At 45.9% G+C, this 71492-nt stretch overlaps 2 protein-coding genes across 2 annotated transcripts; both read right to left on the bottom strand.

Moving 5' to 3' along the window:
• Window positions 1-22478: 22478 nt before the first annotated feature.
• Window positions 22479-40785, bottom strand: Rsph3 (radial spoke head 3). The gene is made up of 8 exons (XM_051206059.1): window positions 39866-40785; window positions 33322-33409; window positions 30771-30912; window positions 28196-28341; window positions 26391-26594; window positions 24644-24806; window positions 23248-23334; window positions 22479-22893 (listed from the first exon to the last, which is right to left on the bottom strand). Exons 1-8 carry the CDS (start codon window positions 40783-40785, stop codon window positions 22553-22555), a joined length of 2091 nt encoding a protein of 696 aa, XP_051062016.1. The 3' UTR covers window positions 22479-22552.
• A 7172-nt stretch (window positions 40786-47957) lies between these two features.
• Window positions 47958-56881, bottom strand: Tagap (T cell activation RhoGTPase activating protein). Its single transcript, XM_051206147.1, has 10 exons — window positions 56775-56881; window positions 55957-56038; window positions 55811-55864; window positions 55552-55618; window positions 54188-54354; window positions 53593-53754; window positions 53063-53172; window positions 51640-51835; window positions 50918-51032; window positions 47958-50423 (listed from the first exon to the last, which is right to left on the bottom strand). Exons 2-10 carry the CDS (start codon window positions 55978-55980, stop codon window positions 49228-49230), a joined length of 2091 nt encoding a protein of 696 aa, XP_051062104.1. The 5' UTR covers window positions 55981-56038; window positions 56775-56881; the 3' UTR covers window positions 47958-49227.
• Window positions 56882-71492: the final 14611 nt, after the last annotated feature.

The following is a 71492-nucleotide window of genomic DNA, read 5'->3' as shown; positions in this document are numbered from 1 at the left end:
GCTTTCTCCCACTGAGGCAGGGACCACGCAGCCAGGTGTCTTTATACAGATGCTCTGCCGGCTTCTGCTGTCCAACCCACGGAGTTTACCGCTCTCATTTCGTTTAACACATCCTCTTGCCTGACTCCAGGTGCTTAGAACAGAGTTTAATTGTACTGAGGTATTCACATCTGTGGCACAGACCACGCCCTTTGGGGGTGGAGACCGGGGCGGACGTTAGGGGAACTAAGTCTGAGGATGGGGGCTCAGAGAGCTCTCTTGCTTGAAGCAAGGGGACAGGAGGGCATCCGGAGGCATCCTTGGGACCAGGAACCTGCTGGTGTTCATCTGTCTATGTTTTAAGTTATTTCTCCCTGAGTAAACATCTATTGGGCCTATTTGTTTCTCCTGATCCTTATTAAACATCATTATCTGTTGTCAGAAGAGGGATACAAACCCACACTTCCACATCTTTAATGTAAATATCTTTTTCTGGCCACGAGTCTTTATCTGGTAAACAACACTGGTCAGATGCAAGCCACAGCTGTATTAGCCATGATCTATCCAAGATGGCGGCAGGTACCTTTACCGCCAGAACTAAGAGCTGTGCTCACTGCTTTGGTCTACGCTGCCGGCTTAGAGATGTAGTTACTTCCATTGCCAGCTCTCACATATATCATTAACTTGTTAGCAAAAAAGCCTTGTGTTTTTTTTTTTTTTTTTTTTTTTGTCGCTTATGTTGAGTTAGGAAACCTCCCTTAAAGGAGCCGCGTAAATTTTTGCTCGTCTCTAGCAAAACAGAGTCCAACCGAGAAAAATGTTGTTACTAAGAAGCCTTGCTTGTCTCTGTCTTTTTGTTTTTGAAACCCTTTATTAAGCTTTTGTTAAGTTTTAAGTGGAAGTTCTTAGCAGCCACGTCCCAGGGCCATTTTGTAATGAGCAGGTTTTCCCGCTGGCCGGGTCCCAGAGCCACGCCAGCTCCAAATAACACACAGAGACGCGGTATTAGATATAAAGCTGTTGGCCTGTTACTAGCATTTCTTATCAGCTTAAATATTAACCCATTTCTATTAATCTAAGTATTTCCACGTGGTTTCATCTTACCGGAGAGAGGGGCCGGTATTCTGCTCTCCCTGTCCTCCATCTTGAATCTCCTCCCTACTACTTCCGGAACCTTTCTTGTCTCCTAGTCCCGCCTATCTTGCTTTCCTATTGGCCAACTGTGCTTTACTCATTAACCAATAAGAGAAGCATATTTACAGAATGACATCTCCCATCATTTAATGATATTTCCATGGCACCTTTTCATTGCTTGCATTTGGATCTTGGAAGCAGAGGACATTTTATAATGCAGTTTTTACGTTTTGTTTTATGTGTATGAGTGTAGGCTTGCATGTATGTATATGTAGTCTTGCATGTATGCATATGTAGGCTTGCATGTATGTATATGTAGGTTTGCATTATGCATATGTTCCACATGCATGCAGTTCCCGCAGAGTCTAGAGAGGGGCTCCAGAATTCCCTTAGAAGTGGAATTACATGTAGTTATGAACCACCGTTTGGGTGGTAGGAACCATACACAGGTCCTCTGCAAGAGCAGCCAATGCTCTTAATCACCGAGCCATCGAGCCAGGCTCTATTAGGAGCTTTTTCTTCTGAACCTCCTTGGCACTGTTAGAACCTTCTAGGACAGAAACAAATCCACTGTGTCAATAGCATGTATGAAGCCCATGATTTTCAAAAAGGTCTGTTCATATGGAAAATAAATGAGGGCCAGAACACTACACCCTGTTGGTGGAAAGGAGGCACATTTCTCCTGAGGAGCCTCATTTCCAGGGGGCTGAGTAAGAGGTGGCAGAATTTTGTAACTCTCTTGTGTGGCTCAGAAAGTGATCTGAAAGGCCCAGGCTGGACATGGCTGCCATTGGGCTCATCAAGATGACCTCAGGGCTTTTGAGATGACCCAGGAGTAGAGGAATAAAGGATTTCTGTCTGGAACTTCCTCTACATAGAGTATAGGATCCTGGGGTTGGGAATATAGAGTCCTTACTTAGTGTATGTGAACCCTGGCCTAGATTTCCAGCATCGCATAAGCTGGTGTGATGGTCCGTGCCTGCAATCCCAATATTGGAGAGGCAGAGACAGCAGGGTCAAAAGTTGAAGATTATCTTTAGCTAAATAGTTCAAGGCCACCCTAAGCTACATGAGATCTATTTAAAAAAAAAAAATAAAGCAATAAAATAAAGGATTTCTCTTCTTGGCTTTCTTTTTTTTTTTTTTTTTTTTTTTTTTGGAAAGTAAGTGCGTGCGTGTGTGTGTGTGTGTGTGTGTGTGTGTGTGTGTGTGTGTGTAGGAAAAAGAAGAGGAATAGTAATTTACTCTTTTTCTTTCCTGTGAATATCAATCAGGTCTTTGTTATATATGCCTTTCAAATATTGTTTAAAGAAATTGGTTTCCAGCTTTACGTTTGGTTGTGTGCCTTTGCAATTAGATTTTCTTCATAGTCTTAGTCATCCTAGAATACACTGAGCACTCTTTGTGAGGTGGATCACCCAGTCGATGAGAAGAGGAGGGGGGAGAGATGAGGAGGAGGAGGAGCTGCACAAGCCACAGTGTCTTAGTCAGGGTTACTATTGCTGGGATGAAAGAAACACCATCACCAAAAAGCAAATTGGGGAGGAAAGGGTTAATTGGCTCATACTTCCATATTGCTGTTCATCATCAAAGGAAGTCAGGACATGGATTCAAACAGCAGGAACCCGGAGGCCGGAGCTGATGCAGAGGCACAGTGGAGTGCCACTCGCTTCCCCTGGCTCGCCCAGCCTGCATTCTTATAGGACCCAGGACCACCAGCCCAGGGGCGGCCCCACCCACCATGGCCTGGGCCCTCCCCCATTGGTCACTAATCAAAAGCTCATAGCTGGATCTCAGGGAGGCATTTCCTCAGCTGAGGCTCCTCCTTCTCTGATGATTCTAGCTTGTGTCAAGCAGACACAAAACCAGTTAGTACACACATCTACAACGAGGGTTCTATGAAGATCATTAACCAAGTAGACCTTGGTGACCATGGAGAACTGGAATGTTAGCCTTAGCCGCAGAGCCAGGCTCCCTTGGGCTATCTGAAGCTCCCTTAGGAGCCATTCACTGCCCATGCGTGTCTGACCTAACATCACATAAATCCCTGGGGGGGGGGGAATGCATGAACTTATCAGACGACTACTAGCGTCTACAAATTCAAAAGCTAAGACTGTCATTGGGTAGCAAATGCAACCTATAGCAGAGATTTTCTTTTTCTCCCCAACTTGCTATAACCTGCCTTTATGTTTCCACTAATGTGTTTAAAAAGCGCCTTGACTTATGTCTCTCTTTGTTCTGTGGCTATAAAATCTTCATGAGCCCTCATATAGGATTCCATGATCTTGGCTCAGTTGCGACACTAAATCGTCTACCTGCAACCAAGAAAGGCAGGCCCACTATTGTTTTAACCTAACAATTGATGGATACGTTTCTTTTCTCTCTCCCTCTCTAGAAACCATGTTGGGAGGGGCCTCACACCGATTCAAGCCATTCTGAGAACCATCAAAGTGCCTAAAAACAGACTGTGGTTTCCTCACTCTTAAACTCAGTCTTGGGATAAAACAACAACCTTTGGTTTGGACACTTGAAAAGCGCCCCTTGTTCTGACCTCTCCTGGTCTCCTGTCTAGGCCCTGTAATGCTCGCAGCTCTTGCCTTTCCTCCTCCTCCACATCATCTCTTTCCGGGTACCAGCCGGGGACCCCGTTCCTCTGTCCCTTGGCTCTGTCCCTTGGGAACTAGTGATGCGCTCGGGAGACTTTTAGGTAGGCCCGCTGGAGGGTCACCCTGGCTGCTACACCTGATACCCCCACTCAGCAGGAAGAAGCCAGATGAGTCATTGCCCGCAATGGCAGCTAGCGTTACCGCTTCAGAATGGGGAATGATGCGAACAGAATGTAGAAAGAGATTAGGCAGCCTAGGGTAAAAAGACCCCAAAGGAGATTAGCTAGCTTCTTTCTCAGCTAAAAGCTAGGAATATCCTTGGGCCTCTTGGCAGCCTTGTCCTTGCCAGAGGCCAGAAATACCGGAAGTGTCTGAGAGCTCTGATTCCTAATCTGGCCCCTCAGTGGTTTTGGGGTTACCTCTTTAGGGGAGTCAGGTTAGAGTAACATTAGGGCCTGTTCAGAGGATAGAATCTCTGTCCGAATGGAAACCTAATATTCCAGTTGGATGGGGTCAATGACCAGGCTGAGGACCGTGCTTCGGAAAGGCAGGCCCACCCCTGGAAGGTTCACCTGAAGCCAAGCTGGAGAGATGGGTGGAATAATTATCCCTTTAGTGAGATACTGAACTTTCCCTCCCAGGAACAACCTTCTCCAGCACAACCTTCAAGCCAAGCAGTCTTGAGTTTGGGGCAGGTCCTGATTCAGGAAGGCATAGATTTCCATTTTTCATACACTTGGAGCCTACTTACTCTTCCTCTGCCGCCTCCCTGTCCACTGCACACCGCTTCTCCACGGTGCTTCTGACCACATCAGCTTACACAGTATGGCCTCCCCTCCCTCTCTCCTTTCCTCCGTCCCTCCCTCCCTCCATCCCTCCCTCCCTCTATCCCTCCCTCCCTCTCTCCCTCCATGCTTCTCCAGGCTGTGGCTGAGAGTCACAGCTTGCCTGCTGTGGAGACTTTTAAACTCCAATAAAATTGTCCTAGAGCTTCTAGAACAACAGTAAAACCAGCAGCCCTTTAGGAAGCTGTCGCCACCGTGGAATGTGGCGTTTGGAGCAATTGGATTCTGCTTTCCTGGGCGGAGGCCACTCGTAATTAACTGCAGAGTAAGCCTTCTCCGTTTGCTCTGAGGTGAGAACTGGGGCTTGGGTGTTTATGTCAATAGCACACGCCAAGATGATTCACTACAGTTAGTCAGGGGACGGTGATGGCTCAGAGGATAAAGACACTTGCCACCAAGCCTGTGTGTGACCCGAGTTTGATGCCCGGGACCCACGTGGTGGAGGAAAGAACTGACTCGTGGGCATTTTCCTCTGCCCCTCCACGCGCACACTCCCCATACTCACATAGGTAAATGTCATAGTTTTTGTTGTTAGGGTGGTGCAGGGGATAGGAGAGCTAATTTGCTTCCATGGTGTCGGCTTGTGCAGGAAGGAAGGGCTGTGACTGTGGACACCTGTGCGAGGCGCTGCAGAGGGCAACCTTCCCACACTCCCCTTCTGTCCTTGCCCTGTCCTTCCTTTGCCCTCCTCTTCCTTCTCCTTTCCCCGTCTAGCTCCATTTCCGTTGTCTAGAGAATGGAGACCGTCTATGGCCTGGCCCATTGGAAAGTCCATCTTAGAGCAGAGGCCGCGACGTAAACGGGGAGTTGGCCAGCGTTTGCTTGTACGTGGCTGGCTGTGACCGCTAGCGTGTGCATCTGCCCTAGAAACAGAAACAGTTTACGATGGAGGGCCCTTTTACTATGGAAGACCATTGGAAGTGGACTGCACTGTGGAGCCTGACCCTGGGCTATGTATGAGGGCTTAGTGGTTATTGCCGGACAATCATGCGAAATTGACAAGGGCATCTTCCTGTGAACTTTGTCAGCAATTTCTTGATAAGAATCTCATAAAGCAAGATCTTCCCACTGCCCTGCCCCGTACATACATCCTTCTCAGTGTGGTTTCTTTATGGGCAGACTCTACCAGGCAAGGGTAGGAACTTTTTTTTTTTTTTTTTTTTTTAAGACTTGCATCTGCACTGATCATACACAGATTTTGTTAATCTCATCATTTCCCTAAATGATGCATGACGGCTGCTCATTTACCGTTTGTAAATGGTTTGGCTTTATGGGTTGTCTAGAGTTGATTTAACATGGACAGCAGGACGTGAAAACACTCCACCGTGTTATTTAGGGATTTGAGTGTGATGGAGTTTTGATCTTTGCGTAGGGTCCTGGAGCTAGTAGTTCGTGTGTAATCTCTTATGTACATAGGTATGCATATATACCTGCATGTATATCTTTTATTTGAAGCAGGGCCTCTTACATATAGCTCATATGGTCCTCAAAGTTGCTCTGTAACTAAAGAGACCTTGAACTCCTGATCCTCTTCCTATACTACCCAAGGACTGGATTAGAGGCATGGACACAATGCCTAGCTTTGTCTGTCTGTCTGTCTATCTATCTATCTATCTATCTATCTATCTATCTATCTATCTATCTATCTATCATTATCCATCAGCTACCACTTGCTTTTCCCTTTAGGAGTAATGATATTTTAAAGGAAATAACAGTTCCCCGGAATTCACACCATAGCTAGGTGAGAGGCTTGGTGATCCACAAGATGGTTTATTTCCTCCCAGGAAATTCTTATTGGTGTGGGAGCCTCCTAGCAATGTTCCGGTGTGAAACACCTGTAGGAGTGTGTCCTGCCACACTTGATACCAGCCCACAGTTCAGATGTGAGAGGAAATGAATCATCATACCTGTTTGACTAACTCGGTCAATAGGAATAAGAAGCTCATATATCTATGGACTAGGTCATAAGCCCAGATGGTCTTAGTCTGTTCGGGTGGTATATCAATATGTCTTAGACTGGATAGTTTATAGGGGACAGGTATGCATTGCTCATATTTCTCAAGGCTGAGGAATCCAAGATGATTTTGCTGTTTGGCTGGTGGTAAGGCATTGCTCTTTGCTCCACAAATGACAACTCATTGCTTCCCTTTACATGGCAGAAAGGGACAGGGAGCTTGTTTAAGACTCTCTTGTAAAGGCACAAATCTCATTCATGACAGCGAGAGCCCTCTCTTCATACTATCACACTGGGTACTAGGTTCCAGGTTTGCCCTTTGCTGGGGCACAAATGTTTGGGCTGTAGCATTTGTGTCTCTCAGCTGGTGAATCAAGTCAAGGTTCATTGATGGAATAGAACTCTGTCTGGCAACAGAAAGGAATGAGTTACTGTGCATGGGAAAATATGAGTGAAACTCTAGCTTTTCTGAGTTGACGAGGCCAGCTGAAAATTATAATATGATATGGTGGCTAATCTTCATTGTCAGCCTCATGGGAGTTAGGATAACCTGGGAGGCAAACATCTCCAGAGATGCTGACCTGAGGTGGGCAGACCCACTCTGAATGTGGGGGACACCACTTGTTTTAGTCCCAGAAAGTAACCTAACACCAACACTCATCGTGTTCTGACTGCAGGTGCTGTGTTAGTGGAGTTCTCTTCCCACCAGGCCCCGCCACCCTCTTTCCAGCCCCAAATAAACACATAGAGACATATATTAGTTATAAAACTGTTGGCTAATGGCTAGGGCTTCTTATTAGCCAGTTCTGTCTTAATATTAATCCATAACTACTAATCTTTGTATTTCTATATGGCCTTATCTTACCAGAGAATGTTTAGTGCATCCTATCTTATGGGTTTCTACATGGCTTCTCTCTTGGTCTCTCTCTGCTTAGCTTTCCTCAAATTCTCCTTGTCTCCAAGTCCCCAGTACACAGTGGGAGATCCACCATCACAGCACAGGCTCCTCAGTGGGAGATCCACCACTCACAGGCTCTGGTTTTGTATCAATATGTCTTCATTTTGAAAGGAGTAGATGACACTTTAAGGCCTTTTAATAACAACTGAAAAAGATGATGTTTAAAAAAATATTTAATGAATAATCTACAATAGGTAAATAAATTAACCACAAAAGAAAAAACAAACCATTAACATTTTCATTTCTCCCTCCCCCCATTAAAAATGAGCCCATGGTTCGGAAGGCTGCTGTTAAAATCTTCTTGATAAGAAGGATAAAGCTTGTTCTTGGAAAAAGTCGGACCCCTGTAAAACACAGATAAACAATATATGAATTAACGAAGGACAGTCATTTATTAAAGAAAGCTGAAACAGTAGCCAGGTAATGTGATTTCCCATGAGCCCCTCTTCTCAGAGGCTGGAGTCCAGCCAAGAGTTCAAAGGAAGCAGGCAAGGCAATACACTTCAGCAGAAGGAAAGACACAGTGCTTTCATTGTCTAAAGATTAAATGGCTGTTAGCACAGCAGACTAAGCCTGCTGTGGTGATGTATGCCTGTAAAGCCAGGGTCCCGGAGACCGAGGCATGAGGATCATAAGGTCTAGGCCGACTGGGGTTACGTAGCTAGACTCCTCTTACAAATCCAAATCTGGAAACGAACAGGTAATGACTTATACTTTATAGACGACTAATATCGATCTTCTAAAATTACTGTATACCTTATGATAGTTCATATTAACATTCCAGCATTGTGTCTTTGTTCGGAATAATAATTATAGTAGGTATACACGAGTGAAATAACAAATTTATATATCGACGAGTCCTTTACGTAATGTATTATTAGTCCATCATGCAACATTTGCAAATTTTGTTTTTTCCTTTAGAGGAAATAACATTGTTCAGTCTGTCTGTCTGTCTGCCTACCTTATTTATATAGTGATCAGAAGTAGATGAGCCATTTCATGTAAACTTTGTTGCCTTTACTGAGAACTAGACATCTAAGACTTAAGGAGGTTTGAAGGGACAGGGTGGGGGACAGCTCGATGGATAAAGAACCTATTGTATCAATGTGAGGACTTGGGTCTGGATCTCTGGCTTTCATACAAAAACTAAGTGAGTATTGCAACTTGTCTCTAATTCCAGTGCTGAGGAGGCAGAAACCCAGAACCTCCAGGGTAAGCTAATAGTGAGAGACCCTGCCTCAGTAATCAAGGAAGATTCCCAATGTCAACCTCTGGTCTCCATAGGCACACACAGACACACAGATACACATAAACATATACATACACACACTCACACAACACACACACTCTCTCACACACACACTCACATACACACACACACACTGTCTCTCACACACACACTCACATACACACACACACACACACACATACCATACACATACGAACATCCACATGCTCGAAATAATAAATATTCACAGAACCAGGTATATTTTACTTATAAATACTACACAAACAACAGCCTCTTTTTTTTTTTTTTTTTTTTTTTTTTTTTTTTTTTTGGGAGGGTCTCACTTATGAATCTCTGGCCATCCGGGAACTCACTATGTAGACCAGGCTGGCCTCAAACTCACAGATACACCTGTTCTGACTCCCGCGTGCTAGGACTCACTCCACCAAAGGCCACACTTCTGAGAAGTCTATGTTTGTAAGCTCCTATGCCATTTCTTCATTAACACGGGGGTAATTAAGTCCTGTGTGAAACTCATGAACATACTTCTAAATTTCAAACAAGGTCCACCTGACATCTGTTCAGTCTACATACAGTCCTTAAAGTGGCATTGTGGGGAATCTGTAAACCCATGGCTCTTATGTGGTATGCCTCTAAAGACTAATATTAACTCAGTTTATCTAGATTAAGTTCCTGTTTCTCTAATTCACATAGATGGTTACTGTGGAGTTGATCACTACTGCCTAGATTGGCAGGGGAGGGCTGGACCAGCTGCAGGGTGGGCATGCTGGTCTTGCTTCTGAGTTGTTAGTTCTCTGAGCTTGGGCCACTGATAGGCTCAGCTTCCCCTGTGTATAGAGTGGGATGATGGGACATCCCTCTGCCCTCACGAATGTCTATCCATAGCACTCACCCTGTACGGGTTCTTGGGAGGCTGCAGTGAGAACTAAGCAGGCTCTCTGCCCACACTTGGCAAAGCCTCCTATGCACTGGCTCCCACCATCCTGGACCCTTTGCACACACAAATGCTCGACTGTTACTGCTGGTGGCCCGCTGACTTCATGTGCAATCAGTGGGCTTCCCCTCCCTGCCACCACGCCTTTCCCACTGTAATGGAATGTACCTCTTAAGCTGTAACCCAGGCTAACTCCTTAAGTTCCTTCTTTAGACATTCGGACACAGAGATGAGGAAGGAAGGTAACACGGAGTCTGCCTGCACTGGCACCTGTTTCCCTGACTGGGAACCTAGTCAGGCGGATGCCACACTGTCAAATATCCACTTCAGGAGTGCAAAACCAGACTGAGTTTGGAGCCCAGTTTCTTCACCGGAACCTAGTTTCTCTTCCAGGTCCTGCCTCAGATGGACACCTTCCTGCCTCTCCAGCAGTGCCTCCGCCCTGGCGTTCAGCACTACCCTCAAAAAGCCTCACCCCCTTGTCCCAACGATTTGAAATTACCAATTAACCTTCTCATTTCCATTCTTTTCCAAAATTTTACAGATCTGCTATAGTTCTCTTTAAAAAATAGAAACACGATACCATTTCCTGCTCAAGAGCTGACCCAGCTGTCTCCAGAAAATCTACACAAGACAGAACAATTTTTTTTTCTACAACCCAGGATGAGGAATGAAGTAAAATAGCTTTAGTACACATACATATTCAGTTAGTCTTTACGACGTAGACAATCTTTTGAAAGAATTGGCATTTCTCTACTTAGTCGTTTGACAAATGCAACCCATCAAATGGATTCATTCAGGTATGTAGCAGACAACCAATCTGTAAGTTGCGTAGGCCCAGTGGATCTAACCAGGCAGCAGTTCCTATGATAAAAATTAGCATTTTCTAACCAGACACTGAGTGCTAGAGGGGTTTGCATAACCCATCAGAGATAACATTGTCATAATCCTAGACCCTGTGCAGATAAAACCACAGTGTCTTATGACTGCATTGTCTGGATGATGCAGTCAGGTGCTATGACCCTGGCAGATGCCATGTTTGTTCGTTGGTGTTGTAGTCTGATGCTGTGACTGACAGCCGCAGCACCGTGGCCTCCTGTCCCGCATCTCTGGGCTCATGAGTGTTTTTAAAAGTAATTCTCTTGGATGTAGCTGTCAGATACTAAGTCTTAAAATAAAATTTGTTCTTGGAAAGCCTTGGCTACCTATGAAAACTCAGGCTATGAAATGTTCTGTCCAGTTTGCAAAAACGATGTAACCCAGATGTAGTTCTACAAAGGCAAGTAATAAAACCTCACAGCTAATCATAACTGAATTCAATTCAGCATTGTATGAGAGGCTCTAGTTCTTGTCATACAGGGACATGTCTAAACTTCCACAGAACCTTCCTAGAGGTGTCGTCAGTGCAAAGCGTGAGAAGCCACACCGTATGGGTCACAATGGCTCTGTTGTAAATGTAAAGGACCTGTTGGGATACTGTTGGGTGCCAAGTGTTAAAATTGGCCATGAGAAGGTGGCAGGCAGCCTGGTGGCGTTGTCTCTTTAGAAACTCAATGCTCTAAGAGTGTCTGTTTGCCCTCCCTTGATGTTATGTTTACAGAAGATAAATGACTGGGAAACAAAGAACAAAACAACAGATGTAAGAATCTCACTTTCGCTGTGGGCTAACAGTACACTTTGCTCTACGTGGTGTGGTCACATTATGGGACAGGCTGGGCTTGAGAAGCAGGCTGGCAGCAATTAAGTATCTGGGGAGCAGTTCCCTCTTTCCTCTCAGATGAAGTCTTAGAGTCTATAACTTCTCTGGGTATTTTAAAATTACAGTAAAACACATAACAAACAAATAAATAATGCCCCTCCCCTTCTGCCTGGGAGCCTCCCACTTTTCCATCAGCTAGCTGCAGGTAGGGTGCTGTCTGCTCTTTCTCTTTCTACCTTGCTATAGATCCCTGTTGTTTCTGATCTTCAGAAACCAGTGGGCAAGAGGCAGGGAGAATCTGCCATCAAGGTCCTCCAGGGGCAGTGGCGGCCTGAGTGTGGTTGGTGCGCCATGGTGGCTGGTTACTTCTGACATAGCATATAAATGCATTATTTATTGTTGGGCAGCACTTTAAGATTTGCAATAAATCTGTTTGAGGGCAACTCCAACCGTGGGAGATTAGGTCAGACTCCTGAGCACTGCCCTCAAAGCCTCTTCTACGTAGGCCACACCCTGCTCTTCCTTCTCTCTCGCTGCCTCAGGAAGCACCTTCTTATAGGACAGGAGGCACAGAGCACATGATGCCTAGCCTCTGGGACTCCTGGGACTCTGCTTCCTATGATGAGGGAGTCCCATCTAAACACCTGGAGACATGACTATCATGGGGCTGGGGAATCCAGTGGCTATATGCAAGCACCTCTACAGCAACAAGCAACCTGATTTGTTTCAGAAAAAAAGGGAGGCATGGTTTAAATGAGCAGTTTTGAAGAATTTTAAGATGTGAGTAATCTCTAAAGTGAATTGTTAGTAGTAATAGTTTTAGTACTTTGGCAAGGTTTCACGTAGCTCAGGGGCAGCCTTGAACTCACTAAGTCAATGAGGATGACCTTGAACTTCTCATCCTCCACTACATCCTCAAAGGCAAGTGGAGGGGGCTGGAGAGATGACTCAGAGGTTAAGAGCACTGGATGCTCTTCCAGAGGTCCTGAGTTCAATTCCCAGCAACCACATGGTGGCCGGCAATCATCTATAATGAGATCTGGTGCCCTCTTGTGGCCAGAAGGTGGAGAACAGATTCAGGGAGAATCAAAATTATGGGAAAGACTGGAAAACCAGGCTGGCACAACAGAATTCTAAGTTCCATGAAACAAAAAGGCAAACAGAATGGTTGTTTGACCAGCTTCCATTTACAAGCTAAAAATAATCCCTGTGGGATGAAGGGAACTGGAAGCCCATGCTACCTGCACGTCTAGGGGCTAGAAAAACACAGAGAACAAATGAACTGAGCCTGACAGGATTAAAGTCTGACCACACTAAGGTCAACATTAGCTGGCTAACCCTCCTTTCATTTACTCAGAAACTATTGTAGATCCCTGTTATGTGGACACTGAGAATGCAAACAGAATGTATCTTGGCCCCGAAGGGCCTCGCAGGTTAGTCACACTGGTAAAAACTGGCAGGAAATGCTGGTAGCTTTGTGGGATACAGCCGGGCCTGCCTGCCTGCCTGCCTGCCTGCCTGCTGGGAGTGGACAGGGGTCCTGAGAGCGAGCAGGCCACACTCATCCTGTCAGGGTGCTGTCTAAGAATGCCCCTTCTCATGGCCTCTGGGGAGCCGGCTGCATCCAGCCTCAGTGGGTACAGAATGGTGCCCACTAAAGGGAAATGGCTACGGACTGTTTTTATGATTCTACATGGTCATCTCTTAGGCCCACTGTGACCAAGCAACCTCCTTTGTAATGACAAAATAGTCTGGTGGAACAGGGAAGACCTCTGCATTCTACAAGAGGTTTCACTCTCGGTTCTGTGCAACTTGAGTTACCATAACGTACCATTCTCTGCTACGCGTGACTAATGGCCATTCAGACTTCCCGAGTCCCCGGCATCGAGTGGATTGCACTGGCCATGGTGGTTCTAGATGACAAGATCACTTCAGAGTCAGGGCCGTCATGGGTGTGCCTTCTCCGCAGTCTTGCATAGGGCCAACATCAGCAGTGAGGAAGGAAAATCCAGGGATAAGAAAGAAGGCTGGATGCTTCTCTACAACATCCTGGACAGGCCTGACTCCAGCATTTGAGGAGCTCAGTGCCAAACGAAAACTCAGGCCTCATTTAAAGAGTAAGCATTTTAAGAGCATGACACAGAACATCGAGTCTTGTCTGGAACCCTTCTGAGTACTGGTTCTGGGTGGTTCTGAAGGTCACACACCTATGGCTCTCTGAGCTGTGTGGAGAAAATGTGACCACCGTGGACAACCACCAATAGGAAATCAAATGTAAAACAGGACATGAGATAAAGGCCTGGGCATCTGCAAGCCACGGAGTTGGACCCACAGGTAACCATTAGAGCCACTAGTGGCCCTGTGGACCACTGTCTGCCCTATAGTGCTGCTTTAGAGCGACGAAAGGCCTAGACGTGACTCTACGAAGGAGGCGTACTTTGGATTTGGGGGCAAGACATGAGGACAGGGTCAACTTATCCTCATTTCTTGCAGACCAGCCTTCCAGAGATAGGGGCTGACCCTGTGGCATGTGATCATTAGGATCTAGCCTCACTCCAGAGGCTTCCTATAGCCAAGGTCTTAAGACAGTGAAGAAAATCCTGGCGGAATTCTCTGGAAGCCACTGGCCCACCTATGTTATACAGCTGTAGCAATAAGACTTGTCCCAAGTCACGACTAGGCCAAAGGAGGCATGGTACTTGTTTCTGTGGTAGGTCACGTCCACTGAAGGGTGCAGGACCAATGTCCCTTGTCCTGGGATCACAAAGGCCAGCTTTGCTCAGCTACAGTCGCTGACTGTGAACAGAGGGGGAACCATCCTTGTCCACTCTTTATGAGTTTTCCTCCTTCTTCTGGGCAATTGTGAGCTGCCAGATGCTGGGACCCAAGAAGGCTTCACAGAGTAGCGGTCCTTGATCTGAGTTTGTTTAGTGGACAAACAGGAGGCTGAGCTGTTTTTTCAGTCTAGAATACCGATTGGTTATTTAATGCTGAGACTTCTTATTCTTCGCTTTTTATTTCATCAAAGACGTTTCTAAGAGCTGTTTAAAAGTCGCCATTGCTGGTTCAAGGAGCTGGTACAGCGTGGCCTAGGATGCGTTTTTTTTCTTTAGAGTATGTTTTCTTTTTTTCTATGACAGGTAAGTTTATTTTTATTGACATTAAGTTACATATGGCCTAGGATGCGGTTTTTTTCTTTAGAGTATGTTCTCTTTTTTTTTCTATGACAGGTAAGTTTATTTTTATTGACATTAAGTTACATATTTATGAGAGGTAGTGTGATAACTTGATATATGTACACGATCTGTAATGATCAAATTAATAATTAGTACTTTTATATCCTCAAACATTTACCACACATTTGCATTGGAAGCCCTTTAACTTCTTTTTGCTCATTTTTTTAAAAATATTTTATTCTTTGCAAACGCCCTTTAATCACTAAAGTCTAATAAGCTGTTATAATCTATAGTCTCCCAACTGTGCCATGTTTGGAACACTAGCATTCCTACAACTGTAGTTTGGGACCCGGTAGCCAGCTTTTCTGTCTTCTGTCCTTTTACCCTTTGCACCCTTCAATAACCACGGTGAGGGGCTCTACATTTAGATTAAAATTTTAGCTTTTAGCTCATGCTCTTGGTTTCAGGTTACATGGTGTCTCTACCACCACCCACGCTGCTACAAATGACAGGGTTTCCTTCTTTGTGTGGCCGAATATGATAACATTATATATACATCTCCCGTTTAAAAAACCCATCCGTGCATCTGTCCGTCTGCTTTGGCGTCCGCTCTCCTGCGAGGAGTGCTGTAACGGGAACACAGGCGTTGTACTGAGTGAGTCCTCACTGCGTACCAGATTGCTGGCTGATCAGTAGTTCTGTTTTTTCTAAGGATCCTCCACACTCTTTCTATGTCTGTCATACTTTACCTTCTCTGAAACAGTGCGCAAGAGCTCCCTTTCCTTTCCTTTGCTGGCTAGGCCCTGCACCGTGTTCCTCTGAAGAGCAGCAAGTGTTCTTAACCTCTGAGCCATCACTCTGGCCCACTGGTTCTGACTTTTCACTAACTTTGCTATTTGATGAGACCGCATGCCCACACTTTAGTTCTCTGGACATTTTTGTTTCCTTCAGCTCTTTGAACACGTCGACGACTCCAGTGTTTTTCCTGGTAAGCTGAAAATCTGGACTTTCTCATACAGCTTCTGTATGCACAGATATGCTTTCTGAGTTTTGTATGTTTTGTAATTTTTTTTTTGGTAAGTACTGGACATTTTGAGTAAGTATAACAGCATTTTGGAAGATAGATACCCTGTCCCACCCATACTCTGGGTTTTTTTGTTGCAGTTTATATTAAATTTTAGTTATAATAACCTTCCTGGAAAAAATGCTGCCAACTCTTCTCTGTAAAGTTAGTGGGTCAGCAGTGAGAATACATATTAAAATATTCCTTTAGGAAAATTCTTCTGTGTTTTGGGGGAGTGCCAGCCACTGTGCCTAAAGGAGGTCAGAAGAAAACATGTAGGAGTTGGTACTCTCTTTCCACTACATGGGTCTCGGGGAACTGAAGTCAGGACATTATGCTTGGTGCAAGTAGCTTTACCCAGCAAGCCGTCTCCCACCCTTTGCTGACAGTCCCTGCAGGGGTGAGGGTATGCCTCCAATTCCTACTTGTATCAACCCTCAGTGTCAGTCAGACATGAGTGACTCATTCCCGTCTCAAGTCTTCCTGGGCGTGCACGCAGTCACCCACACACGGATCCTCAGGGATAAGTCAGTGGTCCTCAGCTCTCCCCATGGCCACCTCAGCCACCTGCTTTTAGCCTCTCCCCTCACTGCCTCTGCTGTTGTCCCCATCGTAGGTAAATGTCATGTTATGCTCACTGTCGGTCTGAGCATTTAGTAACAATGCCCTGGTGTCAGGGTCTTTGTTAACGAGGAAACTCTGAGTCAAATCAAATAAAGTCAGGCCCTAAAAATGGCCTTTCCCGGGAGCTGACACGGAACCCAGTAGTGACAAGTGTCTTTGGAATGTGGCTCTGAGGGACATTGAGCCTATTCTGCTCCCTTCAGTGGCTGCTAGGTTACTTGTACCAGCTGTTATGCCTGAGTCCGCTGGTTTCCATGGCCATGGGGCTGAAACAAGGTTAAGGCAGGGCAAATGCCATCAAGTTTCCGGTTTCTGGTGAGAAGCAGGCATTGCTGCTGTGAGTCTGGCTAACTCACAGACTCGCAAACACGCTGATTTGGGTGATTTTTGCCTCCCTGCCCCCATCGCTTTTGTGGAGGAGCAGATGTTGAGGAGTCCTTATTCTGCCATTTGGAATGGCGGTGCTGGTGCGTTCCCCTCTATTTATGGTAATTCCTGTACTGACCCTTAATATAATGGTATATTGAGGATGAACTGAGGGGTGCTTTGTTTTAGCCTAGACTGTTATATGTTAGGAGCCATCCTGCTATGCCTTTTCTCTTGTGACTATTAGCTCTACGGATATGCTCATAGCAATAAGGTGACCTTGCATGTCACCTTTAAATTGCTGTGGAGTTATTTACCAAGAGTCAAAATGGTTGGCAGTATGTTAGAGTCGGGCATGAGGGTTCAAGGCACTGCGTGTGGGCTCTGTGGTGTTGTACGTAACATCATTTTGACCTTCCTCCTGTGTTCTAGAAAAGTGGTTCTCAACCTTCCTAACACTTGGACCCTTTAGTACGGTTCCTAATGCTGTGATGATCCCAACAATAGCATTATTTTCATTGCTACCTCATAACTGTAATTTTGCTTCTGTTACACATTGTAATATAAATAAGTGTGCTTTCCAGTAGTCTAAGGAGAACCCTGGGAAAGGTTCGTTCACCCTCTCCAAAGGGGGACATGACCCACAGGTTGAGAACCGCTGTTCTAGAAGATGCGTTTGTATATCCTGCAGATAGAGGAAGTTTGTTGGTTGTATCTAAGCCATGGGGTAAGAGCCTTCTAGTACTCCTTAACGTGTTAGCTTTCAGCAACAGCAGCACACGAGGGGAGACACAGAAGGAGCCGGATAAACAGAAGCTGCGAGGTAGTGGGGTAGAGGGTGAGGGCCACGGGCCACGCCATGAGGGAAGGCTGGGAAGAGCAGGGACAGTTCACTGAGCGAGCACTTCAGGAAACAAAGAGAAGCGTATTGGGGCAGGGGAGACAGAATCAACACAAAGAACTGTTTCCTAGCGCATGAAGTAAAAAGGAGGCTCAGTTTTAGAGCGAATAAAGGTCAGGGCTGTGGGGTCACTGGTATGGGAAGGTGCTGGTCACCAAGTCTGACAACCTACATTTCATCCCTAGGGCCCTCATGATGAAAGCAGCTGTCCTGTGACCTCACAGGGTACCCACGGCTCACCGCTACAGATGGGCTCATTAGAGAGCTGGTTAGAAGGGCGTCTCTGCAGGGTCCAGACTGGGGTAAAGACTGGAGGAGTCCAGCCTAAGTCACCATCTAAGAGTCTGCCCCAACAAAGCTGGCAGACGACATCGGACCACGGCGAGTGCTCAGGGGGGGGGCCTGGACCTGCAAGGACAGCATTGCATTTTAAATGCATCCCCTATACAAAATGATGACGCTCACTGTGCCATTTCCAAACACCTAAGTCATATACAAGGTTCTTACCCATCCCTTTCCACACTCTCCTCCCGTCCCTCTTACTGGACCCTCTCCCCAACACATCTGCTCATGCGCTCACCTCTCACATTACTCTTTCCTCAGTCCCTCACCTTCCTCAAACGCACTTCCCTGCCTCTCAAGCCCTCTTCTACTTCACACACAGCTACACACAGAAAAACATGTACACACAGATACTCACACAGGTACACACTTGTACACATACACACATGTACACACAGACAACACACATGTACACACATACACACAGACAACACACATGTACACACACATACACACAGACAACACACAGGTACACAGATACACACACACAGGTACACACATGTACACACACGTACACACGCACACACACATGTACGCATACATACATGTACACACAGACAACAAACATGTACACACACATACACACAGACAACACAGGTACACAGATACACACACACAGGTACACACATGTACACATACACACACGTAAACATGTACACACGTACACACATGTACACATGTACACACGTACACATACATGTACACATGTACACACAGGTACACACAGACAACACACAGGTACACACAGACAACACAGGTACACACAGATAAGACACAGGCACACAGATACACACACAGCCACAAAAACATAGGTGTACACAGTTGTACACACACATACATACAAACAGGTACATACAACACACATATACACACAGATACACACAGATAAGACACAGGTGCATAGATACATACACAGCCACACAAACATAGGTGTACACAGATGTACACACACACACACACATACAGGAACACACATACACACACAGGTACACACAGACCACACAGGCACACACAGACAATATACATACACACAGGTACACACAGACAACACACAGGTACACAGACAATACACATATACACAGATAAGACACAGGCACACAGATACACACACAGCCACACAAACATAGGTGTACACAGATGTACACACACAGATTTAAAGCTACAGTGTACACATAAGGGAAAAATTCGGCACCTGTCTTTCTGAGTCTGTCTTACTTTGCTTACCACAATAGTAATAACCAGCTGTGTCACTTTTCCTACTGGTGTGATGATTCCGTTTCTCTCTATGGCTGAATGATGTGGCACAAATACATAATGAAATTTTATCTGCACACCAAGCTTTCTTATGGCCATTAAATTACGTATGAAGTTGAGCTCAAGTTAACTTAGACACGGAGCTTTGCTGACCCCTAGTGGTAAATATGATTATTAACATACTCTAAAGTTTATTTTCTAAAAACCAATAATCAATATACTGACAAATACTTGTCTTGAACTCTACTTTCAAATATGAGTTAAATGGCTAGAACAGTGTTGGTTGTTGCTTCCATCAATGGGGAGATGAAGCCCAAGTTTAGGCCTCTGCAGGGTACCGTCACATTAGGTATGCTGAGGAAAATGGCCAAGGCTATTTAGCTATAAAGTACATACAAATAAAGATTAAGGGAGAACACGCCACAGTTTCTTTAGTGGGCAGAGTACATGGCATCAAAACCAGATAAAACTGACGTGTTTGATGCTTTTGCTAACGTAAGGAAGTGAGAAGAATAGGTACCATTAACATTTTGTCATGGTATGAAAAGTACCTGTCTCCCAATTGTGACTCCTCACTGTGTCTGTAAAAGGAACCATCTGCCTCAATGTTTTTCCTTCTACATAATTTAAAAGTTTAACCAACGACCAATAAACGAATCTCTCCCCAAAGGACGCCCTGAGGAAGGAAGTGTCCGTCCTCAGGCGAGGGAGGGCTAGCTCCTTGCAGGTGCAGACTCCAGCCCAGAAGGTCTGCCTTGAGTCAGTTTGCATCCTGCAAGTTCTTGGAGGGACTCAAAGGTCCATGTTAGTCTCGCAAGGCTCAAACCTAATGATGCTACACAGAACAAAATGACATTCTTAGCTTTGCGCTGTTTAGGAACGTGGGAATTAATGCTGAGTTGCAAGCTCTGGAAGCTGTCACACATCCATCACTTACCCTCTGCCACCTCAGTGCTAGCTGAAATAGGAGGAGGGGTGGATTCATGGAACGAACATTAGCGAATGTTGGTAAGCAAATGGAGATGACGGTGTCTACACATTTACCCATTTGCACGGCTGCTTATGGTTACACTTGAGTCTTCCAGACTCAAGTTCTGACAACACCCTGCACGTGACTGAAGTAACTTCATAAACCTGAAGAAGACCCAAAGTTTCCACTTAAAATTCTTGTTTGGGGGGGGGGGGGCTGGAAAGATGGCTCAGCCACTGAGAGCACCGACTGCTCTCCCAGAGGTCAACTCACAACCACCTGTAATGGGATCTGGCGCCCTCTGCTGGCCTGCAGGCACATATGCAGGCAGCATACTGCATAATAAAGAAATAAGTAAGTACATAAATATTTTAAAAATGATTGTTTCCAGATAATAAAAAACTGTTTTTTTCTCTCGGGTACAATACTTTGACCTCCCATGTACCTTTGTCTCTCTAGGATGGAGCAGGTTGGGCTCAAGGCTAAGTCTGTGTCAATGTGGGGACTCTGGGTTTACACATACTTCAATGAACCATGGAGTTACACAGCTTACAGTGTAGTCTAGGGAAACATTTGTAAAGTGGTCAGAGCACAGGCCTGAGGAAGTGCTAAGCTTGAGCGGGGACTGAGTACTGTTTGGTTAAACTGGCACAGCTTAGGCTGTCTTCTAAATGCCTTCGTTTACACCTGCAGACAAGACAGAGGGGATCTAAGCTTTACCGGGAAGCCTCTCTCTGCAGTGAATAAAGAAACGCTGCTGCTCAAGGTTCTGAGAGCTCTGATGGGGGGAGTCAGCCCCGAGGAGCCGCTATTGGAGAGGGAGCAGAGCGCTGCAAGAGCTGGAAGACAGACAAGGGGTAGGAAAATCCATCTTCTGAATACAGCACAGCCACTGTAACCCTGAACTCACATCAGCTGAGGTTATCTGTACCGAGGCTGCACAACAACCATAACCAAAGTTTTTGGCCTTTTTGCTCATGTCAGCTTGTCCCAGATTTTTCGGATGACAATAACGACTGTTAGTGTTGCTGGGGCAGTCCAGCGGTGGATGACAAGTGAGGTTGGCGTGCTTACAGCTCTGCAGAGAAGTAACTCAAATTTGTACTCACTGCCTCCCGAGGGCCGAGGGCAGAAGGGAAAGCTCATCGGGTCAGAGTGCTGCCGAGGGCTCTGGTGGCAGTCCCGTGACTCAACTGCACTCGTCCCCCGTGGCAAACAATCTACATCCCTAGTTCTGGTATCTACTTTTATCAGACTATGAGACGCAAGTGTGTCTTCCTCAGGACTTACCTCTGCGGTCTGTATTTCCTGCTTGGGACCTAACACACAGCAGGCACTTTATTATGGCCCTGGCTGACTAAACTAAAGGACGATGGGCATATAAACATGATCACACGACTCAAGACATTTCCAGGAGCTTAGACAGTATTGTGATTAATACACAGGGAACTGGGCACACCCATATTTATGATCACTTACACATTCTTGCACTGGTCATTTTAAATGACTGCGGATTCTACCTCCTCCAGCAATCTAAGGCTGGACTGAATGCCTGCCTGCCTGCCTGCCTGCCTGATGGCTCACAAGATCAGTCATTGCCAGCAGTAGTTAAGACTGTGATGAAGCCATTGCGTTTTTCACTACTGCAGGAAATGGTAAATAAGCTGCAGGCCGAGGAAACTCCCCTGTGTGCACCACAGTGGTCTACAGTACCCGACACCTTGCCACATTTTAAAGAGACAAGTGTTTTATGTAAACTAGTATGGAAAGAAGACATACTATTTGACAAAGAATAAAACAAACGTGTAAACGACACATTTATCAGTTCTAAAGTAAAAGCCTATACTTTCTAAGTGTTGAAACATGGACAGACCTAAATAACCCACAAAAGGCCTGGGCACCTCTAGGCAGCTGATAACAGGCTGGGTGTGTGGAGGGAGGGAGATGCTGTTTGCTTTACTGGTGTTGCCTGAACATTTGCCAGGGAAGCCAGAAAGCAACCAGTCGGCAGCAGCCACGAAGCCTTCGCTAGAAACTGAAGGTGGAGGGGAGGCGTTTCATCTTAGACAAACATGGCTCTGGTTCTGCTCCTCACAGGGAGGAGGCACCTCAGCCGTCAGCAACACACAGAGAGTCTTTACAAAGTGAGGATGCTAGTGTCCTACAGAGAAGACGAGCTTAATGACTGACAGCACTATTACCTAACATGAGACATGAGGCTCACCAAAATGGGATTAATTCACAGAACTAGGAGGATTGAGTAAAGATGCCCTTACTAGTTATATATGGCAATAATGGGCAACTAGTGATTAGACAAGATTCTTATTAGTGTGACATGATGGTCTTTGAATATTCTGTTAAATAAATGAAAAAGTGTCTTTTTTATTAGTTTTATTATTTATCATAATGTGTCCAACCAATTAGACAAAGGTTTGGTGGATAAATATCCCATAATTTCTAAAGTCTGGGGTCACACGCACCAGTACCTGACTATATTGCTACTGACCAGGTGCTGATTGGCTTTCTGGCTCCCATGATCCTTCTGGTTGCAACAGATCCTCCCCTTCAGACTCCTTCAGGTCTGCTGGGTCATTCTCCCAAACGGGCTCCCCCTCTTCCACGGGCTTCCTTTCTTGGGATGGTACTCTCGGTGTGGAGTCTCTGTCTAAAAGTGGCTTCTGGGTTTGGGATATGGTTGGCTCCTGTAATTCTAGACTCACCAAGGGATCTGTCACTGTGTCGGGACCACTAAACACATCATCCGACCTCAGAGAGGGCTGTGTGCCTTCCTTGTGCTCATAATTGTCCAGCCTTCTTTCAACCACTTCACGGATCAACACTGAAAAGTGCAGAGGTCACTGTGAGTTCCCACACTTGCTTTACAGACAAGCAGAGAGTACCGTGTAGCTCTTTCCCTTCCCATTAACCTTTATCAATTTAGCATATACAGCGACTACCAGTTAATGCACGGAGCAGGCTATGCGCTTTGCTTCTCTGAATACCAAGTACAAAGCAACAAGAGGAGATGTTATATGATGAATTATAGAAAACCCAGAACAACAGAGGGTGAACTGCACCCTTGTTAATACAACCGATCAACCACGTTTAAGACCCACCGCCAACTCTGATGCCCCTCCTCCCTCATTCTTCCCACTGAGAAATTTGCAAACAGCTTCTACATAAAATAACTTACTGTCAAGCACAGTTCTTCCCACCATGCAGTGTTCCATGGTTTTTTCAACTTCATTCATCAGCCATGGAAGGAATCCTATCTCAATGTCTGCAATAAAGAATCTCATTAAGCCATTTCTGCAAATCCGTAGACAGTATTGCTTCCCAATGCAACTGCTCAGCAGCACCACCTTCCCAACATAAAACAGCGATAGACTCGTACGGCACAACCTTCGCCATATTCTCTCTCTCATTCTCTATATGCTCTGCCCAAGTTCCCTTCTCCCATAGTAGAAGTGATATTGTACAGATCATGGGGTTTTCCAGAGTCAAAATACAGCTGGGCCCATAGGCACAAGCAGAGGTGGGTCAAGGGGGGAGGGCAGAGAGAAGATGCTGGTCTGGGACAGTCCACTGAATGGGACACGGGTCTAGGATGAGCACTGCTGGGAAGGAGCAGTCATCCTTGAGGGCAGAGACAATGGAACTGATCAGCTGAAAGGGCATCTAGGAACGGGCCTTCTAGAAATTACTGCTGGTGAGGTGGAGACGAAGCGCTTCTATTAGTGGAAACTTCACTCCAACTTCAGTGGGAAATCCTCTGTGGCAGCACCTTAACAAGACTCAAAGTCTCAAGATGGATTTCAGGGCATCTATTTAATAGGATGACAACAGAGAGTGACACAGGACAGTATTTGCTCTTGTATATAACATATCTCAGGTAGACAAAAACCAAAACAAATATTACCGTTTTCTGTGACCCATAGTAAGAAGTCTACTCTACAGTTTGGATCTTAACTCTTTCCCCAGACTCTCAGTTCTCAGCAGACAGTGTGTTGGGACATGGGGCCTAGTCGAGGAAGAGCATCATGAAGGGCATATTGGAACCACAGCTTTGATTTCTCAGACACAATTGGAGTCAAGTGCCCAAGTGTGGCTCTGCACTGGAATCCCTGAACCCTAAGCTAATATCAACCATTGTTCTTTCTAATATGTAATCGTGCTTCTCAGAAAAGAGATGCTAATACCCTAAACTGACACCTTTATAATACACTGCTTTAAGGATTTACAATTTTCTTTTGATGTCTAATATTGGCATATACTTAGAGGGCATGGTACTTATTAAGAACAATATTTAAACAACTATAACTGATTTTTTTGTTTCAGAAATATTAAAAAAATCCAATTTAAAAAACAGAAATGGTCATGAGGCAGTGCATGGTGGCACATACCTGTATTTCCAGCCACCAGGAGGAGGCAGGAGGATTGTGAGTTCGAGGCTGGACTAGATTACAAAAAAAAAAAAAAAAAAAAAAAATGAAAAAAGTTATGGCAGTGACCATATACATTAAATAAACGTGAAGCAGTAAGAATGTTCTCAGTGTAACAGAGTGAGCCTAACAAAGACCTGCACAAACCTCTTTCAATTGGATCGTAAAAGTAGCCACTGCTCCTGAGACTGTCAAAGACAGAAGGCAGAAGGTCAGCCAGGTACCGCTGCGCAAACGCACGCGCCGAGATCTTCTGTGATGTCTCATTGTGCTTATGTATGATTTCCCACTGCTGTTTCTTGCGGCGTTCCTGTCAAGGGAAAGATGGCATTGCACATGGCTATCTGAACAGCTTGCCCTCTCCAGCACTGGAACTAGTGGGACTGTATGGGGGAAGAGTCTAGAGCTGCCAAAAGTGCTCAGCTCAGTTGTCAGTCAAGGGCTCACCGTGAAGCTGTATGTGTGAGCAATTAGTGGGCACTGGGTTTACAGAGAAATAAAGGAAGCTGAGGTGAAAGTCATCTCCTGACCCCATTTTTAAGTAAAATAAATGCTAGGCTTAACTGTATGCATGCTGTTAAAAAGATAACGGCATCCGGATGCAGTGGCACACACCTTTGAAGCCTGTACTTGGGCGACTGAGGCCACAGGATGGTGAATTAAATGCTATCCTGGGTTACACAGGAAGACCTTGTCTAAAACCACGATAGATAACGACATGCATTTTTATTACTAACACCATAAAGTAGCACTAATATGCAATTTTGTCATTACATATCTTCCGTCAAAGAAACAGGCCAGTGGTTTGACTTGTGTTTAGGACCTCTTTGAATTCATAAGGCTGAAAGGGTTTCGAAGATCACTTGCTTTGTATGTTGTTTTCTCCTTTAGGTCACATGACATCTATAAAGCTAATGAATGCTTTTCTATGTGCCTATATAGAAGTGGCAGAATTAACATAGTTTTCAAATAATCTATTTTCAAGGTATAAAAACATATACAAATCTAGATGACTTATATTCTAGAGTTTTTCCCTTGGGGTGTGTGTGTGTGTGTGTGTGTGTGTGTGTGTGTGTGTGTGTGTGTAGGAAAATATAAAATTCAGTTAAGTACTGAGTAGAATTTTCCAGCACATGCACTTTTCTTCACAGTGCTTTGGGCTCTTTGGGAAGTCATTGTCACTGGTGTAAGGACGGTGGCACTACTCTCTGCTCATTCAGCACACAGGGAAGAGTGACAGCTACTGCCAATGACAGAAAGACCCTTCAAAATGATTAAACATAGATTTCTGTAGCTGTAGGCTACTGATACACTTTATTAAAATGAGTTATAAAACTTTTCTTATTGAAGGTTCATAAAACACAATTTGGAAACCGAGACCTGACCAGCAGCAGAAAGACCTAGCACTCTGCTCAAGTCTCCGCTTACTTCCCCAGTAACGCCCAGCATCCCTCTTCTTCCTTTCATCTTCTGCCACTGGATGAGGGCAAATCACAGTACTCCTTTCTCTAATGCGCTGCTTCCAAACTCTTGTTAGTTAAGCGCATCACCCAGCTTGGACATGTGTAATATGGAACCCTGCATGTCACTGGGAGCTTTTGGAAGCTGGCTAGGATGCACTGCTAGGAGGTGGGATGTAGACAATGTAGGTGACCCACGAGAGATGTATGATCCACAGGGGAGGCTGGAGCAACACGTACCGCAGGACTTCCTCACACGTATGTACAAAGACCATAGCTTCGTGGATACGTGAGCGCAGCGTATTAAGTAGCCAGAAGACTGAAGAGCAGTTCCAGGTATTATACACAAAGGACGGGAGGCCTGGGCTTATTCCCGAAGAAATAAGAAGTAAAGAGCAAGACAGAGAGACAGACAGACAGACAGACAGCCCCACCTTTTCTTCTCGGTGCCGTCTCTCTTGCTCTTCTAGTCTCTGCACTTCAGCCAGTTCAACGTTCCGTATTTCTTCATACGCGTACTGATTGGCCCGCAGGTTGGCCAGCTCCTCCTCTTCCATCACTTCCAGAAGGGCCTGCTCAATCGTCTTCCCCACCAGAACTTGTAACATTGGTTTGACTTCAAGGTCAAAGTCAAAGAGCTTAAACACAGAAGAAAGCAAACAAAATTTTAATCCTGAATCAAATGTGTAAGAGAACGTAAAGGAGGGGACAGGAGGGGGCGCTGTGTGTGTAAAGGAGGGGACAGGAGGGGGCGCTGTGTATGTAAGGAGGGGACAGGAGGGGGCGCTGTGTGTGTAAGGAGGGGACAGCAGGGGGCGCTGTGTGTGTAAGGAGGGGACAGCAGGGGGCGCTGTGTGTGTAAAGGAGGGGACAGGAGGGGGCCTGTGTGTGTAAGGAGGGGACGCTGTGTGTGTAAGGAGGGGACAGGAGGGGGCGCTGTGTGTGTAAGGAGGGGACGCTGTGTGTGTAAGGAGGGGACAGGAGGGGGCGCTGTGTGTGTAAAGGAGGGGACAGGAGGGGGCGCTGTGTGTGTAAGGAGGGGACAGGAGGGGGCGCTGTGTGTGTAAGGAGGGGACAGCAGGGGACGCTGTGTGTGTAAGGAGGGGACAGGAGGGGGCGCTGTGTGTGTAAGGAGGGGACAGGAGGGGGCGCTGTGTGTGTAAAGGAGGGGACAGCAGGGGACGCTGTGTGTGTAAGGAGGGGACAGCAGGGGGCGCTGTGTGTGTGTCAGACCCTGCAAAGCCACTGAGTTTCACTGCCCACAAGGCACACAGAAGAGCACTCTGATCCCAGACAAAACTCTAGTAAGTTAAATAATGAAGTCTGTCTGCATGGGTAGGAACACCAACTCTCGATGATTTTAAGTAGAAATCTGAAACCAAAGGGAGGTTTCCTGTCTTTCATACTCTGTCTTTTTTCTGCTAAACATTACTGACTAAGGACCAAGGTCAATACACACCCTGAGAGACTAGTGTCAATGCATTGCCTGAAAACTACCCTGTCTCCCAGTTTTAATGACAGTTTTTAAAGTCCCTTTACTGTCCCTTCCCCACATCACTACTCAGGGGGTCATTACCTTTATTCACAGACTGACTATTCATCGTTCCACACGGAGATGAAAATGTCACTCAGAATTTTTAAACATGTAGTTTCTTCATATACGTTATGTACTCCACAAGTGACTTGCGAGGTCACTGAGAGTAGAACCTCACGTAAAGGGTAGTAGTCTTCCTTATTTGGTACAAACCTTAGGTACATTCATAAATAAATATGTAAGCAAAATGGAATGTGTAAAAATGCTTGTAATGATTTTACTTTTTAATCCAAAAATAGGACTAATCAAAATAATATACCTAAAAACATTTTTTCCCAGGTGGTGGTGGCGCACACCTTTAATCCCAGTACTTGGGAGGCAGCAGTAGGCAGATCTTATGAGTTTGAGGCCAGCCTGGTCTACAGAGCGAGTTCCAGGACAGCTAGGCATATAGAGAGAGACTGTCTTGGAAAACCAAAACCAACCAACCAAACAACCCCCCTCCCAAAAACAAACCAACCAAAAAAAAAAAAAAAAAAAAAAAAACATTTCTTGATACTACAGGATAAAACCACTAAAGGTAATATCTGGAAAGAGATCCAAACAGAGACTCTGACTGTGAAATGGCTCTTGCTTCTACGAAGCTTTACCTGATCCTCACTGTATGTCATCTTTGAAGGAGGAAGGAAGCCAGGGTGTACTGACCTCTCCTTCCAGTATCTGAGTGGCCACGTCTTTGCCAGTTTTGGCAGGAATGAAGAGAGGTGTTGGTGGTCTGTCCAGAAATGCATCTGTCTGGCATTCCATGTCCACTTCAACTATGCGGTCAGCAATTTCTTCAAGGTATAATTCTAGGAAGGGCAATTGATTATGGGTTTACAATTAATTATGGTTTATTTTAGGCACAGACAGATACTTGAAATATCGCTTGCCACAAATAGAACTAAGTTACCAGGCAAGATGACACAAACCTGCACTTAGGAGGCTGAGGCAGGAGGATCGCATATTAAGGCCAACCCAGGATCCATAGTGAGTACGAGATTCCATCTTTAGTAAATACAGGATTTGCTATAGTAAGGGTGTTAAGAATTTTAAGGATTCTGGGAATTTTAAGAATCAAGCATCAAACTAACTTGCTCTTTGGTATTCTCTCTCCAAATAGTTTAGAAATAGACAGTTATAAAATAAACCTGTGGGGAGGCTGGGCACCACAGGAAGACTTGAACTTGGTGTCCAATGCTGAACACGGGATCCAGCCAAGATAGAGCTCTCTGCCCTCAGTTCCTCATGTGTAAAAAGGACCAGAGTTGCTTGTCACATGGACTCTTTTTAACACAAAAGAGTCATAGGAAAAGGGACAGAGGGAGCGGTAAATACAAAGTAGGGCTGTATCATTTAATATGCAGATGGTATGAAGCTGTGTCCAGGCTTCTGTGGTTATGACATGATGTGGCATCTACAAAGCTGTGATCTGAACAATCAAGGTACCCAAAATAAGAAGTTAGTAAAACCTCTCATGTTCTGAGCCGGCCACATTTATAGCTTTTGGGCACACCCAGGAACAAGACTAAGCCTTAGTAGTCAGAATCACAAAGATGGCTAGTCCCTGACATTTACTCATTCTAGGCTTGGCTCAAGGGCAGGGGAAGCAGTGTAGTTTATCCTTTTTGCTTTTACTCCAGAAATAACCTTGCTGAACCTGCTATAGAAGAAGAGTCTCAAGTCACACCAGTCTCTAGAAAACACCAAGTATTGTGAGCTAGCCCATCAAGGTTCTGTCAATAGGAAACCCTGTCCAGCAGGGTTTGGTCCTGGAAACTTGACTGGGGCAGCAGGGGGATGAAGAAGGACAGACACACAGACACATGCACAGAAGAGCTGGGGCCAGGGGAGCTATGCTCACTCTGCCGGAGCAGCACCTACTATCACAGCAATCCAGAACCTCAGCACATGTATCTATCATGTACCGCATGGGTGGCGGTGGGAGGTGGGTAGCCCGGCTCGCTCGGTAGGCGTCTTAGGCAAGCAGTCTCGGGTTGTAAACATCTGGGAGGAGAAGTCTGCAGTTGCTAGTTTTTACACACAGTGGTCAACCACCTGTAAACACTCCCACTCCCACACTGTCCACATTGACATTCAGACCAGTAGGGGCCCTGACAATTCCCTGTGGGTCTGTGGCGTTAGTCCCTGCTGTGGCCGTGCCTATGCTAACAACTCACATTTACTCACAACTTCATCTGCTGCTGACACGTTCCCTGGGGGCTTCTTCTATTTACTTCTATTTACTACATTCACTCGGGGCTTCCTCTGCCGTTTCCACAGTCAGGGCCTCCTCAGCCCCCCCCCCCCCAAATGGAAGTCTGCACAGCTGAGCCGAGCGGGAGAAGTAGGGAACCCTGGGACCTGCCTAGGAGCACCTACGTGCAAAGTCATGGGGAGCAAAGGAGAGCGGCCAGTGCGAAAGGCACTCTGACAGACAAGTAAAAGGCCCGGACAGCTGCAATGCTCTCCTGTCAGCCTCCCCACCCCGGAGCGGGGACGGAACCCAGGGTCTACCACTGAGCTAAACCCCCTACCCCTCCTGTCAGTCTTGATGAAAAGAAAAGCGGCTTATGTTAGGTTGTGAGCAATAACCCTACTTTGAAATTGTGCTGGCCAAATTTGTCAGCTTGACACAGGCACCTGGGAGGAGGGAAGCTCAATAGACAAAACGCCTCCATAAGATCCTCTGTGGGCAAGCCTGTAGAGCATCTTCTTAATTAGTGATTGATGGGGAAGGGCCCAGCCCACTGTGGGCGGGGCCATCCCTGGGCCCGTGGTCCTGGGTTCTGTAAGAAAGCAGACTGAGCAAGTCGTGATGAGCAGCATCCCTCCATGGCCTCTACATCAGCTCCTGCCTCCAGGCTCCTGCCCTGCTTCCCTTCACTGATGGACTACAATGGGGGAAGTGTGAGTCTCCCAACTCGCTTTTGATCATGGTGTTCCATCACAGCAATAGTGACCTCAACTAAGACAGCCATGTAATATGGGCAAGGGCCGAGAGAGAGTTAGTAGTCAGGGAACCCTTATCAAATCCAAACCCCTACTTCCAGCACTCCCAACATGAGAACAGCCTGTGCTCTGTGCACGTGCTTCCTGAACAGACTTCTCCACCACGGAACTGGGGAAGGACTGACAGACATCAGAGATCCACAAATAACAGAAAGGGAAGAGAATGTAAGTCCCAGTGGGCTGACACCAACAGCTCATGAGCCATGATGCGGGTGGCATGGTCAGCTACCTGTCTGTACATCCACATGCTTTCTGCCCTCCACGGGCTCAGGTGTCCGTGGTCTGAGCTGCTCTTGGGCTCGTTTTCTGGCAAGAGCCCTCCTCCTGGCTTGCTGCTGTCGCTGAAGCTCCAGAGGATCAGGCTGTCCGGGCTGAGAGGGGCAGACAAGGATTAGAAACTAGCAAACATCAGTTCTCAAAGCAGATAGCCACTGCCACTGACGAAGCCATCCCTGGCTGCCACCAAAGCACGTGCCAGCCAATGCCTCTGACTGGTGGTGGTGACGTGGCCATTTTGCTGGGATGTGGTCAGGTGACACCAAGTTAACAGCAAAGCCAATCTGGGACACATGGGTTAGAGTCCTGGATAATTACTCCCTTTCCTTCAGCGTCAGTTCCTCCGGTGCCTAGTAAAACAGATGCATTTATTCCGTTACAGTAAACTTTGGTGGATAGTTCAGAAACTGAAAATCACCAGGACTTTTTTTTTTATTATTTTAAATCTGAATTCAATTGAATTGATTTCCCTTAAAAATTTTCAGTTTAAAGAGAAAACATCCTGAGTCCAAAGAAAGTTTCAAGCCAGGTTATAGTGGCACATTCTTTTAATCCCAGCACCAGGGAGGCAGGAGCAGGCAGATCTTCTTGAGTTCAAGGCCAACTCAGTCTACAAAGCAAGTTCCAGCACAACCTCCAAGGCAGTACAGAGAAACCCTGTCTGGGGGGAGGGGGGACTGAGGGTAAGGCTTCTTCGAGTACACAAAATAGTACTGCCAATTTTAAGAAAATTACAAAAAGAAAACAAAATTGGAGAAAGTACTTTGTATGAAAATTTTCAATATTTAAAACTTAAATGTATTTTAAATCTTGTGTGTAACTGTGTACATCTGTGTATGAGCGTGTTCATGTTTGAGCCTGGCATGTAGTATGTGTGCCACAGCTGGAGGACAAACACAGGTCCTCATGGGGACTGAAAGGCACACACTTGGATGACTGAGCATCTCCCGGTGCCCGTTTTCATTTTAAATCAACATAAGGCAACTATGTTTATTCATGGGTCACAGTTTGACCTTTCAGCACACATTTACAATGTGTAGTGATCACATTAGCACAGTGAGCATGTGCGCCATTTCTCTGAGTTGGGGGACACTTAAAATCCTACTAGCTGCATAACGGTGTTTTAGAAACATTACACCCAAGTTATTCTACAGCACAATACTCCTTGAAAGTGACTTCCTTTTTCTCCGCTAAGTTGCTTATTTGTTTGTATGAAGTCTTCACAATCTTCCACCTCTGGTTAAAATAATTTCGCCTGCTTTATAATTCTTCCATCTGAGTGAGTCATCTAAACAAAACTAAATGTGTCAGATGCCGGCCAGAAGATGGCTTCACACGAGTGGTGTCTGTGAAATGCTTACACTGATCTACAAGTGAGCATAAAATCTAAAGTCAAAGTCTAGAGCTTTCAGAGGGGCCACGAGGATCCTGTCCAATAAAAAATCAGGACTGATTTTAGTAATTGTTTATAATTGTGGAAAATATATATGAAATGTAAAAGTTACCACTTTCCCTTTTTTATGGTGGGGAATGTATTGGTTGGTGAATGGGTTCACCCTTTACAGCAGGCTGAAGAAAAGAGGGTTATTTTGTACCACAGAGAGCAGCACACGGGGCAGAAACTGACCACCCGCTACACCCCCGTCCTTAAGGGTACAACTGCATGGCATCAGATGGGGCAGAAACAGTGACCGCCCACTACACCCACGCTGCTCCACCCTCAGAACTATTTACTCTGCTGAAATTCAAACTCTGGGCCCATCAAACAGTAAGTCCTTTCTCCTCTAGCTCCTGCAGGAACCTACATACATATGCATACACATACACACATACATATGCATACACATATATATGCACATACATTCACACATATATACACAATACACATGCATATGCATACACGCATACATTCATATATACATACATACACATATACATACACACACATACTTTGGGGGGCAGTGTTGGGGACTGAACTGAAGGCCTTGCACATGCTTGGCAACTACTCTATCATGGCCCACACCCCACCTCCTATGTATTTAAAAAATTCACTCTTCAAATAATTTTTTATTTCATTGTATGAGTGTTTTAGGAGACAGATCAAAATGTGACACAAACACACAACTGATCCTTCACCACAGGTTAACACAGCTGTTAGACAGCTGTCCTGTTAGTTGTTATTGTCAACTTGACACAAACCCAGAGTCACCGGGGAGGAGAAAAGCTCAACTGAGGGACCACCCAGATTGGATTGGTCTGCAGCCTTGTCCATGCACAAGACTAATGGTTTTGGCTAATGGTTGATGTGAAGGACCCAGCCCACTGTGGGAGGCACCATCCCTAGGCTGTGTAAGCGTGAGTGAGCTCCTGCTCTGACTTCCCTCAATGATGGCTTGTGACCTGGAAGTGTTAGCCACATCAGCCCTTCCTTCTTTAACCACTTTTGGCCATGGTACTTGCTATAGCAACAGAACTGAACTAGGACAACTACTCCGACTGCTTACCACCTGTCCCGTGGGTAGTGCATAGGTGTTACCTCGGATCACCCTTCTGTCATACATTATGTTTCCATAACTCATAGGTTCTTCAGCTCTGTAAAACAGAAAGTTCTAAGTGAATAGTAGAGCACTTAAATCCATTAAGTGAACCCATTTCAATAAAATTTAGATTTAAGGTATCTTACAGGGGCTGGAGAGATGACGGCTTGGTAGTTAAGAGCACTTACTCTTCCAGAGGACCCAGGTTTGGTTCCCAGCACCCACATGGCATCTGACAGCCATGCATAATTCTCTCTTTCATGGGATCCCATGTCTCTGGTAGTACACACGCATGCATGCACACAAAACACTCATACACATAAAATAAAAATATCTAAAAATGTATAAAAGAAAGTATAGTACAATCCATAAAAAAGTAGACAGTCACTACATGGCTGGCCCTTACAAATGTTACTTATTACTAACAATAATTTCATGTTGGGAACTATTACTGCAATTGAACAGAAGAGAAATGGAAAATAATCTGTCCAGATGTCCCTCCTAGTAAGACACAGAGCTGAGCTCAGGCTGTAAACACTCAAGACTGTTCAGCAAATGTGAAAAGGCCAGTGAGTTGGAGTTTGTTCTCTGAGACAAAAAAAAAAAAAAAAAAAAAAAAAAAGCCCCATTCAGGGATTGAAACTATACAGTTAAAAGAATCAGGTTTTAAACAGAAAGTCAAGCTTTGCATTGTCCTTTAACGCTACGGGAACTGTTGAGATGGACAAGTTTTGGATGTCAGGAGTCATGATGATAGGAGTCACAATAACAGTGAAGACACAAATGCCAAGCTGGCTTCCGTGTGTCTGTCCTTCAGTGCACTTCTGTTCACAGCCGACACCAGCGACACACTATCAGAAGTGACTGAGGGAGGGGGCTAAGCTGCTGACCCACATGGAGGCCGCTCCTCAACACACACACGCTTTTCTGTCCGTGTTCCTTGCTCTCAGGTTGTGCCCAGCTCCTGCACGGGGACGCTCTTTTTTCTAGGCCCATATGCTACTTATCTGTACTTCCTATGGGCTCAGCTTTCTCTCCATGAGCAAAGCTTCACCTATAACCCACAGGCCAATTTTATTTCATTTTTAGTTTAGTACTCTCCACTCCAGACACATCCAGCTGCCCAGAGACATCTTACTAAGATGTCTAGAAAGCAATTTCAACACCGAATTATTCTTCTCACTCCAACTTATTACTTTAAGTGTTTTCTATTTCACTAAATGGTGCCAATGACCACAGTTGTGACTTATCCGAGAACACTGGGAGTCATGGATTACCAAGAATTCTGATTCCACACCACACCTTGGTCAGTTTTCCTTACTCCCATCCAGTACTCACTTGCCATCCCTGTCTGTCTGTCTGTCTGTCTGTCTGTCTGTCTGTCTGTCTATCTATCTATCTATTTTTCTCCCTCTTAACTAACCTGAACAACATTTCTTCCTCAATGCATTCTATGTCCATGGAGGCCAGTGACATTTTACAAGAGTAGTAGTATTGACTTGGTGGTGGGAGGTGTCATTCTATAAATAAGCTCCTCTTATTGGTTAATGAATACAGCACTGTTGGCCAATAGGGAGGCAAGATAGGCGGGACTAGGAGACAAGGAGGAGTCAGGGAGATGGAGTAGGAGGAGTCTAGATGTAGGACATGAGAGGAGGTCCAGACCTTCTCTCCAGTAAGTTAAGACCAGGTGGAAACACTTAGATTGATAGAAGTGGGTTAATATTTAAGACAGAGCTAGCCAATAAGAAGCTCTAGCCATTGGCCAACAGCTTTATAACTAATAGAGTCTCCGTGTGTTATTTGGGACTGACACGGCTATGGGACAAGGCTGGTGGAAAGTGCTTGTAACAACTTGGTTAATGCCTCCTATTGTGAAAATAATAAGGGGAAATGTTAGGTTCACACTATCAAAACAACAAAATCCATGATACCTACTGTTGATATGGATGTATTATATGTGTTGAACTATTCTTGGAGGACAGGCATATTGTATTTGTTCACATTAAATATATGCACGGCTTAACAATCACATTCCTAAGAACCTACCTCATAGAAGTAAAAGCCCGAGCACACACAGTTGTTTGTCAAATCTCATTCTTTGCAGCAAAAGCTAGAAGCAAACCGTGTCTTTATCAACAGTGCAAAGTTTCAACAGTGACAGTTACATCCATCCTCGGCATTATCACGATGCCATGGAGGACAAGTGAGCACTCCAATTATTAAGTGGTTCAGACCTGTGTATGCTACTGTTGCTACGAAACAAACTGTGATGTCCATCTTGATTGCCGGCTTGAGAGATACCCAGGAGATCAGTAGGGCAAACTTCTAGGAGTCTGTGCGGATGTCCTAGAGATGATTACTCAGGAGCTCTCTGGCCTAATCAATAATTTAGATCACTGGTGGATTCAGAATCTACACAGACTGTGGAGAGTGGAATTAAAGGAAGTTATGTTTAACTGATGAAGTGAACTCACTAGAGATGACACTCAGGGTGAATCTGGGCTCTGCATCTTTCCTGTTATTTTCTGTTCTGCTTTCTGGCTGCCACGAAACAGGTATTTCTGTTTCCCCACACCCTTTCCACCATGATTCTCTGTCTCACCCCCCAGAAACAAATGACCATGTACCATAACCTCCCAAAGTGTGAGCTAAAATCAGTCTGCTCCCTCCTCTGCTAGTTTTCTTGGTCCTTGTTCAGTGATGGAAAGTTCACACACACACACACACACACACACACACACACACACACACACACACGGGAGACAGTGCTGTTATTATGTATTCACAAATAAGAAGCCATGAATTTGGGGCTGGAGAGATGGCTCAGCGGTTAAGAGCACTTGGCTGCTCTTCCAGAGGTGCTGAGTTCAATTCCCAGAAACCACATGGTGACTCACAACCATCTATAAAGAAGTCTGGTGCCCTCTTCTGTCATGCAGGAGTACATGCAGACAGAACCCTGTATACATAACAAGTAAATCTTTAAAAAGAAAAATGAATAATTAAAAAAAGAAGCCATGAATTTGAAAATAAGTATGAGAGCCTGGAAAGAAGTACAAAAAATAAATGCATACAAAACTGATAAGATGGTTTGCATTAAGGATAGGAGTGGGCTACCAGGCAAGAGAGGTGGGGATGGCTGAGATATAAGTCCTAAGAACGCCCTAGGCATGATGGATCCTTTTGAATGCTTTTTTATAAATACGCATGTGCATGTACAAGTAATAGGAGGAAAATAAATTTAAACCTTATTTAATAGGAAGAGAAAGCTAACTGTACAAAGTACATACCAGTTTGCTTTACTTTGGAGAGAAATCTCTTATATATGTGGTCATCATGAATACAAACAAGAACAGTGGAAAATGGTTCAATCTGATTTTAACAGGGGAGAAACAGGGTGATCAGGAGGTGATTAACTGTTATTTACCTGTTTTTACTTACTGTTGTTTCTATAAGGATATTTTACTTTTAAAAGCTCAAAAGCAACAATAAGGATCATTTTAAAGACCCCCCTCTGAGCTGTCCCCTTTCTCTTCCTTGGCCTTTCTGCTCCAGCACCAGTGGCATAAAAGCTGAATGTGGCCCTCTGGCTTCGCAGCCTCTGCTGTCCCATTCCTGTGCCTACCTGGGTCCCTCGCCTCCTGGGTCTTCCTGCTTTCTAACCACACTGGTCTTGTAGCGTCTTCAAACAGACTTGATTTCTTTCTTTCCCTCCCTCCCTCCCTTTTTTTTTTAATGGGAGTTTTGAACATGTCATTTCTTCTTTTTGAAACATTCCCCTCCCCTGTGCCTTGGCCCAATCTCCAAAATCATTTGACTGTCTCCTTAGGTCCTGCTGCTTGTCCTATGTCCCCCACAGGGCCAGTGGCCTTTTTCTATGTAGCTGCTAGGAGTCTTTTCATAAATGTCTGTCTGGACTCCAGCATGCTGACAGACATAGTGAGCACTGTACACAGGTGACTTAAAAAAGAAGTAAATTGCTTCAGTGTACAGCTAACTGGTCCACGAGTGGTCTGGATTGTCTGTTAGGCTGTGGCTGTAACATATTAGTTGTATGACCTTGGGAAAGTAGAGAGAAGCCACTTGCTTCTTGGAGATGTTGTGAAGACTACAATACCTGGAACTACCGTGTTTGATAAATGGGAACAACTCCCACCGAGGGGATCTCTTTAAACCTGAAGTTAAGAGTTATACAAATCCACCTGTGTTGTGAGATATTTGATCACACTATGAACAATAAAGAACCATTTCCCTGCTATGATGAACGGTGCCCCTTGAGCTGGAAGCCAGAACGAACTTTCCCTCTGTTCTGTTACTTCTATCAGGGATTGGGTCATGGCCATCAGAGAGTAGTGACGAATAGAGCCTCCCTCTCACCTTCACACCTCCTCTAGCCTCCTCTCCTCCTTTCTTCTTTCACTCATGGGCTCACTGAGATGGCGCTGGTCCCACCTAGACATTCAGGAGAACCTCCCCATCTTAACATCTGAAATTTATTACACCGATAAAGGCACCCGGCCATACAAGGCTCTGGGGATTATGGTGAGGACATCTCCAGGGAACCAACATTCTGTCCACCATGACAATGTTAAGCTTCATTTGAGTCAAACTAAAGGTACAGTGCAACTTTTTCATTTCTTCATATGGAATACTTACTGGAAGCTTTGTATGCTCTTTACTAACAGATTTGTAAGAGAAGGATGTTGTATTTTGGTTTGGGCACAAGCCTACAGGTGATGTTACTGCATTTATATATTTGTGTCCATTTGTCAACAAATACATACAATATGTACACACTGAGTACTCTTATCTGAAATACTTGGGACTAAAGTATTTCAGATTTTTTTTCTCACCGTTTGGAATATTTGCTCATATACGACCCAAATGTAAACATGTTCCATATATGCCTTACACACATAGCCTGGAGGTAATTATATACAGTGTTTTTAGTGTGCCTGCATTCTGACTACCACCAGTCACATAATGTCCTATGTGGAATTTTCTATTGTCCTACTCAAACAGCTTCAGGTTTGAGGACTCAATGTTCCTACTGCTCTTGCAGGGGACCAGAGTTTGGTTCCCAGTACCCATGTTAGGCAGCTCACAGCTCTCTGCACCTCCAGCTCCAGGGGATCTGCTGCCCCCTTCTGGACTCTACTGATGCCCACACAGACACACACACTCACACACTCACATTCATATATACATTTTTAAAAAAGTTTCAGGTACCCAGATTAGGGATGCTCAAACTGTTAACATTTCCTGTTTGTAAATGAGACAACTTGTTTTCTAATGGCCTCTTTCACTTTTACAATTTTTTGTGTTACAAAAGGGCGGACGCCCTTGAACCACACTGGGCTTGTATTCATGTTAAAATTTTAAGTTACTGAGAGAAAAGTGAGACCGTGCTGTTTTTGTGTTGGTGGAATTGGCTTCTCATACCTAAATATAAAACTGGGATTCATCGAAGTCATATACCTCATTAAGATACTTTGTAATCTTGACCCCCCTCACACACACACATTGTTATCCAGTCTAGTCATGTGTTATCTGGATAAGTTACTTACTATGGTCAATACAGGACGTTTTGAACGAGATTGGACTAAGGACCTTGTAGAACCGAGGCCGACTGACAAATGACTTAAACACATTCACTCTTTTGGACATGGTAACTTAGGCACTCACCAGCCAGTTCCGCTAATGGTATTCCCCCCCAAACAACCCCCCCCAGCTACCCCCATATGCTCATTTATAAGCTACCTTGGAAAGTAACTATTTTTATGATAAGGGTATTTTGGTTGGTAATAACTACTTTCATGAAACATTTTAGTATAGTTTCTGCATACACAGACTTATTAGTCAACACACTTCTATATAAACATCAACTGACTATAAGGAGAAAAAAAAAAAAAAAAAAAAGCAGCCATCCTACTGCTTCTATTTCTGAATGAGCTAGGTTTGTGCCAGACCTGGCCAAGAGCTACAAGCTAGCTTCCCGTGCGGCGGGAGAACGGAAGGGGCAGAGATTCCCCTGCTTCCATGAAGCTCGCACTCTTAGGTCCTGCCATTGCAAAACATAGACTGCAAATACTCACTAGGGTAACAGTATGTCTTCGTGGTCCTGCATGGAAGGCTAACCTAATCCCCCGCCCCCACCGGCCCAGGCTGGTGTGAAGAGCTTTACGTGGCTGCCTCTCTCGTTGGGTGGGTACATGCTATCCGTGTGCCTCGTCTGCACGATGGAGGGATGGGTCCACCTCGGCAGAACGGTGGATTAATAGTGTGTACGGGAATGTCCCCCGCCGCCACCCCTGCAGTGTGGTGTGTGGTGGTGGCCGCCTATGACCATGCGTGTCCCAGGCCAGCTGTGCTTCTGCTTGACCACGTAGCTGCGATGGTTTTTTGGTTTTTTTGGGGGGGTGGGGGTGGGTTTGACCGCGCGTACACACGGGAGAGCGGTGGGATGCAAAGCGGGGACCAGACGGGAGCTACTACTCGGGTCACTCACGGCTGCAACAGGCTCTCCCGGTAGCGGCGGCGCTGGCAGGGCACGGCCCGGGGCCTGCTGGTGTAGGTGTAGGTGCCGGAGGCCTCGGCCGCCCGGGGATTGCGGTCTGTCATCGCCGACGCCATGTCGGGGGTCGAACCACCTCCCCGTCGGTGGAGGTGGGCTCTGAGGCAGGCGGGGGCTAAGGAGTCGTGGGAGCCGGAGACGCGTAAATAGTGCCAGGGGCAGGGGTGCCGCGACGCGCGGGGACGAGGCTCTCGGGGAAGCGGGCGCGACGCGAGGCGGCCCGCGCAGCAGCGAGCCGCTACTCCAGGCTTGCTCGGGGCCGCGCGGAGCGAGTCTGCGGCGCCCGCACCGGTCGCCGAGCAACGCGAGGTTCCGTCCGGAGGCAGGGACTCCAGGCGGTTCCGGCCGGCGGGGTTGGTCGCGAAGGGCACTTCCGGCCCGAGGCCACGCCCACCGGCCGGCCCTGGGGCGCGCCTGCGCGCTGGCTGCTTCTTGGCCGGCGGGGCCGCCAGGGCGGGGCCGGCGGCGGCGGCCACCGGGGCGGGGGTGGCGCCGTGTGGCTCGGCTGCGGGGCGCCGCCTGGCGGGGCTGCCGTCAGCGCCATCCTCGCAGGGCCTCGTGCTCTTGCTCTTTCGGGGGCGTCCGCGGTGGGATCTTCTGCCCGGCGCAGCGCGTGCCCGGGCCGGCGCGCTGCCCGGTGGAGACACGCCCTTTGCAGGCGGGCTCGCAGCTCTGTTACGCGCTGGCGCCGGGCGGAGGCGGAGGCGAGGGCGGGGGCGGCCGATCGGCTCTTCCCCAGCTCCTCCCCGCTCCACCGATCGCACGGCGCAGGCTCCCGCAGCTCCCCGGGCTCCCGCAGCGCCCCGGGCCACCCTTGTCGGGAAAATGCTGGGCGGGTTCCCTTTGGCTTTCATCCCCGCAGGCTCCAGGCACCCAAAAGAGCAAACAGCGTTCTTAGGATTAGTTTTAGAACCAGAGATATTTAAAATAAAAAAAAAAATTAAAAAAAAGAAAAGAAATTCGTTTGACGTGTGTGCATCCCTTGTGGTTAATTAATTGGGTTTGCAGTCACACCTTCAGTTATTTGCTCCCCGTCTAGGCTTCCTTCAGTCGAGCTTCTGCCCAGCAGCACCGGGGTGCAAATGGTAATTTTTCGTGCGTGCACGCTCATTTCTCTAATCTACCAAATAAGAGTAATAGATTCCCCATCCCCTTTGGGTTTGTGAGGATTGAAACGGCTAATAAACTTCAATACTTAGAACTGTACCTGGCAAATGTAAAGTGTAAAGTAGACGGTTCCCGTTGTAGAAGTGATACTATTTGGAAAGGTTATAGTAAATGCTATAGACAGACACTGCTTAAGACTTTCGATATGACTAGTTTTGAGGAAACACTTGAGAAAGTGACATTCAAGTAAGTGAATATAATGCTGAGGTTGGCGTCTGGGACAAGCTACCTTTAGAACGGCCTTGGTGGGCATAGCTAACAGGGTAAATGCAAACCTGTTGACCTGAGGTTGAGCACGGAAACCCACAGTAAGGGAGACCCAACCCCCGACCCACAGTAAGGGAGACCCAATCCCTGACCATTGTTGTCTGAGCTCCACGCATACACCTCATACACTCACACACTAATAAACGGAAAACCTTTGATCGAAGGTTCAAAAGCCTGAGAGGTCAGAATCCAGAAGGGCTTGTGCAGATTTGTAGAAATACGAAAGAAAAGTTGGCATTACTTTATACAAATACCGGGGTTTTACCCCCTTGGAGCAGGAAACCGGTTGCAAGCAGCAGAAACAATATTCATATCACTTAAGTTCAGAGCTAGAGTGATAACTTGGGGTTTCTGCACTCTGCCTTCCAGGAGGAAGGAGGAACAGATTGGTTGCTTACACAGGGGAGACTGAGTACTGAGTAGGTAACCGATAGTACCCATCTGGGCATAGCTGGGATTTATCAACAATAGGATCGCTACTGGAAGTTGTGTAAGGTTGTATCCTCAGTCTGGTTCTTTTTATATGACAGAGCTAGGGCAATCTCATTTACCTGTTTTGTGATAGTAGCATTTATATCTTTGTGATTAAGGAAAAAAAAATCTCTTGTGTAGAGTCCCAGATATCTCTGTCCTACAAGACTGGTTGCCTTGGATGGTCTGAAATGCAATGATTTGGTTGAAGGGTTTTGAGTATCTGCTATGTTTCAAGAACTGGTCATTGGAAGTGAAAAACAACAAAACAAAACAAAATTAACAGCCTTGCCTTTGTGGAGTCTATATTCTAGTGGATGAGTTATCAAAAATAAGACAAGGGAGTAAAGTTTGTATTTTATAAGAACGAAGCAGGAAAAGAATCATGCAAGACTAGGTCTAAGGAGACAGGGATTTTAGGCTGGTTAGAGAAGGTCGTGGAAGGATGCAGACAGTGGCATTCCAGCAAAGATGAGAAGGAGCCAAGTAGTGCGACTTAAGACTAGTAGAACATTCCAGATCAAGGAAGCAGCGATAACAGAGTTCTCCCATCAGGCACGTTGGAAGACAAAGCTAAGGAGCGAGGGCAGGCGAGCAGAGGGGGGATGGACTCAGTAACCAGACTGTGTGTCCCACTGAAAGCGTGAAAGCCTGTGCATTTACTCCAGGCTTAAAAGCCCCGAAGACAATTTGATTAAAAAGAGCCACACGACTGGAGTTTCTTCACTGGGAATAGACTGCTGTGAAGCGCACACAGGCAGGGAGACCCGACAGGAGACCCACACATCCGAGACCCAACCGGAGACCCGACCCACACATCCATGGATTTACCTACAGCCCCAGGGATGACTCCTAAGGGGTGTGGGGAAATATTGCACAGCGTGCAGAAAAACTCTCCGACTGACATGATCTTTCTCCAGAGAGGCTTAAATTAATTATTTATTTTGATGCTGAGGATCAAACTCAGCTCATCAAGCATGCTAGCTAGGCAAGTGCTCTAGCAACTAAAGTCCTTCCCCAGCTTAAGCCCTTGATTTTACTGTAGCTGATAGAGTAGGAGACTTTAAGCGAAGGATTCCGACACTGTATTTCTTCTAGTTGCTATTAGCCTAAAGCATAGATAGGACTTTCTGTCATCCTCAAGAAAGCCAAGGATGTTCATCAGGTTCCTATGTTTGGATGAACTTTTTTTTTTCTTTTTCTTTTTCCAGCTTTGTGAGATTGTTGAAATGTCTACAGAGTTCTCTAGCCATAGAGTGCCTCCTGTGTTTCTTGTTTGCTAGTACCTCTCTAGCATAGAATTCGGCAGATCGCTCCATTAAAAGGCAAATTCTCAGGCTGGCCTCACTATACTCTCCACATCTCTGGGTCTTGTCCCTTCAAGTCTTGTCTGTGTATGTTTATAGGGATGACTCAAAGGGGGGTTAGGGGATGTAGGACAGGAAGGGAAGAGTTGGTAATAGATGCCCTTGCACAAGCAGGGTGAATGGCTCCTCCATGGTCAGAGGAGAAGGTAAGTGTGGGTCTGCAACCAAGCCAACAAGAAACTCCATGGTTTCTGCTTCAAGTTCCTGCTTGGTTTCCTCCCCCATCTTCCCCCAACGATCGACTAACCTGTGAGATGAAATAAACCCTTTCCTCCCCTAAGTTGCTTTTGGCCGTTGTATTTGTCCCCGCAACGGAATGAAATTAGAACACATAGTAAAGGATTCGATGTGGGAGCGAGGAGTAGGTGGATATAGCCACGTGTTTTGGCTCGAGTGAAATTACACAACAATCACATGATACACTGAGACAGTCATCTGCTGGAGGGAGTTGAAGTCCAGAGTTCTGTTCTGGATGTGCTAATTCTGAAATCCATGTGCACATGTCATGTTGGGTAGGTTATAGCTATGACTGAGCAGGGTATTTGCAGGGGGCCAAAGGTATGAGAGGCAGACAAGCAACAGTAGGGTCTGTGGATAGTTTTCCCAGATTTTCTAGCTCCTGTATGAAAAAAATATGTGACAGAATTTTCTACATTGCTGGTCCTAAACATCTGTATGTTATCACCAACCTGAAGAGCTAAAGCAAATAAATTCCTCTACACTTGTAATGTGAACAGTAACCCTGAGATGGGACCAAACTGAAAGAAAACTACCATCCTTTCTATAAGAAACAAACAAACAAAAAAAAAATGAAAGAAAAAAACCGTTTTCAGAAGAAGTAACTTAAAGAGGTCTTTAGTTAAAACACACAGAAAAAGGAGCATTAAAGAAATGTATCTGTCAATTGATAAAAATATATTCTACCCAGGGGGGAATTTTTGTGCATTTGTCAGTCTTCTTTAGATTATAATTCATGATTTGGGGTTTCATCCTGGATAAGCATTTGTGTTCGTGAATTAATTTGTATTTGCGAGCATTGCTTTTTTCCTATAGAGAAACTCCAGAATTATGTAAACATTGGGGCCTTAGAACCTCGTTGTGGCCTGAAGGAGCCTGGCAGTGGTGGTTCCTTGAACCTGGTGGTAATACCCAGAACTGTCGACACGCTGCTTTTCAGTTTCCTACAGATCTGAGAAGCAGAGATGATGTTCCGATCACTTCCTTTTGATCTAACCGTTTCAGAAATTCTCTCTAGTAAGAGCCAGAGGGGGCACAGATCCCCAGTCAGAGCAGAACCGTGACTCAGAGTGTGCAGCATGGCTCCCTTCTTGGGAAGTTTTCAATATCAAAACATGTTGTGTTTTTGAATGAAAAGTAAAATCTACATCCAGTGGATGGAAATTTCTTATAAGAAGATATAACCCCCCTCCCCGATACTTTCTATTCTTGAAAAGGAGAGTTATTTTTGTCAAAGGATATGAGACTTGAATTTTTTTTTTTTTTTTAAATTGGCAGGTTATGCTAGGGCCTGTAATTCTGTGACTGCATTCACTAGGACTCTTCTTCATCTACCTCAGTACAGCTCTAGACTGTGTGCCACCATTTCAAAACACAGGAAATGTGGGCATGAGGGATGAAAGTAGTTGAAGATTTGTGAAATTTTAATTTACGTTGTCTTTACTGATGGGATTATTCTGTCATTTTTAAAGACATTTCAGGTCTGTAAACTGCAACAGGCTTATCATAGAAGGCACATAGAATCAGAATCCAGCCCAGAATATTGCCCCTTCTCCTTAGGAACAGGCACGGAGTGATAGGGTAACTAACTATCCGATCATCTCACCAATGATTCCAGATGTTTTTATCTGAGTATTTGTAGCAAAGTGTTACAGGATTTTCATTGTGGTTGGAAATGATACATAGTATGCTATGGCACCTGAATTATATTGTTCCGAAGAATAACTTCATGTAACTCAGGTGTATAAATCCCTAACACACAGGAAACAGCCCACAGGCCCCAGAGCACACTGGGATGTATACAGCTAAAATCTGTCCCTTTGGGGACTTTACTGGGAAGGATTGCCCAAGAACTGGTTTAAAGACAGGGACCATCTGTCTAGTCAGCAAAATTTACAGCAGATCCTAGCAACAGGAAGAAGGTGGGAAAAAAAAGTTGTAAAGTTGTACATCTTTCCCTAGAGAGATCTCCTCTCAAACTTCTGGGCTGCTGTTTCTAAATCTAGCTGTTCTTGCCGAAGAATTGTCACAGGTGTTGATTTGCATTTACGAGATTCCTTCTGTTACTAGGATTTTTAGACAAATCGTTTTTAGAATGGTTTCAGGTCTGGTTTGTGGAAACTGGTATCTTACTATTCATACCCACAGAAGAGAGAAAAAAAAATTCCAAAATGTCTTGTCAGTCCTGGAGATTAGGTAGATTTGGTGAGTAAATGTTTGCTGGGCATGCAAAACCATAAAAAACTGCTCAGAGAAACTTTAAAATAGCTAGAATAGGGATGCAGTATAGTTCAGGGTCAGATCAATTGCCTCACATGCATGAGACCTTCGGTTCAGTTCTCAAAACCATTAAAAAAAAAAAAGGCCTAAATGAGTGGAAAGATATATTATTTTCATGGAATGGAAGACTCAACAATTTTGATGTACCAACTCTCCCCATTGATATATAAATTCGATTAAACTCCCATCAGATTTTCTACATATTATACCGAGGATGTGGCTCAGTTGGCAGGGTGCCACAGAGCTGTGGTGGCACAGGACTGTGACCCCATACTTTGGAGATAAAGACAGGACCAGACATGCAGAGTCATCCTTGGCTATATCATGACTTCTGTACCAGCCTGGGCTACAGGACACCTTTTTTTAAAACAAAAAGAATCTTCCTAAATATTGGCAAACAACTGAAAATATTTAAGGATAAAAGGACTTGGAATAGTCAGAGAGGAGGAAAAGGCTGGGACACAGTTTCAGAAATAACCTGTAAAAAGTTTCAGCGTCAATACAGTGTATTAACATGCAGGACAGTTATACAGCTCAAAGAAAGAGTCTTCAAGGAGATCTGTAAAATCAATTGTTTACTTTTGGTGTAAGAGCTGCTGGTGATTGAACCTTCCTCATGCTAGGCAAATGTTCCTTCACTGAACACATCCATCAGTTTTCAGCAAAGGCACTGAACCAAGACACAGGAATGTCTTGTTTGCTTTTTTATTGCTATGATAAGATACCATGGCCAGGGCAACTTCGGAACATTTAATTTGGGATGCTCAGCTCCAGGCTAGCATGGCAGGCAGGCAAGCAGCAGGCAGGCAGCAGGCAGCAGGCAGGCAGGCAGGCAGGCAGGCAGGCAGGCAGGCAGGCAGTCAGGCAGGGCATTGGAGCAGTGGCTGAGAGCTTAAATCCGATCCACAAGCACAAGCTAGAGAAAGAGAGCTAATTGAGAATGACATGGGCTTTTGAAACCTCAAAACCCACGCCCCACAGTAACATGAATAAATAAATAAACTGCATATTGGGACAAAAGCTTATGAACCAAAGAATTTGTAGGATCCATAATGTTTTAGAATATGGAAAGTACCTGCTGCAGTTTATTACTTATAGAAATGATGTTTTTGAGGAAAATGGGCAAAGGTTTGGATAATTCCTGAACAGGCGACAAACACACGAAGAGATGCCCATCACGGCCTAGCCAATGGAAAAGTCAAATGAACCACAACGTGTATCCCACCATTAGTATATCCCACTACAGTGGCTAACTAAACTAGCCAACTAAACCAAACCAGGCAGGCAGTGCCAAGAACTTAGCGCTAACACTGTACTTCATGATTTGATTGTGACGGCGTTCTCTTAAATGACTATGCAAGATAAAATTAACTACACCATGCGTTCTGAATAGATGAGGTTGATTATAAGGTCAGGCTGCAATAAATTCAACCAATATACAAAGCCAAATGGAAGAGTAAAATTGTTTACTATCTTGATAAAAGGCCAAGGTTGTACAGATGCCTAAGCAATTATTAAAATTCTGTCTGCATAGTAAACAGCTAGGATTAGATTTAGGTCTTAGCCCAGATTGTTTTGCCTTCACACTAGACCACGTGGTGTTGCCCAGAAGGTGCAGACAAAGGAGAGGAAGTAACAAGGAAGTAACAAGTAAGTCTCCTGAGAATTGACCTTTGCTATCCAAATTCCCAGGCTTGCCCCAAACACTGATGTCAAAATACCACCCAGAATGCTATGCTTAAGATGCGTCTTTATGAATGATTTCAACATTTCTCTTTTCCTTTCCTAGCTGAAGACCATCAATTTGAATTATATACAGGAGTTATTCATTAAAAGAGAAAGGTCAAATGGTATATATCATTTTGAGATGGGAACCACACTCTTCGAATGCATCACTTCCTAACAACTTTTGCAAAAACAGGAAAAGTTTGTGTTCGCTTGTTTGTTTCTGGAGCATTTACAATTCTGTACTAACTAGGCTAAAGTTAAGAATTGTGAGGAGTCATTGGGTGCCGGGCACTGAACCCAGGTCCTCTGCAAGAGCAACAAATGCTCTCAGATGCTGAGCCCTCTCTCCAGCCCCTTAATAGAACTTTTTCTTTTCTTTTTTTTGAGATAGGATTTGTCTATGAAGTTCTAGCTGTCCTGGAACTCATTCTGTGGACCAGTTTGTCCTCCAACTCAGAGATCTACCTGCCTCTGCCTCCCAAGTTCTGGGATTAAAGCTGTCCAGCTTAACAGAGCATTTTAAATGTTTATTTTGGTCACGTGGCTTTAACAACCCAGTTTACAACATGGCTAACTGAATTCACAGTAAACCACTTCTGAGGAAGAATCAGATGTTTTTTTGTTTTTACAAAATCAGAAATGTACACAGTGTCATAAAAGTGGACATAATTAGGAAGATTGGAGTTCAGTACTATAAAATATTTGGATAAATAACATGGTTATTGAGTAGTAAGTTCTAAGATCACAAACATTTGTTCCTATGATAGCTAATAATAAAGGAAACTGAGCATCACAAAAGTGAGATGTGGAAGTCTAATTTACAAATGGGAAGCATTACATTTGCCAGATTATCCTGTGTCTTACAGTTTTTTTCTGTCCCCCAAGTGACAGCTTGCTTAAAAAAAAAAAAAAAAGTCTCAGATCCCCCAGAGAGAGACTGCATCCCCTGGACACAAGCTCCCCAAGGTGTGTGACGGCCCAGAACAATGAGAATGTTGCGAACAGACGCTGGGTGAATGGACCAGTATGTGGATGGTTGTTCTTGATGGATTCCTATTAACTGAGGGAAAGGAGATAATGCCAGCAAAGAATGAGCCCTGTAAAAGGGGAGGGCAGTTTATTGTAGTGAAACCCCACCGCAGTATTTATTATTCACGACACAACACATACCCCGTCAAGCACCTCCACACTGACTCACAAAACGCCACCCAGAGGCTCCAAGTGCTCTGCCTGGGTTAACACTGAGAAAACACATTTCCACCACTCCGCCCACATTCCATTCGATGACAGAAAAACCTTCCTGGGGCTGCCGACAGGTGCCTTTCAGTCTATTTCCTTCTATTAAGCTGGCTAGTTGTCACAAGCCTGCTTAGGAGCACAAACATGTCAGAGGTTCAGACATTTCCACCTACGTGAAGCTCTCGGCAAAATGTGACCATTGGCAAGATATTTGGGGTAACTAAGAAAAGTAAAGATTTCCCCCCCCAATCAATAGAAACATGCACCTGAGAACAAATACCCCCGCAATATATAGAAAGTACACAAATGCATGCATGCAAGGATGTATGCAGACACCCTTTCATCTAATATGTCTATGGCACATTTTACACATTTACTACAAATTGCACAAACCCAGACACACACACATACACGATGTGATGTGTCGCTGTGTAAGCCATCCTCACGGAGGAGAGCGCTACACAACATTCGGAATAAGCTTATTCATGACCCTTTGGAAAGTAGAATCGACAGGCAGCACATGGTACAAGGTCTCCTTCCCTAAATGTAAGATTCTTTAGCACACTGGAGTTGGTCGACCTCAAAAACCACGTGGCTGTGTTGTCGCCTGAGACAGTCTAACTCAGACACGGTCCTCAACTGGTGCAACTCGGATCTCCCCTGAGTTTCCACAGAGACACTGACAGTCTGACTCTGTTTCCAGTGCTCAGTCATGGGAGACAGCCTGTGTCCACCAGGCGTGCCTTCGCCGTGGTGACCTCCAAGGCGAGGAGGCAGAGCGGTGTTCCATTTGAGCATTCTCGCTCTCATACTGCCAACCGTCTGTCCACTGTAGGCTGTGAGTCCAGATGCCTGGCAATGAATGGCCTCTTCATACGATGGTGGGTTTCCTGGCTTCCTCACCTCAACTAGCTGGAACACGTTGTCAACCGAGAGGGCCCAGGTTCGAGACAAGCTGAAGCTTTGGATTTCTGACTCGTTTTCCTGGATGATTCTGCCAGCAAGCTGGCTGTCTTTCCTCAAACCCTTCTTGATCTGGTCTCTAGAAAAGTCTTTGGATTTCTCAGACCCGACGCTGGAGGTCCGGGGCAGCAGTTTTTTGTGAGAGGTGAAGGAAAAGGACATGGAGTGCTTTCGGATCTCTCTCTGGGGTTTGATCTTGTCTGTCTTTGTGGTGAAACTCTGGTGTCTGGTGAAGAAGCTTCTTTTGGGACAGGACGGAGAAGGTATGGGTGAGTTGTCCAAAGATTTCCCTGGGGAGACTCTGGACAAAGTTTTGGGTACCGGTCCCTGTGACGATGCTAAACTTTGGGTCAAGTTCTTTATCTTTAGATCCACTGGCCTCTTGGGCTTGCCTTCAACTGCTGGGAAGACTTCCTCTGTAAATGGGTCTTCAACTCCATCGCCCTCAAGACAAGAGGCTTCCTGGGGCATGGTGACGTCATCCTCGCTCTTGGTTAGTTTCTGTTTTGTCCTTTGGCCCAGGAGGCACTCTGGTGAGGGTGACATGTTGGGTTCAGAGAACCGCCTGTCTGGCTGGCCAATGGAGCTTTTCAGCCTGGCCACCATGCTAACAAAGGGTTCTGAGCTTGACTCACAGGTGGCCTGGTTATCCAGGCCAGCCACTGTGGCCGTGGGCCCCTCTGGCTGCCTGCTGGGGGAAGGGATGGCACTTGTGGGCTCCACATCCGGGTCATTGCTGTCATAAGCTGAGTCATTCTGCAGAGTCGACACATCTGGGGAAAGTTAAGGCAGAGTTGAGCATTTTATCCAAGCTCTTTTAGAAGCAGTATTTATTACAGCCCACCCTCTTTGTACCTATGGTGGTTTGGCGGAAGTGCACTGGGGGCTTAATCTGAGAATAAACTGAATACAATAAGTCGTTGTTTCTATCTAAAAGGATCCTTTAATGGACTCACGTTCCTTTGTAGAGCTGGAACTTCCTTACTCCAACCCCATAGCTAAAGTTTACTAAGTAGAATCAAGAGTTATTCCTGTCTTAGAATGGGAAGGAGGAAATTATGATTGATAAAGAATAGTACAGCATGAAGTGTTGCAGGTAAATCTAAGAGCAAGGCCTCTGTAGTTAACGACTTTCTTACAGACTTCTGATTTGTGAAAGCGCATCCTGCTTCTAATACCAGGGATGCTCCACATCACCGCACCGAGCACTGAGGACCAGCACACCCTCCTCCCCAGAACCACACTCAAGTGACAGAATGTTCTGTACCTGAACTGTCAGTGTGTTCCAGGGAGTCGTCAGAAGTGATGCGGGAATGTGTCGGAATGTTCTCCCCAAATATTTCAAAGCAGTTGTCAATGAGGAATTCCACCAATGTCTTAACCTGTGAGGGAAACGTAAGCAGTTTGTCAGCTTAAGTACATTCCTAGAAAAGAAGGTGGAAAAGAATGAGGGCATATCAGGGCCAACGCCTAGGGAAGTGGCACAAATAGAATTAGATACCTCCATGTGCCTGAAAAGCACATTGAGATTGGTGGTAATAATTTACTTTATTTTATGGGGCTTTTTTGAGGCATGCTTTTTTTTTTTTTTTTTTTTTTTTTTTTTTTTAATTTCAGGACTAAAAGGAAATTACTTTGAAGTAGCTGAAATTCTCATTTAAGAAAGTAGTCGTTCAGATTTCTAGTTGACCAGGCAGAATATGATATACAGAAGTAAAAGAACAAAGTGTTTTTTCTAGCCGGGGAGTTACTGCCGTTAATGTCTGCTATTCTGGCCTGTCTCCCAGGACAACAGAGGATGTGTGCATTTCACTCTTCAGCAAATATGTGTATCTAAGAGAGTGGAAGCATGGGAAATACACCCTGCAGTAGACACTTCCTCTGTGGGCCCTGAGTCACTTTGAGAAAGAAAGTCAGCATCAAAGGGCTCTGCTGTTACAGAGGGCGGACTCATGTCTGGGGGCTTTCTCACACAGAGGCAGGACGTACCTTACTGTTCAGGTCCTTCTGCGCCTGGAAGGACAGGCTCTGGTCATTCTTCAGAGTGAGCATGTTGGGCCCGATGCAGATGGCTAGGTTGCTAGAGTCCATCTTGTTGACCTCGGCGTTCTTGCTGATCAGATGCAGCACGTAGACCGAGTGCCTGAGCAGTAGAAGGTTGGGTCGGGGGAGGCGGTCTGCAACCCTGGAAGAATTGTTGAGGGATGGTGGCTTTAACTTGGCCTCTCAGGAGGTTCTACCCGAACCGGACTTCCTCTAAAGCGAGGAAGGTGCATTTCCAAAAGGAACATTGTGAGATGTTCATTTGGACTCCTGCGGCGGTGGCTGACATGGACCTGACAGTACCTCTCTTTGTTATATGCATGGGTGCCGATTGTGGAGCAAGGCCTGCACAACCCCCAAAGTCCGCTTTACAATTTGGAAACAATTTTGTCACCCTACCAAATGACCGTGTCAGAATTCTTTCTGTCTTGAGCCCTGCGAGACTGATTTTCTTACACTTCTTAGGACTGTAATTTTTATATCACTCTGAGAAATCTCTAGATAGAATCTATCTATAAAAAGCACATTTATAACGAGAGGCAGGCGGTACTTAAACGCAAACATGGTTCTCGTGATAGCAAATTAAGATTGCTTTTTTTTTTTTCTTCACATTTTGCTGAAGTGAATCCAACACTTGGATCCTTTTCTTAGTGTCGTTTTCGTAAACGAGTTTTATGCCCAAATAGAAACTTATTGTGATACGATTAGAATTCTGGGGAGGGGCAAGGGTGGGCAGAAACTATCCTCCTTTTGGTAAACATTTTGTGCATAAACATTTGGCTGCAGGGGGCAGCTATTGCATATTGGTAGGCTTTCTTAAGATGTGGCGAAGGTTCTGGCATGTTAGCAGAAGGCGTTTCAAACTACTTATGCAGAGGTCTGTCACGCTTTCATTTGTAAATATAATTTGTGCTAACTACTGGAATTTGCTTTTCTCTCTTTTTTCTTTTCTATCCATAAGAATTTAGAGTTCCCTGTGGAGTTTTATAAACAAAACAACCCCTTCCAAGTTGCTGTGCTGTGCTGTAAGGGTTTATGAGAGGGTTAGGGCTGGCATGTTGTCAGTTTGTGAGTTTAAGGATAACTCCAACCTCATTGGCTAGCCTGTGGTACAGTGATCACGTGTCTGAGCACCTTTTTAAAACTGCTCCTGTGTTTAGGTTCTCTCCTATTTCGGGGGTCTGTGAGTACTGAAGTTTACTTTCTGCTTCTTAAGAAGTTCCTCTCGTTTGGGTAGAACTGCTTCCTCTAAGCAGCCAGGGCTCCCACTCAGCTTCCCTGGGCCTCACAGTTTCTGTGAGGCAGGAACCCCAGGTTTGTAAAGGAGTAAAGATGGAGGCCTTGCCTCCCGCCGAGATGGGGGACTTACTGCTTTAGGGCCTCGATTCTGTCCTCCTCGCTTGGCTTCTCCAGGGCGTCCATCCACTCCTCAAAGAGGTCACAGGACAGCAGCTTCAGGGGGATTCCTCGGAGGAAGTCCTGCAGGGAGGAAGGGGGTGCGTTTGCTTGTTTGTGCCATGCAGTGAGTCTCCCCTCCTTGTGTCCCGCCTTGGCCAGGCACCCCTGTTCACCATCACAGCCTCTTCCAAACTCACACTGAACTCAGGAACCTCCCAGTAACCAGCGTGCTAAGATGCACTGTCCATAGGTAGGCGCATCTATCTGGGAAGGCCAGATTTATGAACGGACTTGGCCATGGGGCAATCAAATAAGGTTTGGGAGAATTACATGTCATCCTTTCCATTGAAGCAAAGGTGCTTATATGAATAACTGCCAAGTTTAACTGAGGAAAGACTAAACTCCCAGATCAGCTGGCTCTGCCTGCCAGGTCCTGGTTTCCTGACGAGTTTCTCAGCACGCCCCCCCACAGACCATCTGGCACAGATGCAGCAGGCTCACCTTGAAGACCACAGCCAGGAGGTGTACTGGGAGCTGGTTCAGATCCACCGGGCTCCCACAGTTAAGTTCCTCTTTCAGCTCCTTGCGGGCTTTCTCGCTGGCTGCTTTCCTGAATATTCCTTCAGTTGAGGGGCCTTTAAGGCAGAGGATGGTGAGGATGTCCTGTGGGAGCAGACACAATGGCAAAAAAAAAAGGTCACATGGAGACATACACATTTCTGCTGTTAATGCACTGAAACCAATCCATCCATTGACTCTTGTTACAAGAGAGCCTTCCCAAGCTACCAAAGCCGGTGCTACTGAAGACGCCCTTTACTCGTTTTTCTTGGGGGGGGGAAGACTGTGGAAGTACTAATCTGCATACTCTCCCTTCAGAACTTCTCACAGAAGCACCAGCTTTCCCACAAACACCCTCCGCCCGCTCTTGGCAGAGCTACTAGAAGTTACAAACATTCCACCATCTTCAACCCACAAGTCAGAGCACAGTGGTGGATACCAGCCGCGCTGGAAAGCAGACAGAGGCTTCGGGTGTGGAGGGAGAGTTCCATCAGAGTTCCCAAAGATGTTTCTAGTTCATGAGTCAACACACAGCTACCTGGATGGGTCTGGGGAGTACATCGTTTTTCCCACAGATGACCGACAAGGGTTGATCAAACAGTGGCTCTTTGAGCTCTGGTTCCAACGGCCCAGAGAAGTCAGATGAAGGAGAGAGCTTTCTCATGAGAGAGGGCCAGGAAAGCACTTTCTTTCTCTTCTTAACTTCTATAGCCAAGGGAACAAGGAGGTAAAGAGAAAACCAATGTCAATAATAAGCCAAGATCCAGACTAGAACATAGAAGGTGTTGACCATGTCATCTATCTGTAGCACCCACAACCGCGCTGAAAAACAAGATGTTGAAAACTTGAGAAGGCCAAGGGTGTAACCCTTGACCTAGAAAAAACAACCCCCAAACAACTGCACAGTTTCCAGGGCAGCCGGTCTCTAAATATCAACACCAGGGTTCCTCAAAAGCTCCACCTTTCCTGTTTTTAACCTTCACAGCTATTAGCTACAGAAAACCAGCAAAATTTAACAGCATGGGTCAAAATCACCCATTTTAGTGTATTGTTCCTAATAACTGCAGCGAATATTCCCAATTAATGGGCGTTATTTAAATTTATTTCCTCGAATATGAAAGTTAACAAAGAGAGGAAGTATCTTGCTCAAGATCCTCTGGAAGGTTCTGCCCAGGGCTGGCTAGTCACCTGTCTTAGCACTTAGCCACCACTGGAGGGCGCTGCATCACCCAGGGAATCTTGCAGTCACCCAGTCTGTGAATTTCAGAAGCTAATATAATAAATGCATGGTTCTTCAGGAGGGTGGCCACCCAGGCTTGGCACTTTGCCTAGTATCTGACCCTTTTGTCAACCAGAAAACTATGTGCAATGTGTGTCAGAACTCTGTGGTCCCCCTTTAATCTTTCTTTTCCCTCCTTCTAATGGTAAAGGCCCAATTTCCTAAACAACTGTCATATGTTTTCACATAGTTTGTACTGGCAAGTGGGACACCCACGGGAACAATGAGGCCCATGCTTTGGGAGGGGTGACCAGGTCTGACACACATCATAATACAGTTGGGTATGGAAGAGAATAGGAATGCACACCTGAGCTCAGCAACAATTGCCTCATGAACTCTTAGGTGCAGGAAGGTGAGGAGAGCATGTGCGTCTCTCCGATGCATGCACACCTCCATCCTAGGGTTGACAAGGCCAGCCTGGTTGGAGACCCCCTGTGGAGCTGAGCACTCAGGGCCGACAGCCCCCCCCCTCCCCCCCGCTGTTCTAGTCAAGGGTTAATGTTCTGCGGTCTCTCAGGACACTTAGAAAACAAATTCCTAGTAAAGTAAAAGCCCTGTGGTTTTGCAAACCCAGAGTGCTACTTAGGCTCCACGGTAGAGGTCAGTATGTTTTCAAAACTCACCAATTAGCTGGCAAATGCTGTCTTCACTGTCACAAGAGGTTAGTAGCGGAAGAGCCTTGATATCACCCTGAAAATGTATTTAAGTTAAAACAGTTACCTAAGATGCACACAGACGGACGGCCTTTTATTCATCGTAAAAATTAAGTCAACTGCATTCATTCTGCATTCTCCTCAGGTCAACATTATTGTAGAAGAGCTCACCAGGTGTGTTTAATTTATAATTAAAGTGCATTACAAGGTGAAAACATTATTTTCTTACCTCCGACTGACATTCAATTAATGTCTCCATGTTACTGGCATTAAGTGTTTTTGACTAAAAGAAAGGAAAAGAAATATCATCAGCGAAGGGCCTCGGGCTCTTGTCTGTGGACAGAGGCAGGAGTAAGGTGTGAGGTGCTCACGTACTTGGAGACTGCTTATCAACTTCATTGGATTTGGGATTGACAGTCCAAGGGGGCATTACACCAGTGTGAAGCTTTGATTCTGCCTGCAACAAATCATAAAGGAAAAAGCATTACAAAGTAGAATAACCAGTCAAATTTCAGAGTCAGACTGTTAGCTCCCCCTCCCAACCCCCGCACCCCAGCTTAAAGCCTCTGGCAGACAAGTTTTCACTTAAAACCAGCTTCCCACTAACAGGCGGCATGAGAATCCCGCCCAACTTTTCATTTGCATTTATTTTATCCAAATGAAATAAAAATTCCTACATTTCCATGAAATAAGATAAAAATCACTCTCTCTTACTAAACATCACCTATTATTAAGAAGAACATCTGAGAAACTTGCTCCTACATTCCTTAAGCCGTTTGAATTTACTGCTGTGAAACTATGTGGTCCGTTACTCCTTTCCCATCAGGAGAATCTGAACACGATCATAGCAACTAACACTTTTTTTTTTTTTTTTTTTTTTTTAGTGTTCATAACATACTATATTAAATGCTCTACACACTCTCATCTAACCCAAGTAGGAAACAAATTTATTTCTAGGATACCGGCTGCAGTACACAGAAACTAAATCCAACATTTACAGAATTCCTGAACCCCCAAATTGCAGCTGTCACATGGCAGCCAAGCAGTCTGCATTCAGAGTCCTTCTAAGTCAGACACACATTTCTCGGCAGAGCTTTTTTTTTTTTTTTTTGGCGACATAAAACCTCAGGGATCGAAGACCCTCGACCCCCGGCAGTTATGTTCTGTCCTGTTATTTATTCTACAGTACTTACCCCGGGAGGGTCTTTAGCCAGAGTTCTTTTACCTCCAGCGAACTGCTGAAAACAGGAGACACAGCATGGTACTCTGAAGCTAGGAATCCACCCACAGAGACACCGCAGCCCTCAGCCTCATGTGCTGGCCTTTATATGGGGGGGCGGGGGGCCGGCAGGTGGAAACTCAGAATGCTACTGGGGCCGGAAGGAGCATCATGGGCTGTCACAGAGACGGACTCAGCCACACACTCTGGACGGCTCACTTCCTCATTCCTTTTAGGGCAGCGATGGTTCTTTCCACCCCCCTCCTGCCCCTTTTCAAAGTAAAAAAAAAAAAAAAAAATTACAGACTACTAGGGGTGGAAAAATATGACAATAGTGAACACAGGAGAAGACTTTGACTAATGTCAAAGGTGATGTGTGCGGCCGAGAAATTTTGTTATTCTACTTGTAAACATCATCTTATTTTCAAAAGTGGCCATCTCACCCTGTCCCTGGTTGGTCTATTCTGTGTGGGGGGCTGCTTCTTGTTTGCCCACCATCCTCTATGTCCACCGGGACTAGATATATTAGTTGGCACATCTAAGCACAGGGTGTTGCTATAAAACCAGAACAGAGTCCAAGGAATGACTTCTCCTCTTTGAAAAAATGATCACTGTCAAAAGTCACTTCAGCGTCTTAGGGATTAGGGGAACTGCCCACTGAGGAGTATCTTTATTTCTCGTGGAGAGAACCATGGCACCAGTTTTGTTGTGAAATACACTAAGGAGCGGTCATCCTGGTCACCTGTGTTCATTTTTAGGATCAATGATTTTGAAAAGTGGATTAAAGGGCACGCGCCATCTGTCAATAGAGACATTTGCGTGGCGGTTTTCTTAGCAGGGAGTGTGCAGTGTGGAATATTCTTGTCCTTTTTTTTTTTTAAGATGAAGAGATTTATTTCTATTTTATGTGTATGGGTGTTTTGTATGTGTTTGATGTATGTGTGTGGCTGGGTGTCAGAGTCCCCTGGAACTGGAGTTACAGGTTGTTGTAAGCCTCCATGTAGATGTGGAGAATTGAACCCATGTCCTCTGCAAGAGCAGCCAGGGCCCTTAACTACTGATCTCTCAAGCTCCTATCACCGTTTCCAAAGGTGAAATTCTCAGTTTATTATTGTTGTTGTTATTTTTAAATACATCTTCTTTCTCCAGCCCATTTCTTTGAAGAATAAACTTGTTCCTCCCTGTATGGCAAAGCATTGTCTTCACTTGGTAGGATGGAACCCACCTGGCTTCTGCAGAGTCAGGCTGGAGAAGAAAGTACTCCCCTCATTCGGCTGGTCTGTAAGGACAGGTGGCTCTGTTGTAGGGCCCGCGCCTCACATGCTGAGGTGTGTGTGTGTGAGAGTTGTGGGGAACTACTCTCTTTCCTCTTCCAACTTCCAGTCTCGCTTCAGTCCTGCCTGTGGTACACAAGACTTTGGGAGTCGCTTAGCATGAACTGTTTGCCCTGCCTTCCTGGGAAGCACCAGCTTACTATAGTCTTCTTGTTCTGAGTAGAGACCCTTTCTCCTCTCAGGACTGCTCTACCTGTGAGTCTCAACCTGTGGGTCGAGACCCCTTGGGATGGTGTGGGGGGGGTAGAGTTACTGATGGGAGATGTCATTCTGTAAATATGTTTCTCGTATTGGTTAATGAATAAAGCACTAAATAATAAATAATAATAAAGCCAATAGGAAAGCAAGATAGGCGGGACTAGGAGACAAGGAGGATTCAGGGAGAGGTCGGAGGAGATTCAAAATGTAGGACCGAGAGGAATGACATCCAGGTTGACCCCAGGCCTCCACATGCATGTGCCCGGTATGTCCACACTAATGAACATGCATACACACACACACACACACACACACACACACACACACACACACAGAAAGAGAGAGAGAATTCCTATGTAGTCTTCGCTCACTGTCTTTGATTCATGGAGACAGCTATGCATATGATACAGCAAAGGCCAGTGACGTGGCATCTGGTCAAGGGGAAAGCAAGCCTTTGCCACTTGTCCTTACAATGATCAGTTGTCTATGAATAGCCTTGGTTTAGATCTTATCCTTGACCTTTAAGTGGTGAGCAAGGGGGCCTTGTCACATGTGGGTTTCAGATGCCAAAGTTCATGGGAGGAATTGTAGATGTTGGTCTCCCCATGACATTCTGTCACAGGGAAAGAACCTCCCCATGGGGGTCTATCTGGATTCCTTTAGTACCAAGCTCCTGCCACGGGAAGCTCTGACTCCCCACTGTCCGGGGGGCATCCTTATTAGATGAGACAGAAGAGGCCCTGGGAATCTGACAGCTTGACCATCCTTACTGGTCCATAGCCAGGCTAGGTCTTGGTTCTCAGCTTTAAGTGAGAACTTGGGATTCAGGAGGCTGAACCACATCCTGGCCTCCCTGAGTTTCCTTATACGGTGAATTCTTATCTGCGCGTCCCCGAAGAACCTTCTAGGAGCAGGGCAGTGTGTAACAGGAAGGTTTTCAATAGCCCAATCTGGGCTAAAATAAATGATGTTCACAACTCTCTCTGTCTCCGTCTCTCTCTCTTGTCCTTGGTAGGAAAAAGGCTGTCCTCCAGTCAGATTTTAACTTTTGTTATGGAACATGGGTTACCTAAGTGTCTCTGAGTTTGCTGGGACCCCAGGGTCCCTTAAAGGATGCACACCATCACCACATTCTTGCAGAATCATCCCCTGGACCACAAATGCCTGAGTTTCTGCAGTGCCAGGCCACACGGTTTAAATTTTCACCCCAGATTTCATGATAATTATCTTTGTGTCAGAATATAAAATGGCCTCACTATAAAATAATATTTGAAGAACTCTGTGTATTCCGAAAGCCAGCTTGAAATCCAAGAAAGGTTAGGACAAAATGATCCTTTTAAATTGCCTTTCTTGGTTATGGGGATCCAAATGAAGAATTGGAAATAAAACACCCAGGGAGCAGGCGATTAGAATCTGAGATGTTGATGTTCCAGATGTCCACAGTGCCAATTGAGAAGCTTCAGTTCGCAGCACGTATCACTTGAAGAACCAGAGAACCCCTAAAAAAAAAAAAAAAAAAAGATTCTGAGCTCATTTGGACCTGAAAAACCTGAGCAGAACAATGGGAGAAAGGTTACCAGAGCAACCCTGAGCATCAGTCCTTATAGTGCAAATGGGTAACTTTTTGAAGAAAAATGACAAAAAACACTAGTGAAATTGTCAAGTGAACCTTTTTCTCAGTAGCTTAGAAAATTCACAAGTGGCACTTATAAAAATCTGAATGAAAAATGGAGAAAATATGGAAACAAGTTTGGTTAGTCCCTGTCTTTTGAAGATGTTTACCATAGTCTAGGTTGAGGGTTGGTTGTTTGTTTGTTTTTAAATTCTTAGCACTTAATTCTTTTGTCTTGGAGGTCAGGGAGCAGGGGACGAGGTTTGTTTGTTTGTTTGAGACAGAGTCCTGACTGTCCTGGAACTCACTATGTAGTCTAGGCTGCCCTCGAACTCACAGAGCTCCAACTGCATCTGCCTCCCAAGTGCTGGTATGAAAGAGGTACATCACCACGCCCAGTCCCCTACTTAAATTTTTAGAAAGTGTTTTATTTTGGTTGTACGGCTCCTTGCTTACGTTCTGAGCCTTGCTTGGGAAATCCTTAGCAATCTGGTGGCAGACGCAGGGATTGGGTGCCATAGGCATCCACTAAGTGGTTACTGTGCAGGCAGTCAGGGCTGGTGAGCATTTCCCACAAGCAGACAGCTGGCAGGAAGCCCGACTCAATGGCTGGGGAGGGGTGATCCCAGAGCAGGGTGCATGGAGACTGTCTGTCGGAGTTGCCCACACACTGAAGTACTCCACTCACTCCTGCTACCAGCTTGCTCCTGTTGGGGATCTTCTGGAACGGCAGAGACGAGGTCCAAGCTGTGATCTTGGGGTCCGCTACTCCTAGGCTCTTCCCCACAGAAATAAGAATCCAAGGATGACTCCTCCTGCCTTTGGTCCATACAACTGCATAGGAAGCTCTTGAGATCATTAGACATAGCTCTGTAGACTCCTATCTCTCATTGATTTTCAGATGCTGACTGGAAAACTGTGAGCAAATGTAGCCGGGTTTTCTTTTCTAGCCCTAGCCCCAACCAACAATTGTAACGTGTACGGTTTTTCTGCCTGCTGCCGCTGGTCTTGTCCCGCCGCCATGCCAGCCCCAAATAATGCACAGAGACTCTGTATTTGATACAATGCTGTTGGCCCGGTTACTTGTTTCTTATCGGCTAGCTCTGCCTTAATTATTAACCCATTTCTGCTGATCTATGTATTTCTCTTACCGGGGAGCCGGCGGCATACTGCTTTCTCCCGACTCTCCATCTTGGCTCCTCCTTACTACTTCCTATTTCCTCCTTGTCTCTCCTATCTTCCTTTCCTATTGGCCAGCAGTGCTTTATTATTACCCAGTATGAGAAACATATAGAATGACATCTCCCATCAAACAATATGAAGACTTATTATTGATTATGAAAGTTTGGCCTTAGCTTAGGCTTTTCCCCAACTAACCCTTACAACTTAATAAACCCATATATATTCTTTAAAATTTATGTTCTACCACATCGCTCAGTTACCTCTTCTTAGTACAGCACATCTGACATGCTCCTAGTCTGTGGGCGAAATCCGCACCTAGATTCCTCTCCCAGTTTCTCTCTGTCTGCCTGGAAGTCCTGCCTATTCTTTCCTGCCTAGCTATTGGCTGTTCAGATTTTTATTACACCAATCACAGCAACACATCTTCACTCAGTGTACAAATAGTCTACAACAAGCAAATGTCTTTTATGTTTTAAAAACTCTGTGTGTGTGTGTGTGTGTGTGTGTGTATGCACCCCTGAGTGTGTGCGCGCTCCTGCCGGCACACAAGGCCAGAGGTTGACATTATCTGTTTTTATTGTTCCTTACCTTGTTTGTTGAGACATGTTCTCTCTCTTTCTCTTTGAATCTGTATGAATTTGTCTAGAATGACTGGCCAACAAGCCCCTGGAGTCCTTAATGCTCCATTGTGTGTACATATGTACATGCTACTTGGCTTAGTTCCCCCCCCCCCCCCCCCCGCCAATTAATTTTTTTTTTAAGTTAAGGAATTTTTCTTCTTTTTCCCCCTCCCTTTTCCTTTTGTTTTCTTTCCTTTTTTTCTCACGTAGCCTTTTATGTGAAGTCTAGGGGTCCAAACTCAAGTCCTCACACTTTACTGACTCAGCCATCTCTCCAGCCACACAGGCACAATTTTCTATAAGCTGTGACCTGTGTGAGGGCCTCAGTAAATCTCAGCTGGCAGCCGTTTCCAAATGTGGTGCAATGCTGTCCAAAGCAGGGGTGTGTGGCAGCCTCCTGGGTAGCAGAGGCCTTCCTCCATAGCTTCTGTTTTTGCAGGCTTGGGGTGGCCTGGGGATGGGCATTGTCTGGGGAGGCTGCTACAGGTAGCCATTCAGAGCCAGGCTGGTGTGTTTGGGGAGTTAAGTAGCTCTCCTGCTGGCTTAAATCCCCCAGTCCTTGCTGGTTTCACACTTAGGTCCTCTTTCCCAAATTAGACTGTGGGCCCTTGCGATGGAGGAACTCATTATGGCTGTGAGACTCGGGTCCCAGGAGTCCTGTCCACGGCTCACAAATGCTCAGGTCTGAGAATGAGTGAAGAGGCAGGTTCCCTGCAAAAGACAGACTTCTGCTTTTATGGTGCATTTGAGCTTATTTGTGCTCCCTAGTGTCCAGCTCAACTCCATCCTCCCAGGTTGAACAACATGCGGGTTGTTCCAAAGGGACCCTACAAGCTTCTAGGAACAACCACCAGGACATTTGCTAGATGACCAAACACAGATATCCTCAGGACATTTGCTAGGTGACCGAACACAGATCTCCTCCGCTTGGCTCACTCAGAGTCCAAGATCTACCTAAATAGGCTTCGTTAACTTCATCTTTTCTTCCCTTAAATAAACCTGGTATTCCTCCTACTAGTGACTCACACTCCCAGTTACCCTGGGTTAAGGAAACCAAATGAACTGCAGGCTGCGCCAGTGTGTTCTGAGCCTGAGTCACCCATGTCCAAGGTGGTCAGCCCTCATTCAGCACTCAGCTCTCCACAAGTGCCATTCAGCGTTCCTCAAACACCGGAAGGCAAACTTCCTTAACGTCTGCCCGCAAGGACACTGTGTGTGTCACAGTAGGTTTTCACCACAGGTATTGAGTGAGCAAAGTCAATGTAGACTCATTCTCAAGCTTTCTTGTTGCGTTTTAGAGGCTTCGGGACAAAAACAAAGCAACAAAAAGCAAAAGCAAAACAACCAACCAACCAAACCAAAACAACAATAAAAACAAACAAAAAACCCAAAAAGCAAAGCAAAAACAAAAACCAATGCCCTTGCTACATCTTACAGGAACAAGGTCAGAATGTATGGAGAAGGGTCCAGACACCAGTGTTTCTTGTGGAGTCAGAGACGGAACGTGGTCTTGCCTATGCTAGGCAATCCATCTGCCACTGGGCCACACTGAAGTAAGTCCACAGCTCTACCTACAATTCCCGTAGGCAGCCAAGCCTGATAGCCAGCGACCCAGAAACAGTTTCTGGGTGAACTGACCTGGCATTTTTGTGCCTGGATTCTTTCCCGTTGCAACCATGGTCGCTGTGCAACTCAGTGAGCAGCAGGCCATTTCTTACTGGAAAAGATAAAGGTCTCAGTTTCTCTCCACCAAAGAGCACACCTCAGAGAGAGGCGCTACTTCCTCAACTCACCCCCCCCCCCACTTCTTTGCTCATAAAATGAGAACATAGAATGACCGATTGTGCCGCAATCCTGCGGTTGATTGGATGTGGCCGTTACTCTTTGCAGCTGCTCCTATCGAGAGACATGATCCACTTCCCTAACCCTCGAAGCCACTTGGTCTCATGACTTGTAGAATGCAGCAGAACAAACGTTGTGCAGGCCTGCAGCCCAGGCCACGAGGTGGAGTGGGGGGGGGGGGGAGGCACAGCTTCTACTTTTGTTATCTTCAAGGCAGCCCCAGGATAACACACGAGGACATCATGTCTCCTCTTCTGAGGGTTGAGAAGTCAGGCATCCTGCATGGAGCCCGCACCAATGCTTAGATGCTTGCCAGGCCGTCCTGGAGTTTCATCTCAAAGGTCTGTCTGAGTAAGCCTGCGTGAAGCCCACAGAGCCGCTGCCATGATGACTCAAGAGTCCAGACAAAACAGACACTTGGCATTGCCTTCACAGCCTGAGTCTCCAGGTGATTGTGATCTAGTGTCCGTGGCCCGCAGCACAGACAGAATCTCTAAATCATTGTCACGTTTGCGCCGGAGCCACCAAACTAGCCTGAATCGCAAATGAGTTGAAAACACCAGTGTCTGGGCCATACAGCTTTATTTCGAAACAGCTTATTGAGTCACCGATAGTCTTCCTCATAGTGTTCCCTGTGTGCGTGTTGATGTATTTATTATTAAAGTGTGTATACACGTGCGTGTGCATGCACGTGCTAAGAACACATGTAGCGGTCAGAGGACAACTTGCAGGAGCTGATTCCCTCCTCCTGCCATACGGGCCCCCAGGACCCAACTCAGAACCCTCCCCTCCCTTATTTGTCTGCAAGTGTTTTCAAGATGACGAGTTCTGGGTGTGCTGGTATGAGACTGTAGCTCGGCACTTCCGAAGCTGAGGCGGTTGGGTTGTAAATCTGAGGCCAGCCTGAGCTACATGGAGACTCTGCGTCCTCATACCACCCCCCCCCATGCAATAAGAAAGGATAACACGCTTTGAAGTAGATGGCAGAGACATTAAATGAAACTCAACCAGGATGGGTGTGAAAACAATTTATGGGTACCAAGCAACACAGAAGGGGGCTTGGGGGGTACAAAATCCCCCTGCAGTCACAGACTTCTGAGTAGGGCCTCACAGACTCCAGAAAAGAACATCTTCCTGTAGTGGCTTCGAGGGCTCTGACCTAGGATACCTGGAAATTGGTTTTCATATTACTTGTAGTGTGTCAGTAAATACTTCTTGAGTCTCCACGGTGTGTGAGGTGCCCCAGGAAGCTAGAGAGCATGGCTCCCACACCAGGAATGTTGGCCATGTCCCAGACTTGCCATTCCAGTTTTCCAAGTTGTTGGCTGCTGTTGAAGGGCACACATCAGCAGTTGAGCTCTGAAATGTTTGATGCTCTTCAGTGTACGGGGAGTGGTCTGCGTTCCCACAGGCTCTGTGGAGAACGCAGGGGTTGTCACCACACCCCTGAGAGTGGAAGAAGGAAGGGTAAGACCCCTTACATTGCAGACAAGCGGCTTCCACTGGGCTCCAGAACCATGCATTGAGCAGTTCTAGGATAGATTTGGAGGGAAGGCTTTTCCTTGTGACCACTTACTCCAATCTCTCTCTCTCTCTCTCTCTCTCTCTCTCTCATACACACACACACACACACACACACACACACAGTGTCAGCAGCAGAATTTGCTAGGCCCTATCATAACGAACAGTCATGAGAAAAATCAATGGAAACAAATGGCTACACCAACAGAAATTTGACCCCACAGTTCTGGACCATAGAAGTGATCAAGATGTTGGCAAATTTGATTCCCCCCCCCAAGACCTCTGTCCTTGGCTTGGAGATGGGCACCTTCTTTCTGTGGCCCCTGTTTGGACACATTACCAGTGAGTCTTTTTCTCCAAATGTCCTTCTGTCTGGGCATCACCTTAACTAACCTCCTTAAAGGTCCTGCCTCCCTGTGTTGCTTTCTTAGGAGCTAAAGGTTTGGACTTCTTGAGGAGAATACCTTCCAGGCCCTAAATACCCAAGCGTATAAGTGTGTGTACTTACATGTGATATACCCGAAGTATATCAAGTCTCTGCCCTCTGGGCACCCTATGTTTTAACAGACGAAGGTGAAATAAAGAGACAAGCATGTGGCTTTAAAACAGTAGCTTTTGCACTTAGTCCTTGAGGGCAGAGACTGGGGAAGCTGCTGGGAGCTGGGGTGGGGGGCACAGGATGGGTGGTGTACACTGAAAGTGTTTAAATAAAATGGTGGGCCAGTCTGGGTCTATCGGGAGGGGCACCAAGTTCAGATTTTCTGAGTAAATAGCTGCGATGGAATTCCCACTTTCTTGAGTATAATTGCTCAGGTCCGTGTTCAGAAATAACTGCCAAAAGGGAAATTACATTTTTTGGCGGCTCTTTTCTTCTCATTTTAAAAATTTCTCCCCGATGGGATAGGCCAACCGGACTTCTCCTCCCTGAAATGAAAGTTATTAGGTTCCTGTTTTCTGTCATTGGAAGCATTTCACATAAAAAGGCAAACAGCCAGACAGACCATAACAAACAACCCACTTCCTAACTGAAGGGGGATTCTGCAGATAACTCGGATATGTAAGAGCAGAAGTTCAGGAGATTTTCCCAAGTCCAATGAGATGTGTTTACAAATTCAGGCAAGAGTCCACCCTGGAGTCGGAGACAGCTGTTCCCAGCTCCCCTCTGCTCAGCTTTCACAGTGGACCAGGCCAGGAGGAGGGGAGGGGGGGACTTCCCACAGCTTCCCCAAGAAGGGCTGGGGCCTGCTGGAGCAGATGACGATGCTCTTCTGGGGAAAAGAAGTAGGGTTTAAAAAAAAACAAAACAAAACGTGAACAATCTTCCCAGGAAGAAACAGTGCCACGTTCCTCAAAAGAAACCACCAGAAAGGAAAAGCAAATTCTGCCAACCTCCATCCCTCAGCCCCATCCCCCACCCCTGCCATGGGAGTCCCCCATGGGAGACCTTCCTCACTCGGTTTAGTTCACCTCCTTCGGCACCTTTGCTTCGGTTGGCTGTGGAGAAGGTGGACCTTTCGGCACCTCTGCAGTGACCGCTGGGCATAGGCGTTCACACGGCTCATTCAGATCTTCCACTTTCCTCATAGGAAGCCCCTTCCTCCCACCCCAGAGGAGCTGTATCTGGGATAGCCCATCACACTGGGGCTCAGGTCTTTTCTGAGGCAATGAAGAAATCTCTGTAGCTTAGGGGGCAGAGGGTCTTGGGATTTGTCCAAAGAGCCCCACCCAGTTTTACACACTGGTATCTGGTAGTCTTTATTGTTTGTTTGTTTTAAATTTCACAGCTAAATTCAACGGAGAGGTGAAAGTACCGTGTCCCCTTCTGCCATATCTATCACTAATATGGGAATCTACCCTGAAGGGATTAGTTCAAGGCTGTGGAAGAAGTTCACAGTCCACGCACTAAATGTTTACGGTGAACAAAACATTTCGCTCTTTTAGACGCTCCTACCTGCAAGCAAGGCTAGGAATGGAGCCCCAAAGGAGGCTCACTCTGGGGTTTGTCCATCTGCATCTCATTAGAGCTGACGGCGCCACGTCATCCGGCATACAGCTGCCCTTCAGCAGAGACTTGCTGCGTATACACGTTCCTGCAGGGGCCATCACTCTGCAGCTCTCGGGGAGGACACGTCATCAAATGGGCTCACTCCAATAGGATGGGGTTCGTTCTGGAAGAGGAGCAGACCCACTTATGGTTTCGGGGAATGTATGCCCTCAAAGCCTGCTCAGAGGAGAAGGGAGAGTCTATCTCCCCGTGGTCATGCGTCTGGTTTCTCTGTGGCCTGTCTTGGAAGCCACACTCCTGGGTGTGACTAGAGGGCAGAGTGCTGCTCTGGCTGCCTCAATGGAGGGACAGTTTAGAAAAGTTTCGTGGGGGAAGTAGAGACTCAGAATGGTGGGAAAAAGTGGCCTTGAAACCAAGGATGTGGCCACTTCCCTGCCCTGGTATTCCTCCAGTTCTTTGACAGCCAGAAGAAGGAAGAGAAGTCCTTTGTCCAGTGCTGGGCAGGGACACTCCCTGAGGAGCAGCAAGTGACTGGGGACACTGGATTAAGTGGTTAGGTCCCCTTCACACCCTTCCCCTGCCTCCCTCTGCCCTTATCCTTCCCCACTCCTCCCCCCCTTCTCCTTCCTCCTCCCTCTCTTCCTCCCCTCCCCTGCCTCTCTCCCTCCTCCTCTCCTTCATTCCCAGCATTCTGGAACCCAGGATAGAATATCTAGGATGTCACACAAGATGGACAAGTGCTCTGTTACTGAGCCACACCCTTGACTCCTTTAAAAAGACTCTCCCTTGAGTGCACACTGTAGCCCAGTGGGACTTTAAACTTTCAATCTTCCTGCCCCAGCCTCCTGGGTAGCTGGGATTTCCTGCTTATGTTGCTAGACCCATATGGCTGTGGACTTCAGGTTGTAACAAGTTGAACTCATCTCTCAGCAGGAAGAAAACTATGGCTGGTAAGAATGTATTTTCCTCCTGCAAGCTCCAGACTGTGGGGTCTTGCTTTGAGTTTGGACACTGGAGGTATCCTAGGATACCTCTGATATTTGAACTTTAGAACCAACCAGAGAGGTTTCTAACCACTTAGGGGCTAAGGAAATCCAAGCCAACTTATTGGGAATATTTATGTTTTGAAGAAGAACTAGCTGTATACTTGAAACTTCTAAGCAAGTTACAGCACTGAGAACCAGAACTTAAGATCTACCCCAGAGTCCTCAAAAGTAATGGTTTGCATTAAAAAAGTAGTAAGGCCAAATAATTCATATTTCAAAAACAAAAATTCACTTTCAGAAGTTATCAATGGGATTTCCCATGCTCCTACCCATTTCTATTAATAAAAAACAAAGCAAGCTGTACTGAAAACAATTTGGAGAAAATTAAACCAAAACAGAATTTTCAGAAAGTTATGGGCAAGTTAAAAAAAAAAAAAGTAGACTATCATTGAAAACAAAATGCCTTTACAGGAATTTCACTTGTCATGGATAAACAGCGTTAACCAAAAAGTCCCAGCTCTGGCTGTCGCTAAGAAGCTCAGTGTCTAGTGATGGAAATGCCCAGGGCAGAGTTAACTCATGCTGACTCAATGTGAGATTTGAAGAAGAAATTAACAAACCGTGACAGCGAGAGCACAAATGGGTGACAAGGTGACTAGCCACCAAATGACTAGCCGGGCAGGTTATCTGGTCAGCAAGGATGGGTAAGGGCAGGTGGCTCCGTCTTTCGAAGACTTATCTCAAGGGATGGTGCGAGTCTTCTTTGTGAGGCAAAGGAAGTGTGTGTCTCATTTGCTAAGATAACACTACACCTTGCAATTGTATATACATGCATATGGAGACAGAGGCCAGTTCTGGTGGTGGTGATGTTGCTCGGTGTTGCTCACCTATGTGGTTTTATTGTTTTTTTTTTTTTTTTTTTTTCGAAGACAGGGTCTCTCACTGGTTTGGAAGTCACCAAGTAGGCCAAGCTGGCTGGCTGGTGAGTTTCAGGAGTCTGCCTGTCACCAAAAATGTGCCCTACCACATCCAGATTTTCTTTTTATTGTTGTTTCTATTTGTTTGGTTTTTTTTGTTTTCCAGGGCAGGGTTTCTTTGTATAACAGCCCTGGCTGTCCTGGAACTCACTCTGTAGACCAGGCTGGCCTTGGACTCAGAGATTCATCTGCCTCTTCCTCCTGAGTGCTAGGATTAAAGGTGCGCAGGGTTTCACATCTACTTTTTTAAATGTGGTCTCTGCAGATAGAACCCTGGTCCCATGCTTCTACACCAAGTACCAAGAGACTGAGCTATTCCCATCTCCAGCATTTCCTAAGGCACGGAGTGATTGTTGATCTTGGGCTCTCCCTGGCGTAGAATATGGCCCTTGCTGACCATAAGGTATCAGCTTCCCGTTAGCTGACAACATGGCCTCACGGCTAAAGATCTCATAGTAGCTTTAGGATAAAGGAGAACTCACTGAGGCTAACATCCAAGCCCTTCCACAGCGCTATCCCAGTGTGCATTTGGGTTTTTGTAGCTATGCTATACTTTTTTGGGGGGTGGGGGTAGGGTACGGTGCTTTAGAAAAAAAAAAAATGTAAGTACTAGGTGAAAGATGCACTCACTGTCAAGAGTCCAGGAGAGCCAGGTGGTGGTGGCACATATCTTTAATCCCAGCACTCGGGGAACAGAGGCTGGTGGATCTCTGAGAGTTCGAGGCCAGCCTGGTCTACAAAGCAAGCTCCAGGACAGGCTCGAAAGCTTCACAGAGAAAAACCTGTCTCGAAAAACCAAAAACAATAAAAAGAGTCCATGAGAGGCTGCTCAGTCCCTGTGCTGTTTACTTTCTGCTGTTGCTGGTACCTTCCTGTAGGTCAGCTTCCCTGCCTGACTAGGACTTACAGACTTGCTTTCCTTTGCTCCTCAGCATAAGCCTGGGAAGGGATGTATGTTGCTCACGCTGGCCAGCCACCAGAAACAGATCTCAGGTGAACCAAGACTCCAAGAAGGCTCATAGATGGTTCTGTTACCCCAGTGGATGCAACCGGTATTGGGCATAGACATCCTCTGCCTATGTGAAAGGGTTTTCCGGGAGATCTCTCCATCCCCTGGTAGGGAAGGCTAAGGACTCACCACAGTGGTACAAGAAACCAGCCGTTGCAACCTAAAGGAAACATTTCTGGAAAAAGAAAATATGTCAGCGCCACCTGCTTGGAAAAACATACCTCACGTAATGCCAGGGCATGTGGACCAGAAAGGAAGTGGGTGGTAACAGCATTAGGCGCAGTGCCGAGGGACTGTAGTTACTAGCATCACAGTATATAGACTGACCCTGAGTCTTTTCTGCAGAGAGAATGTGTCGCAGATAATTTATTTTGGCTCTTACCTGCACCATAAGTTGACTCTATGAGGTTGTTTTAGGATCACAGTCCCCTACAGTAAGGGCAAAATAGAAAACATTTTTTGAACCTGTAGCAACTGAAGGGAAACGAGACACTTCTCCCTCCAGCTCTGGGTCTGTGGCTCCATTCCCTGGCGATGGGTTCATTCTTGGATGAGACTCCAGGCATCTCAGTCACGGTCTGGACATTTTTAAGGGCTGCCAAGCCCACCCTCCTCTTACCCCGGCTCTGCAAGTGTGTGTAATGCTCCACAACACCGAGAGAGACATCCCCCATTCTTTGCGGTTGAATGCTTTGCCAGGGCAATTTGAAGCAAATTGGGGGCACGTGAGAAAATTCCCTAGGTTATCCTCTGAGATCAGAAACTTTGTTGGGAGTTCTAATCACGTCAATCATCCTATTACTGACCTTGATTCCTCCCCGCACACACCCCTACCCCTGATCAACATTAGTTGGCAGCTAGTGGCTTTGCAGGCCTGCCAAGGGCTAGACGTTTTGGGTTAGCTGTCTTCTGTGAAACCATCTCATTTCTCAGTCCTTGAGTGGCAGCCACTCCTTTAATGCCCCCAACATTTTATATGGCAGATAGTTACTCTAACATATTTATTTTGAATTTGTGTGTATAAGCATGTGTCTGAATGCACACACGTGTACCGTGTTAATGCAGGAGCACTCGGGTCAGAAGAGGATGCCAGGTGCCCTGGAACCGACAGACAGCTGTGAGGCACCAAGTGGGTGCTGGGAGCCAAACCTGGACCTTCTTCACAATGAGTGTGCTAATCGCTGAGCCATCTTGCCAGGCCCTACACTCACTTTTTTTTTTAACAGGTAGAGAAACAAACAAACAACTTGCCCAGGGAAAATGGAAAAGGAGAGGACCAGGTTGTGTGTCTGTCTGAGTCATTGTGATTGTTAGTGATTTCTAAGTCCTCTTGGGGGCGTTGGAGAGGAGGGGCAGGGATGACTATCTGGACCGGAAATGACAGGGCTGATGAAGTACACTGAGAA

This window comes from Phodopus roborovskii, unplaced genomic scaffold, assembly GCF_943737965.1.
Source record: "Phodopus roborovskii unplaced genomic scaffold, PHOROB, whole genome shotgun sequence".
Lineage (NCBI taxonomy): Eukaryota > Metazoa > Chordata > Mammalia > Rodentia > Cricetidae > Phodopus > Phodopus roborovskii.
This window is presented reverse-complemented; position numbering and strand designations above follow the sequence as displayed.

What these genes read in the sequence shown, in the direction of transcription:
- Tagap (XM_051206147.1), bottom strand. Translation starts at nt 55,980, where the DNA reads ATGAAGTTGATAAGCAGTCTCCAA. An exon ending in TCCTGGCTGTGGTCTTCAAG is followed by an intron (nt 53,173 to 53,592) that starts GTGAGCCTGCTG and finishes TCCTCCCTGCAG; the next exon opens with GACTTCCTCCGAGGAATCCC. An exon ending in AGAATCGAGGCCCTAAAGCA is followed by an intron (nt 51,836 to 53,062) that starts GTAAGTCCCCCA and finishes CAATTCTTCCAG; the next exon opens with GGTTGCAGACCGCCTCCCCC.
- Rsph3 (XM_051206059.1), bottom strand. Translation starts at nt 40,785, where the DNA reads ATGAAAGCCAAAGGGAACCCGCCCAGCATTTTCCCGACAAGGGTGGCC. An exon ending in TTACGATCCAATTGAAAGAG is followed by an intron (nt 23,335 to 24,643) that starts GTTTGTGCAGGT and finishes TCTTTATTGCAG; the next exon opens with ACATTGAGATAGGATTCCTT. An exon ending in GGGAAGAACTGTGCTTGACA is followed by an intron (nt 22,894 to 23,247) that starts GTAAGTTATTTT and finishes TGCACTTTTCAG; the next exon opens with TGTTGATCCGTGAAGTGGTT.